The sequence below is a fragment of the Bos mutus genome, chromosome 4 (genome assembly GCF_027580195.1).
Source record: "Bos mutus isolate GX-2022 chromosome 4, NWIPB_WYAK_1.1, whole genome shotgun sequence".
Lineage (NCBI taxonomy): Eukaryota > Metazoa > Chordata > Mammalia > Artiodactyla > Bovidae > Bos > Bos mutus.
In genome coordinates, this window is record NC_091620.1 from 49279500 (window position 1) to 49351001 (window position 71502).

At 42.8% G+C, this 71502-nt stretch overlaps 3 protein-coding genes across 11 annotated transcripts in view; 2 read left to right on the top strand and 1 right to left on the bottom strand.

Moving 5' to 3' along the window:
• The first annotated feature begins 19091 nt into the window (after positions 1-19091).
• Positions 19092-51250, top strand: NFE2L3 (NFE2 like bZIP transcription factor 3). The gene is made up of 3 exons (XM_070368850.1): positions 19092-19973; positions 41201-41368; positions 51119-51250. The coding sequence occupies exons 1-3, from the start codon at positions 19383-19385 to the stop codon at positions 51248-51250; spliced, it is 891 nt and encodes a 296-aa protein (XP_070224951.1). The 5' UTR covers positions 19092-19382.
• Positions 51251-57000: 5750 nt separating this feature from the next.
• On the bottom strand, positions 57001-66803 carry HNRNPA2B1 (heterogeneous nuclear ribonucleoprotein A2/B1). 7 transcript variants are annotated; one of them, XR_011463977.1, is made up of 14 exons: positions 66571-66802; positions 63802-63837; positions 63594-63704; positions 63286-63432; positions 62858-63068; positions 62618-62719; positions 62462-62542; positions 61913-61975; positions 60655-60774; positions 60289-60411; positions 59610-59692; positions 58538-59452; positions 58160-58232; positions 57001-57551 (listed from the first exon to the last, which is right to left on the bottom strand). XR_011463977.1 is itself a non-coding variant. In XM_070369448.1 (12 exons), exons 1-11 carry the CDS (start codon positions 66574-66576, stop codon positions 59631-59633), a joined length of 1062 nt encoding a protein of 353 aa, XP_070225549.1. In that variant the 5' UTR covers positions 66577-66803; the 3' UTR covers positions 57001-57551; positions 59610-59630. The 7 variants fall into 7 exon arrangements, 1 of the variants encoding a protein (XP_070225549.1); XR_011463976.1 differs by having other exon boundaries at positions 58097-58232; XR_011463979.1 differs by lacking the exon at positions 58538-59452 and having other exon boundaries at positions 66571-66803.
• Positions 66804-67566: 763 nt separating this feature from the next.
• Positions 67567-71502, top strand: part of CBX3 (chromobox 3) — an 11268-nt gene continuing 7332 nt past the window's right edge. The window contains exons 1-2 of one of the 3 annotated variants that reach the window (XM_014480792.2): positions 67567-68517; positions 69004-69055. In XM_014480792.2, the coding sequence (XP_014336278.1) occupies positions 69032-69055 (24 nt within the window). In that variant the 5' untranslated portion in view covers positions 67567-68517; positions 69004-69031. Of the gene's footprint in view, positions 69056-71502 lie in introns of all 3 variants that reach the window. The other 2 variants (XM_005903690.3, XM_070369449.1) reach the window with 2 other exon arrangements.

Consider the following 71502-nt stretch of genomic DNA (forward strand, 5'->3'; position numbering starts at 1 on the left):
TAAAACTGCTGCCAGGTCTTAGGTTTTACTATCTATTAAGCAGGCCATGCACTCCACTAAGAAAAAGCCACTTAAAGCAGATGCATACACTTTTTTATATGTTTCAGAAAAGTCATAATTTGCTAGCTCTTCTATAAACGAGTCTACCATCTTTTCAAGATTTTTCTCCCACTTGCATTTTAAAACACTTCCATATTCTGCCAACAAAGGTTCTGGAAGCTCACAAGATACTGAACTTAAAGATTTAGTAAATGGCCCCAGACAGGTCTCTTTTGATACTGTCCAAGGCACAGCCATGAAGAAGGGGCCACAAATAAGCCAACTAATTACATGTCACTTTAAAACCACTGGGTGGAAACTACAGGCCACTGAAAGGTTTTGATCAATACTGACTCTGACTCGAACACCAGGAAGAATGTGAGGCATGATGCCGATGTCTTTTCCATCTGGCAATTTCTTTTCTAAGCAGTAATTAAATCAGTGAAAACTGAATATAGTCATGCGAGTTGCTCACATTTATTTTAGCAGCAACCATGAAACCCAAACCCCATTGACACTCTAAAAATCTACAACTGATAAAATTTTAAATGTCAGGTCCTGCTAATTTATTTTGTAAGCTACTCCAGGGAAGCCAAGCAGCAGCCCAAGTCCTCCCTGTGGGCGGGAGGAAGGCTTCTCCACACAGCTGAAGGCAGACTCCATGGGCTCTGTGTCCCTTCCCTGGCACCGGGTGGGTGGTATCACTGTGAAATGTTCCGCATCCACTGCCAGCACTGGCAACCTGTCAAAATCCTAGTTCAGCACTTCCACTTGGTGCTAAGTCAGAACAGGTGTAGGAATTAAGCAACTACCTGTGCCTTCATTTGCATATTGCAGCTCGAGAGCAAGCTGGCTCAGGTGTGCTTCCTTCTTTCTTTGGTCATTGGTTTCCACAGCCCGCGACAGGTTGGCTGCTGGCATGACCTGGAGGGTTGCTTCATGGCTGACGTTTGATGCGTTTCTGCCAGCATGTTTGAAGTTGTCCTTTCATTCTTGTGAGGCAACTTCTTTCTGTTGTGGAATCAGTTCTCCCCTCAGAACACACCAGCAGTTTGGGGCACTGCCTAGACATGCCCGGAGCCCAGGGCTGGAGACCCTCAGGAAAGGGGAGCAGTCATGACTTTCGTCTTAGGAGCATCTCACTACCTTTCTCCTCACCCCAGAGTGTGAATCTGGGAAAAGAACCACAGGCCACCTTTAGAGACAGGGTAGGGACGGCTTCCCTGGTGTCTCAGCTGGTAAAGAATCCACCTGCAGTGCGGGAGACCTGGGTTTGATCCCTGGGGTGGGAAGATCCTCTAGAGAAGGGAACAGCTACCCACTCCAGTATTCTGGCCTGGAGAATCCCTTGGACTGTATAGTCCATGCAGTCGCAAAGAGTCAGACATGACTGAGCAACTTTCTCAGGGACAGTGAAAAGACCCTGATGCTGGGAAAGACTGAAGGCAAAAGGAGGAGAGGGTGGCAGAGAATGAGATGTTTGGATAGCATCACTGACTCAATGGACGTGAACCTGAGCAAACTCTGAGAGATAGTGAAGGACAGGGAGGTCTGGCGTGCTGCAGTCTATGGGGTTGCAAAGAGTCAGATACAACAGGTGAAGGAAAGTTACATGGCTCAAAATAGCCTGGAGTTAAAACTACCCTCCGGGTCCTCCCCACCATTCTATGCAAAACAAAGAACTCTCTCACCCAAAGAAAAAAAAGTGGACATTAAAGTTGATTACGCCCAGCTCCCAGCTGGTCCAGCTTCTCCAGAATTCCTTGCCCCAGCCATTTAAGAGATGACAACTCCAAACAATCTTGGAGAAGAACAGGCCTCCTTAAGACAGTAGATTTCCACATATATGCCTATATATACTTACTCTTTTCTTGGGTTAGTGCAGCAGCTCACTAATCTGACTGCTGCCCCTTCTCTACTCATTAAAGGTGTTACAGATGTTCCTGTAAAGTGCCAGTCCTATTCTTTTTCCGAACCTCGCCTTCTCTGACTCCCTTACCCTACAACAGGGACAATAAGGAGCTGACTCAGATTCACAAAGAGCTTAGCCTTGAATAGTTTAGACTTAGCATCTCCTGCTTTCTGAATGAGCAATGTCAATTACGGACCTAACGTTTTTGGGGTTTTTTTAACATTTATTTGGCTGCTCTGGGTCATGGTTGTGGAGTGCAGGATCTTCAGTTGCAGCAGGTGGGATCTAGTTCCCTGAACTAGGGATCCAACCCGGGCCCCCTGCATTGACAGCAGCGGGTCTCAGTCACTGGACCACCAGGAAAGTCCCTCGACTTACTTTTTAAGGTTAATGGTGATTATGAATTGGGGGTTGGCTCTCAGTCTGACCCAGGGACTGAGGCTGCTGCTGGTGTGGGAACAGGAAAGTAGTGGATGGGAAACCATCAAAGCTTCCTATATGCCAGTGAAGTTTGTCCTAAATATACCAAGCTGCTGTATGATCCCACAACAGAGAAGTATGAACCCAGGGCTGGGATCCGCCAAATTGGTCCAGAGGTGGTGCTGATAGAGGGCAGAGGGACACAGAACAGGCAAGAGGCGGGAAGACATAGATGCCCAATATCCAGGATGCTTTCCTACCCAAGCACAGGGCTGAGGACACAGCCTAGAGAGGACATGGCAAATATGAGAAAAAGAGGCAGGAAGGTGCCGGCAGAGTGGAGAGGAAGGCAGTTAGTTGCATTGACATCCTTAAACAATTTTTAAACATAAACCAAATATATATTTTTTCCAGCCCAAAGTGGAAAGGACTAGATTTTTCCAAAATAAAATGGGAGTAGGTAGGCTTAGGACACAAAAGGCCTGGTAAAAGCAGTGACTTGGTCTAGTTTTAGCTAATTATGTAATGAGATGAAACAGGTCCCATGTCACCACGGAGGGATGGAGCTGGAGTACCCCGCCGGGCTGGCTGGTGAGAGGCTGGTTGTGAAAACTGGGCCACTGAGCACGTGGAGCCCCCAAGCCGACAGGCCAGGCAGCAGGGGTAAGGGGACACAAAAGCCTCTGGACACTGTGATGGGCGGACACTGGATTCTACTCACCTGGCAGTTTCCAGGCAGTTCCCCCACCCCACCTTCACCACCAAGAGAAAGGAAAGCTGTGGTTAATGATCCCAGGGAAGGTTTTCTCTCTTCTCGTGTGTGCTTAGTCACTCAGTCATGTCCAACTCTTTGCGACCCCATGAGCTGTAGCCCACCAGACTCCTCTGTCCATGGGTTTTTCCAGGCAAAAATACTGAAGTGGGTTGCCATTTCCTTCTCCATTTCTCATGTAGAAAATAAAGAGGAAAACAAGCTGAGTCATCATGAAAAAATTGTAACCTGATACTAGAGAGAAGAGACGAGAGATATATGGGAACCACTGGAGAGAAGGCCAGGAGGACAGCCCCAGGCAACTTAGGGACATGGATGTGAGTGTGGCCATGACCCCCCTTTTTCAGGAAAAAGGAGCGAACTGTGGTCTGGGCCCACTGGAGTGGAGGGGGCACTGAAGCCTTCCCTGTTCCAACACCAGGGAAGTCTGCTGAGTCCAGGATCCAGCTCTCCCTTCACCAACTTGCCCATGTGCAGAGTCTCTTCCGTCCCTCCTTTGCTCACCTGCCCTGGAGCGACCCTGCCCTGCCTCCTTACCCAGCACCCCAGCAGCTCTCAGAGCCAGCAGCCTGAAAGCACTGATCTGTCCTCTAGGCCCACAATTTAATCATAACAGGTAACTCTCAGCACCTTCCTTTGGCCAGGCACAGTGCTTTCGCATATCTTAACTCCTTTAATCCTTGTAAAAGACCCTATGAGATAGGTGTTGCTTTTATCCCTTCCATGGAGAGATCAAGGCACAGAGACGTGGAGCAACTTGCCCAAGGTCACACAGCTATTGAGCAGCAGAGATAGGATTTGAGCCATAGAAATCTAGCACTGACATCTGTGCTCTCAACCACTCCATTATCCTGCCTCTCAATGCCACCTGTCTGAGGATGCTTGATGCTAGGTCACGTGAGTTTTTAGGCCCTACTGGTTTAGTGAAACAGGATTTTTGACTGCATAACTTCCTGGGGGCTTTAGCACATGAGCGGACAGTGCAGTCTGCAGCAAGGGCATCTATCATATCAGCTTTTCCCACACTTTTTGGTCACCAGCCCTTTTCTCCCCCTTTTCTTCCCCTTGGAGGTATGCATGAGCTTCATTGCCCAAAACAGTGCTGCTTTAATGTTAACTGAGGCTTCCATGTAAAGTAAAGTGGTTAGGCCACCTTGACCTCTATGCCTGCTTCTATGAGAATTGTGCTGTTGGATCCCTACTGGAATAGGCAGTGGTTATCAGTGGTGGCTGAAATCAATAGATGAAAGGCCCACAGGGAACGTTATCTTATATGGATCAAGCTGAAGCCAACTGAACCCACTCATGAGTCCTAGCACCACAAAAAGAGAGGCGTTTCTAGGGACTAAAACAGGCATGCCAGCAAAACGGTACACAAATGTTCACAGCATCATTATTCACAGAAGTCAGAAGGTGGAAACAACCTAAACGTCCATTAGTAGAGAAAGGCGTAAATAAAATATCCACAATAGAGTAGTATTCAGCCATAAAAAGAATGCAGTACTGCTACATGCTATAACTTGCATGAACCTTGAAAACATTATACTAGGTGAAAGAAGCAAGTCGCAGAAGGACATGTGTCCTATGATTCCATTCATATGAAAAATCGAGAGAGACCAAACGCACATTCATGGCTGCCAGGGGCTGGCGGGTGGGAGATAGGACATGACTACTTAATGGGTACAGGATTTCTTTTTGAGGTGACCTAAGAGTTCTGAAATTAGATAGTGGTGATGGTTGTACAACATTGTGAATGTACTAAATACTACTGAGTTGTATTCTTTAATGTGGCTAAAATGCTAATTTCATATTATGTGTATTACAAATGAAAGAGAAAGAGAGGCAGGGCATATCTCCTGATGGGGTGTAACAGGAAGTTCAGAAACTTCTCACGAGGTCTAGGCCAAAAAACCCAATTTGGTTACGCCCCTAGAACTAACTACCAGTTTAAAGGAGAAACAAGGGGAAAGAGGAACATGTTCACAGCTCTATGGGGAGGTAGTCAGCAAAATCCCAAATGAGGGACATCTAAGGAACAGGAGACCAAGTTTCTTCACAAATAAATGACAAGAAAAAACAACAACAGGGGGTGAATAGTCAGATCTTAAAACATTTACAAGACCTAACACCCAAATGCAAAGTGCATGTTTGGATCCCTATTTAAACAAATCAGCTGTTTTACGTTTTGTTCTATCCCATTCTATTCTATTCTAACCAGGGATGGAACCCTTGCCCCCTGCGTTGGTAGTGCTGAGTCTCAACCACTGGACCACCTGGGAGGTCCCCAAATCAACTATTTTTAAACAGCATTAAGGAGACAACCAGGAAAATTTGATGACTGACTGGATTTTTTTATGCTCTCAAGGAATTATCATTAAACTGGTAGGTGTGATAATGGTAATGTGGTAAAGCAAAAAAGAAAGATTTTATTTTCAGAGATATATACTGAGCCATTCACAGATGAAGATGTGTCTGAGATTTGTAAAGTAATTCAGTGTGAGGAGGGGAAAGAATATAGACACTAATATAGGAGAAACAAGATTAGCCATGAATTGATAATTGTTTGAAGCTGGGTGGTTCTAGCTTAATTTTAAGATTGAAAATACTCATAATAAGAAGTTTTTTAGAAAATAAATCGTCAAACAGCAAAGGTAAAGAACCCAGTCTTGAATATGGGATAATTTTCTAATCACCAATCCTCTTTGTAGATGGAGGATGTTAAAATTGGACCTAAAGTTGTACAATCAGGATTTTTTCAATATTAATGAAGTTTTTTTCTTCCAGTTTTATTGAGATATAATTGACATACAGCACTTACACAGGTAAGTTTACAACACATAGCATAATGATTTGACTTACATACATCATGAAGTGATTATCACTTCATGTATTTAAGTATTTAACAAACACGCATTATCTCATATGGGTACAGAACTGAAGAAATAGAAAAAATTTTTCTTCTTGTGGTTTTCTTCTTAGGATTTATTCTGTTAACAACTTTCATACATGACGAGCGTGCATACTCACTCAGTTGTGTCTGACTCTACAACCCTATGGAATGTAGCCCACCAGGTTCCTCTGTCCATGGGATTTTTCGGGCAAGAGTACTAGAGTGGGTTGCCATTTCCTCCTCTAGGAGATCTTCCTGAACCAGGGATCAAACCCATCTCTCCTGTGTCTTCTGCACCGGCAGGTGGATTCTTTACCACTGAGCCACCGGGGAAGCCCAGTGGTGTTAACTGTATTTATCATGCGGTACATTACATCCCTCGTGCTTACGTTGTCTTATAACTGGAAGTTTATGTCTTTTGACACCCCCCGCCCTCCAAACCCCACTCCCCTCACCCCTTGCCACTGGCAACCACAAATCTCATCTCTAAGATCAGGATTTCTATCCTTTCTGCCATATTTTAGAATAAAAATGATTTCTCATAAAGCAGAATGGAGGTTACCTTTAGAGTCAAGGAAAGTAAAAATCTAGAATTTTGCATACTTACTGTGCACGGTGTTTTAAGTGTCTTGTGTGCATGCTGAGTCCCTTCAGTTGTGTCCAACTCTGCAACCCCATGGACGGTGGTCCGCCAGGCTCCTCTGTCCATGGGATTCTCCAGGCCAGAACACTGGAGTGGGTTGCCATGACCTCCTCCAGGGGATCTTACTGACCTTGGGATTGAACCCACATCTCTAATGTCTCCTGCATTGGCAGGCAAGTTCTTTACCACTAATGCCTCCTGGCAAGCCTTAAGTGTCTTACACGTATTAATCTCTTGTTACAGTTTCTATTGGCTTTCCATCCCACTCAGAGCAAAATACAAAACCTTCACGATGGTGTGATGTCCAGCATGAGTTGGTACCTGACACTGCTCTCCCTTCATACCGCACAGCCTCCCCCTTATTCCTTGAACATAGCTGGTGCTCTCCTGCCTCAGAGCCTATGAACTTACTATTCTGCCTTCCTGAAGTTCTCCTTCCCCCAACTGAACTCCCTCACCTCCTGCAGGTCAGACTTTCCATATCTCCCTCCTTATGTAATGTTCACCTGAACACCCAATTTGCTCCCTGCAGCCTTTCCCCCCTGTTTTATTTATTTATCTTTAGCATATATCAACCCCTGACAAACTATTTGTTTATTGTCTGTCTGCTCCCAATGGATAAAAAGTGAAAGTGCTGGTCATTCAGTTGTGTCTGACTCTGAGCTGAATGGCGTGTTTGGGGATCACGAGAATGTTGTGGACTCGGGCTCTACAGATGGTTCAAGATTCCCAAATGAATGTATTCTCTTGGGGAGAGCTGGACAACACACAGATGGATTGACATTCTGAGTGGCAAACATCCCACTGAGCACTACTCTGGAGAAGGAGGAGGACCGGGCCCTGAAAGCCATCTAATGTATTTTGAAGGATTTCACTCAGACCCAAGATGATGTCTTGAATTACTCTTCAGGTTCCGGCTCATGGGAATCTGGGTTTTCTCCAAGGGAAATCAGGTAGCCAGGTTCCCTATGGAACCTAAGTCAGGCAACCAACGGTACTTCAGAAGCAGGGCTCTGTGTCTTATGCCTCCCCTCTAAAACTGCAACAGAACTGAGCTTCCATATGTCGTAGAAGAAAGTAGGAGGCTTATTTGCTTAGGAAACAGCATGGGTGAAATAATTGGACTGTAAGAAGGAAACTGTGTCTCATCTTACCAGATGCTCGTGTCCTGAAAAACTATACAAGAAAATGACATGTTCATGATCTGAATGTTTCAATCAGCTAGGTGATCCTGCTGATTCAAAGATTCCTATGGGAAATATTTTGGTAAACAACCCTTAGTTTAGAGTTTCAAACATGAACCGCATTTCTATACTTTCCGGTTTACCCATAGCAAAGCCTCTCTTTACATCAACCAGTTTCAGCTCTGAAAGCCACCTTGCGGAATTTCAGTGTCATTTATGCCAAGTAACCATCTCTTGGCTGTGAAATGGTTTTCTGGCAGGCTTTCAAAGACAAGGACAGATGGCATTCCATGGGGGTACTCCCAGCTCTTTGTTTTAGCAAATATTGACACTTTTGTAGGAAACAGATCCAGATACTGTTTCTTCCTAACTCATCTTGGCAATCCTGAAGGTTTGGAGAGATATAGGGCAGCAGAATTGGGAAAGTGCACTTGCCACTGAATTAAGAAAGACATACATCAGGGAGAGTCATGTTCACAGTTAATTGATGCTTGTAAAAGGCACCAAGTAAGCAACACACTGATCACAAAGCACTTTCAAACAGAAATAAGACAGAGAGGGAAAGAGGAGACAACTGAAGGAAAATGCTCTCCAAAAAAATTTCAATTACTGTATGAAACTTTTTTTTTTTTTTTAAGATTCTTTCTAATCTATGTCAGTAACAGCAAGGCTATGATAGTTTTACTCAGAAAATCAGGGGATATTTGCTGTAATTCAAAATTAGGATACACTGGTAAAAAGCACTGAAAATCCATCATACACTGTCCTTCCTAGAGGGCAATTGGCATAATATGTCTAATTCCTCCAAAAGTTTATATTCTTTCACTCAAAAATTTGGGAGAATTTATGCTATGCAAATAATCTGATGCATGCCCAAAATTATATATAAAAGAAGTCTATCGTGAAGTAGTTTATAATAGAATATAACAACAACTAAGCAACCTATTTATCAGTCGAAACTATTTAAATTAAGGTACATGTGTATTCTGAGATATTTTGCACCCTGTAAAGATGACAGTATAGAACTATATTTGTTTATATGGAAGATCAATAAGTGGTGTAAGCATTATAAGTGGTTTTTATAAAGCAGTTACCAAAAAAATTGTTACCAAAACAAATTATTTTTATAAAATTGTTATATAACTTACATATGGTAAGTTATATAAATTATAAAAATTATTTTATAAAAACAATATAAATACAGGTGTGGGTATTACATTAAAAAAGTAATTTTATCTTGGGTGGTGAAATTCTAGGTGATTTTAAGTTCCTATTACCTTTCTGTATTATCTACTGGTGTTGTTTAACAAGGAACATAGATCGCTTTTATCAGCAGGAGAAAAACTAAAAAGTATTTCAAGTTGTAGAAAGGAAGTCACTGATAAGTTTTATCCACTTCTCTTACAAAAGCCCAACACTGTTTGGCTGGGACCTCCCAGCGGGTGAGAGGTGGGGGACAGGACAAGAGTCAGTGCAGATGGAGCCTTGAAGGTAAGACATGAGGCACAGGGTTCAGGCGGCTTCCCAGACAAGCCCCCAACCTGTCTGCCCTTACCTGAGCAGGCCTCCAGAGTGCTGACATCATTGTTGTAACTCCTGTTCCACAACACTCCTTCCTTTACCTTGGCTCTGAGTTTGCCAGTAACTTGGCAGCATCCAGAGTATCGCAGTCTTTACTCAGGAAAAAATATCGTTCTTACATAATAACAAGAACAAAACAAAAACAGAAGGAAAATTGAAAAATATCTTTATTACTTTCCTAGAAATGCCCTAACAAGTTACCACACAACAACTTGGTGGCTTAAAACGACAGAAGGTGTTTCTCTCACAGTTCCAGGGACCAGAAAGTCTGACATCAAAGGGCGGGCCGGGCCGTGCTCTCTGCAGGCTCAAGGGGAGAACCCTTCTGAGCTTCCTCCAGCTTCCAGTGGCTCGTCACTCCAACCTCTGCCTCCATATTCACGTTGCCTTCTTCTCTGTAGGGCTGTGTGTGTCCCTGTCTGTCTTGTGGATTCAGCCCCACCCTGAATCCAGTGTGCTTTACCTCAGTCCTGACCTGCAAAGACATTATTTCCAAAAAAGGTCACATTTTGAGGTCTGGTATGGTGACATCAATTAGGAGGGTCTATTGGCAACCCACTCCAGTACTCTTGCCCAGAGAATCCCATGGACAGAAGAGCCTGGCGGACTACAATCCAAAGGGTCACAAAGAGTTGGACGCAACTGAAGCGACTCAGCATGCATGCACATTCAACCCACTACAAAATCATAAACCAGATTTGGTCAGCAAGCAGAAACTATGGCTAGTATTTATCTTTTAAAAAGGTGAGTAAAGGGACTTAGCTGGTGGTCCAGTGGTTAAGAATCTGCCTTGCAAAACCAATACAATATTGTAAAGTAAAAAAAAAAAAAATCTGCCTTGCAATTCAGAGAACTTGGGGAACTAAGATCCCACATGCCATGGAGGTACCGAGCCTGTGTGCCACAGGGAAAGATCCCAAGTGACACAGAAAAGATTCCGTATGTCCCAACTAAGACCTGATGCAGTCAAATAAATAAATATTAAAATTATTTTATTTTAAAAAAGGTAGATGAAGGCAGTCAAAGTTTGGCGGGGGCTCAGAAGCAGATCTAGATGGCCCAGGAAGGCCTGCTTTCTGTTCTTGTAGTTTGGCAATCAGAAAGCTGCTGCTGAGTTAAGATCAGATAGAGATTCCAGAATTTGGGAAGATAAAGCTACTAATTAGAAAAAACCAGCAAGGACAAAGAAACAGGCAGGACTTGGTTAATGATGTGAATTAGTAAAGAGAATAGTATAGCTGCGATCAAAAATACAAACATGCTTGAGAGATGATTAAGCAAATGAGAGAATTCAGGTGCTAAACTAAACCTCTGTTAGATAATTAAAAAAACCATCAACCTTATTAAATAACGATCAGGGTTGTTGGCCTCAAAATGAGCTTCTTATTAACAAAGGAGCGGTAAATCGGTCCTCAGCAAACTGCACTTATATGAATTCTCAGTGCTGGTTGCTTGGGTTTCCTACTTTGTGGATGACCAGTGACTTTCCCTACAATCCACCTTATCTGCTGCTTCCCTCATCAAACAGTGTAAAGTTGGAGAGTGAAAACCAATGTGAGTGTTAGACTTTCAAAATGTCATCAGGCAGAGGCGTGTGCAAAAAATAAGGAGGATGCATCACAAAGATGGAAAGCTGTCAGAGAGGATGCTGTTCAGATTCTTATTCCAGTTGGAGATTATTAAGAATTATTTTCTAAAGCTGTGTGATGGTGTCATCGGACTGAAAGCCTCATAATTAAGTAAGAACATGAATTTGGTTGTAATCTGACATAACTCCTCATTGCTCACCAAGACTTTGAGACACTCAAGGTGAGAAGGGAACTTAGAAACCTGTCCAGTTCAAGTTCTGACTGCGCTGGCAAGAGGCACAGGGTCCAGAGATGTAGGTACCCTTCCCAAGATGATTTGCTTGGGGCTGCTGCTGCTAAGTCGCTTCAGTCGTGTCCGACTCTTCCTGACCCCATGGACTGCAGCCTACCAGGCTCCTCTGCCCATGGGATTTTCCAGGCAAGAGTACTGGAGTGGGTTGCCATTGCCTTCTCCTTGCTTGGGGCAAGTTAGGATTAAACTGAAGAATCCCAAGCTCTCCCCACATATGTACCATAGGCTATGATCAATCTGATCAGGCAGCTCTTTTTTTCTTATTAGTTTTATTTTATTGATGTAAAGTCAATTTACAATGTTTTGTTAATTTCTGCTATACAACAAAGTGATTCAATTATATATGTACATTCTTTTTTATATTCTTTTCCATTATGGTTTATCCCAGCATATTGAATATAGTTTCCTATGCTGCACAGTAGGATCTTGTTGTTTATCCATTCTATATATAATAGTTTGCATCTGCTAACTCCAAAGTCCCAATCCAATGTCAAGTTCCCAATAGTTTACATCTACTAATCCCAAACTTCCAATGCCAAGTTCCCCTTGGCAACTACAAGCCTGTTCTCCATGTCTGTGAGTCTGTTTCTGTTTCATAGTCTACTTCTGTGTCACATTTTAGATTCCACATGTAAGTGATATCATATAATATTTGTCTTTCTCAGTCTGACTGACTTCACTCGGTATGATCATGTCTAGGTCCATCCATATTGTTTAGGCAGCATTTCCTAAATACTCAGACTGTCAGTGTGAAGTGCTGCTCTACTTTGAACAAACCATTCTGGTTTTACATTTGTATGTTAATTTACTATGAGTGGCTAAAATAATATTTTTAGTCAAAAAGAACTAGATGCCCAGTAGTACTGAATAAATGGTTTCTGAATGAGTAGAATACAAAAATCAGACCAAGGGGCAGCAGCTCACCTGATGTGCCAAAGACAGATATCCACCCTCTCCACCCTGGTCTTGGGAAGACCATCAGCCCCATCTTCCAGCTTCCTTTGCACTTAGGTGAGGCCACATGGCTGAGTTCTGGACAATGACATGTGAGCAAAAGTCATGGGGGCCACTTCCAGGCTTGGCCCCTAAAATCCTCCCAACCGGGCTTGATCTTCACTCTCTCCATCTGCCAGCTGAATGGAGAGAAGGCTGAGGACCTAAAGGAGGCTACCAATGAGAAGAGGGCCTGTGTCCTCAAATGACCCCAAAGAGCACAGACTTCCTCTATTGTAAACCCCTTTCTGGACTGTGAAATAAAAAAGCAAACTTTCACTGGGTTAGGTCACTGAGTCTGGGGGTTGTTTATGATAGTGATTAGCCACCCTGACTAGGTTTGTGTGACTGGTTAAACAGAACAGGCCCACAATAGTTTAGGGATCCACCATTCATAGACAGGACCAAGGCTGGTTACAGCTGTTTCCCTTTACTCTCACGTGTCTCTATTGCAAACTGTTGTAGATTTGTCATTCGCTGCTGACTGGCCTCACTCCATTGTTTCCTGGACCTCTTTTCTTAATTCCCTTTGTGTCCCTGCAATTCCCTTACACACACACACACCCACACACACAGACACATACACCCACCCACCCACCCACCCACCTACCCACCCAACTGCAAACTCTGAAACCTTAACCTGACTTTTAAGAATTCCAATTCACATACAGAGACAAGGTGTGGGGGTGGGGATGGGGGCAGCAAAGCTACTCAGCTTGTTGAGTTTCCCGGCATAAGCCTGGCCTTACACAAGCATACTTCTCACAGGAGAAGACTTAGATGCCCAGATCAGTGGCAGCATTTTGCCCCGTTCACATCCTGCTTCCCTAATAGGACTGTAAGCTCTTGTCCTCCCCTACTTTGTATCCCAGTGACTGTCACCAATGGGTGCCTACTGTGTTGCTGATAGTAATTGAGGCTGACATGGACGAATAGGAGTCAAAACAGTGTAGGGATCACCAAAGAGCCACACCACACAGGCTGCTGTAAAAACAGGGCTGGTTATTTTTGTGTAAGAGATCAAGAAGGACAGAGCAATGATGAACTAAGAGACAAAAACAGTACTTCATTTCCCTTTGCAGAGAAGATAAGATGTGAGCAGATATTACACCTTCAAAAGCCGTGGGAAGAACGCAGTGATTGAGAAAGGGCATCCTCTCCTGCAGGAAGAGGAGGATGAGTCAGGAGTAAACAAGGAACAGCACGGAGGCAGTGTGGACTGTGGTGGAAAGTGGAGAGATTGAATTCTGACTCTGGCATTGACCGAGGGCATGTCCATGGTCACGACCCTGAAACTCAGGTTCCTTGTCTAGACAATACAGAACGGAGGTAGTACCTACTTCATAGAGTTGCTGTGAGGAGTAAATGAGATCCTGCCTGGAAAGGTCCCAGAAGAGTGGGGTTCAGTACATTGCAGCTCTTCTAATGAAAGCCGTGTGTGACCATGGCTCACAGATGGTGATCATCACCATCCCAATGTCCAAAGCAACTTTCAGAAGATTACAGACTAACAAGAGAGCAAGAATAAAGTTCCTCTTCATGAAGTATCATTGATTCATCAAGACTGGTAGATATTAGACTACAAATCAGGTCATTCATGAACGTATTTTGCAGAAGCCTTTGGCAAAATGTCTCAACAATTGCAGATTCATTTAAATTCCTGTGACTATGCCTGTTACAAAACTAGCTATGCTTAATAGCTATCCTAATAGTTTAATAGAATAGCTATGTAATTCTTCGTAGATAATATGATTTATATCTTAATTTATATCCTAGATTTAAAATATGCTATTAATCCTGGAAATTGTTTTGCTTAACCCTGGAATTTTTACCACGAATTTATATTTCTTGTGGCTCATATTAGCAGAAATTTTCTAAAAGAAGGATACAAGGTTTTGACCAGTTCTCTTTCCTACTAATTTCAAATAGATAAATTGTCATGAGAAAAAATACTTGTGTTCACCTCACACCAGAAATGTTTCAGTGATCTCTTTCATGTCAAGTTGCAATCTTATATTTATTTATAATATATATAAATAATAAGCCAGATTATTGCATGAAGGACTCAGAATGTACTATTGTAATGTTATTAATTCAGTCATTAATTATTCATGAAATATTTCACTAACCATATTACACAGCTGCAGTTGCATTTTTAGATTTTCCTTCCACTTGTCTGATGTTCTCTTCTGACACCGATTGTGTTAGTTAATGAGACTGTGTAACAAATTACCCCACAACTTAGTGGCTTGAAACAATATTTATTATCTTAGAGTCATTTCTGAGTCAGAATCTATGTGCAGCTTACATACATCTTTAGACTTGGGGATCTTTTACAACGCTGTGACCAAGGAGTTGGCTAGGGCTATCATCATCTCAAACCTTAAGCATGGAAGGACCTGCTTTAAGCTTGTTCAAGTGGCTGTGGCAGGCCTCGGGTCCTCACTGGCTGTTGGCTGAAGATATCAGTGCCTTTCCATGTGAGCTGTTTCTTTTTTTTAAATTTCTCAATAGGAGGATAATTGTTTTACAATGTTGAGTTGGTTTCCACCTCACAATGACACAAATCAGCAATAATTATATATATAACCCCTCTGTCTTGAGCCTCCCTAATCCCTCCCATCCTACCCGTCTAGGTCATCAGAGAGCACCAGGCTGGGCTCCCCTGTGTTACATAGCAGCTTCCTACTAGCAATCAATTTTGCACAGCCACATGAGCTTCTATATAGGGCTACTCTCCAAGAGGGAGAGAGCAAGAGATGCATAGAGAAGGTAAGTGCTTTGGTCTGAAAGCTTGTGTTGCCCCCAAATCCATGTATTGACACCTAGCCCCTAAGGTGATGGTATTTGAAAGTGGGGCCTTTGAAAGGTGATTAGGTGATGAGCCCCCTTAAGAAAGCTGTTGAGGGGTTTCCTTGGTGGTTCAGTGGTAATGAGTTCTCCTGCCAATGCAGTTAGATCCCCGGTCTGGGAAAATCCCACATGCCACAGGGCAACTAAACCCGCACACCATAACTACTGAACCTGTGCTCGAGCCCCAGGGAACCGCAACTACTAAGCCCCCAAGCCACAACTACTGAAGCCCGAGAGCACTCGGGCCCATGCTCTGCAACAAAAGAAGTCACCGCAACGAGAAACGAAAAGGAACCCCCAATCGCCACAACTAGAGAAGAGCCCACGAAGAAAGGAAGACCCAGCACAGCCAAAAATAAATAAATTAATTAATTTTTAAAAACCCACTGAGAAAGTTCCCTTGTCCCTTCCACTCTGTGAGGATACAAGAAGCCAGCTGTCTGCAACCCAGACGAGGCCTCTCACCAGACTAACCATGCCGGCACCTTGACCTTGTACTTTCAGCTTCCAGAACTGTAAGCAATAAACTTCTGCTGTTTATAAGTTACCCAGTTCTATAGTATTTTGTTATAGCAGCCCAAACAGACTAGGATAGTAAGCAAGATATAAGACACAGTCTTTTTATAACCCAATCTTGGAAATGACATTGCATCACTTTGGCCATACTCTATTTGTTAGAAGCGAGTAACCAGGATCAGCCCACACCCGAGGAAAGGGGAAGACAGGAAGTCATTTCAGAACATGTCTGCCTTACAAGAATGCATTTAAAGCAGTGCTTCTCAAACTAATCCTGGCGATAGATCAGCTTTCTTTCCCCTGTTATAGGTCAGTACTTTTGTATAATAAAAAAAAATTCATTTTTAGAAAAATTAACTACAGTATATAAAAGCAAACCCATTGATCATGGCTTCATTGTTACAACAATGTCAAAAGACTGTAAACATTTCTAAACATTCAATTCTATTACTTACCTCATCTGGACCAGAAACAAATAGTTCATGGACTAATCTCAGTAATGGACCATCCTTTCAGTGGCTTAAGGATCTGAATAAACACAGATGGCTTTTCAAGGCTTTTACAAGTCAGCGATTCATACTTTTCACTTGGCTATTCCTGGGAAGAGGGATTCTAGAAAAAATTTTTTAAAAACCTCAAACAAACAAACAAACCCGTTCCCCACTCTCTCTGACTTCCTAAAAATGGGATCTTTTGTTATGTTGAAGGTCAAAGGCATGTAGGATTGATTATGAGTCCCCTGTTTAACATTTGGCTTCAAGGTCCTTTCTGTGCCTGCATTCTCACCAGTCTGTAAGCCACAGATTTGAATTGCATGGTCTGACTCAACGTTAAAAAAACTAAGATCATGGCATCTGGTCCCATCACTTTATAGCAAATACAAGGGGAAAAAGTGGAAGCAGTGACAGATTTTATTTTCTTGGGCTCAAAAATCACTGTAGTGACTGCAGCCATGAAATTAAAAAACGCTTGATCCTTGGAAGGAAAGCTATGACAAATCTAGACAGTGTATTAAAAAGTAGAGATATCACTTTGCCAACAAAGGTCCATATAGTCAAAGCTATGGTTTTTCCGATAATCATGTATGGATGTGAGAACTGGACCATAAAGAAGGATGAGTGCTGAAGAATTAATGCTTTTGAATTGTGGTGCTAGAGAAGACTCTTGAGTGTCCCTTGGACCGTGAGGAGATCAAACCTGTCAATCCTAAAGGAATTAACCCTGAATATTCATTGGAAGGACTGATGCTGAAGCTGAAACTCCAATATTTTGGCTACCTGATTCAAAGAGTCAACTCACTGGAAAAGACCCAAAGGCTGGGAAAGATGAAGGCAAAAGGAGAAGGGGCAGCAAAGGATGAGATGGTTAATAGCATCACCAACTCAATGGACACGAATCTGAGCAAACTCTGGAAGAGAGTGAAGAACAGAGGAGCCTGATGTGCTGTACTCTGTGGGGTCTCAAAGATTCAGATACAACTTAGTGACTGAACAACAAGTCTGACAGATACTATGATTATCAGCTCACATTTTAAAGGTGAGGAGTTAGCCCCTTCTCCAACTATATCAGGAAGTTTGCAAGTCCTTCCTGTTGTTCATCTATTGGGATCCTTCAAAACACATCTCAAGTGTAAAAGATTCAATTCAACTGAAAAAAAAAATGTTTTGAGTACCAACTGAGTGAAAGTTTCTGGGACATACTACCTTGAAGAAGGTACCAACTCTGTTATCACCTGGTTTACGGCACTTACTTTATGGTCATTTACATCTCCAAAATATTTAGGCATTTGAGAACATTCTTTCGCTCCCCAATGAGACCATTAACTTACAGAGCAAAAGTACTTCATTTCCCATCCTTCACGCCATCAGGCAGTTCAGTGGGTCCTCAGAAAACACTGAGCTAGATGTCTGAATTCAGCAATGTTAACCAAGCCCAGAACCTGAATCCCTGTCCAGGGACTAAGTGTCCCCAATCTCACTAATCTGGCAGAGAATCTCTCTTCCAGCCTCTTCACACCTGATAACACACTCTCCAGGGCTTAAAGTAGAAGCCGACTTTTCAGAAGTCTGCTTCTGCTCCCCTGGTTCTCATACAGCAAACTGGCATCTGGTGTGGAGTTCTCATTACATTAGCCCCAAGACAGAGGAGAAAACCAGGTAGAGGAAGGGGCCTTTAAAAACAAGTGTTGCTCAATTTCTTACACAACTGCCAACCCTCAGCTGGGTATGCCCACCCTCTCCCTCCCTGCCCCCTCCCCAGGAAGGGAGTGAGTTAGCAAAACTTACAATGGCAAGGCCCAGTGCTGAGCACAAAGGTAAGCCAAACAGGGTTTTTTTGCCCTCAAGAATGTATAATGGACAAATCAGGTCAATTTCAACTATAATGCAAAGTGAAATGTGCCAAGTGTTGCAATGTTGGCATATGGAGAAATCACTGTGGGAGAACAGATTGGGGAAGAGAATTACAAATGGTGAAAATTCAAAGGATGTATCTTTGGGTTAAGCCTTGGAGGATGGGTAATACAAATGATGGGTAACACTCAGAGGCCACTTCCTATCTACCCAGTGCTGTGGTTGGTGGTATACACACCTCATTTAGGGGGTCACAACAGGTGTCCCGAAGGGGTGCTCTCATTAGTCCCACTTCACAGTGAGGAAACAGGTACTGAGAGTGACCGATTTGTCCAAGATCCACGCTAGTAAGCAGTAGAGGGGGGATTTGGACGCATACAGGGTAACGATGGAGCACTAGCGCTCTTATCTCATTAAAGGAGCAAAGGAGATGGTGAGGGAAGGCCTAGCCTTTGGCAGGGCAAGCCGGGGGAAGCGAGAGGGAACAGATAACAGTTCTGTTTGATCCTTATGGCAGCTTTGTAATCTATATGTCAAACTCTCGGCTTTACAATACATTGCCTCTGATCTCCCCACATCCTATTTAACAGGTAGTTTTATCCCCATTTTACAGATAAGAAAACTGAGCCACAGAGAAGTAACTTTTCAAGGTCACACGACTGGTAGTGGCGCTGGGATCTGAACCTACTGTGCCAGCTCAGTGTTCTCACGTGGGTGGAAGCCCTCTGCATGCCGCCCAATGCCTCGACTTCCCGCCCCCCACCCCCACCTCAGTCTATACATCCTGTCCCTTCCTCCCCACCTTTACCCCGGACCCCCTACTCCCATCCCGCGGTTTCAGCCACAATCGCCCAGCCGACCACCACAGGGTTGAAAGCCACTTCGCGCCCAGAACTACTTCTGCTCCCAGGAAGCTTTGCGTTCCCCCGGAATAAAGAGCCTTTGAGCGCGGGGGCCCCCGCCCCGCCCCGCGCGGGCCCCTCCCACCGGCGCCGGCCCGGGGCGGCCGTGGGCGTGTCCCGGGCGGCGGCGCCCGCGGCCCGGGGCGGAGTCTGGCTGCCGCTCGGGGCTGCAACGCAGCCCGAGAGGGCGAGCTCTGGCCGTAGGTGGCTCCTCCTCCGCCACTCCGCAGCCGCAGGTACCCGGCCGGCTGCGGTGGAACCGCCTTTGTACCCTCCTCCGGGGCCCGGGACGGCCGCTGCGCGCCCAGGTCCATTGTTTCGCCGCTCTGTCTCTTCCGGACAGGTGCTGGCGGCGCGCGGGGCCAGCACGTGCCAGAGCCGCGGCCTGAGCGCCCCTAGGGATCCGCGGGCGCCCGCTGGAGCGTCCTCGGGCGCGCGGCGGGGGATGAAGTACTTGAAGCCGTGGTGGTCGGACGGCGGCAGCCTTTTTCACCTCACCATCCTGCTGAGCTTGGCGGAGCTCCGCCTGGACCTGGACCTAGACCTAGACCTCGACCTCTACCTGCTGTTCCCGCCGCGCACTCTGCTTGGAGATGAGCTGCTGCTCCGGAACGGCCAGACGAGCCACATCTCCGCGCTCAGTCCTTTCCCGGCCTCGGGAGGGTGGGGGCGCGCCGAACTGCTGCACCCCAAGTGCTGGGAGCGGGACCCCGCGGCGCCGCCAGAGGGCCGACTGCTCCGGGAGGTGCGCGCGCTGGGGGTCCCCTTTATCCCCAGTATCCGAGTGGACGCATGGCTGGTGCACAGCGTGGCTGCAGGCGACGCCGACGGGGCGCACGCGTTGCTCGGCGCCGCAGCCGCCTCGTCTGCCGGGGGAGTGGGTGCCGGCGTGGAAGGCGTTAGCCAGGCTGCGCCGGGTGGCGGCGGGGGTCCGCGAGCGGTTCAGAGTAGCCCGTTGGCCGCCGGGGAGGAGGAGGAGAAGGCACCCGCGGAACCGACGGCTCAAGTGTCGGACGCCGACGGACACGCGAGCGAGGTAACAGGAGAGCGGGACGCGAGCGGGTGCTGGGGGACCTGGCCGGGAGCCCTGGTTGTGGCGGGCGGGTGGGGCGGCACGCCTGCGCACCTCCACCCGTCGCCCCCGGGCAGGTGGGGTTTGCAGGTTTGAGGATAACTGTGAGCCTCTCCTTTTTGTGAATTCGACCGAAGAAGGCTTAGTGCTGTCGCTATGGCTCTTAGGCTTTTGGGAACCAAGTGGGTGAAGTCATCAGCTAGCTTATGAGGGAGGACGGTATGCTGGAAATTTTCTGGCCCACTATCTTCGTTTAGTACCTCGTGTAAAATGACATATCTTTTTCCGGAACCGAAGGCGGCCTTGGGCTCCCGGAGGATACACGTTTCTCTTAACTGCGCTCTCAGCCCAACGCGCTCACCTCCTTCGGATATGAACCCATTGCAGTTCGTTTTTAGATGCTTCTCTGGAATGAGGGGCTATGGTCAGTGTCCACTCCGAGGCCCGAAGACAGACCGGTCTGCTCTTACCTAACGATTCTCCACACCTAACAATCCACCTCCCCCCAGAACTTGTGTAACCCCTTAGCATAAAGAACACGGGTACCCTGACAGTCATCTAGTGACTAACAAGTTTCCTTTGGTTCGTAGGTTCAAACCTTTCAGTTCACCAGAATCTATTGACTGAAGTGTCTGGTGCTCCCAACGGCGAGTTGGTGTCTACAGACACAGGATAGCAATTTCCAAAAAATCGCCTTATCCAAAGTTCCTCCAAAGGGATCTCTGTAATTGGTCCAAACCTCAGTGTTAGCAATTGGTATTGATCCGCAAGAGTTCCCTGGACGTTGTTTTTGTGGAGTGCAATCTTATGCAAAATGGGGCCAGACTGGTTTGTTTGCTGCTCTTCAGAATTGCCCTGTTTGTGTAGGCAGTTGCCAGACGAGCTTCTCCGCCCTCTCCTAGAGGGGTCATTGTGTCCAAGTGCCGGGTGATTCAGTGTTAAACGTATCCGATCCCTGCCTCTTCCTGGGGCCGGAACTAATGGGATGGGGGTGGGGGAGTCTCGGTGGGCTCCGAACAAACGGAGGGTAGGGGTGGGTAGGTCTTTTCTGCTCGCTGCTCCAGCCTCCACCCTGGGGGGTGGTCTCACCTGAATCTCTCCCAGTTCAGGGGTGGAGCGTTCTGTGCCGCTCCCCTTCCCGATTCCGTGCCACCCAGGGATGAAACCCAGTGTTGGATGCTGTCCCAGATGGCACCCTGCCCCCATCACCGCTCAGTGCCAACCGGCCTCCGAAGTGTGCGAGGACCTGGAGGCACAGGAGGCTACTCTTCAAGGACTTCGCTCCCCCGCCCAGGCTCTCCTGGTAGATATCTCTTTAGACCAGCAAGGCTGCCATGGGGGAAAGCTCTGGGGACCTAGGCAGAGCCAGACCTTGGATGCCCTGAGCCCAGATTTCCTAAGGAAGAGGGTGAGGTTCACCCCAGGCCATTCTCCTGGTATCACCTCCTCCAGCTGACATGTGCGGACCTGCAGGACTGTGGTCGCTGCTGGGATGACCTGGTTTTGTTCATTCTTGTGATAATTAGCTGTCGAGCACCTTACAGTTTTCACAGCCAGTTCACCTGTATTGATAACACTTTTTACATGCCCCTTGTGAGGTCCACGGGCCAGGCATCCTCATATCCAATTCATACTTGGAAAATAGAGATCCAGTGAGGTTGAGGGGCTTGGCTAAACCAGCACAGTTAATTAGTACTAGAAGTGGATCTAGACTCTGAGCCCCCCTGACTCCCAGGCTGGCACATTAAGCATCTCCACTGCACTTTTGTGTGCAAGCGTGCAGCGGAATGGGCATTACCCCCATTCCTGACCGCAGCACCACTGCTCTCCACTGCTGGATTGACTTTAAGAAGCAAATTGTACCATCAGTAATGCCGAGGTTAGACTTGGAAACCATGACTCTGGAGAAAATGGGCAGAAAACACAAAACAGCTCTGGTTTTTGCGATCAGCAAACCTGGGTGTGGGGGCATCACATAATAATGTGCCCTCATATGGACTACCTTACTCCCTCCAGGCCTCAGTGTCTCATCTGTTGAGTGGGAGAGTAATGCTTCCCTCGGGTGCCGTGCCCATTAAGTGGGAAAAGCATGTGTGAAGTGCCAGCCTAGTGCCTGGGATATGATTGTTTTTTTCTTTTGCCCCCATCCTCAACACACCCTCCTTAACCGGTCCCCACTCAACATTTTGTCTTGTTTGTCTCTGTGTCTAGCTTGATTGGTTGTCTGTTAAGGAGGTGGGGTGGGTTGGAGCCAGACTGCCTGGTTTGGGATCCCAGTTACACCATGCATTGCTCTGTAACCTTGGGCCATTTCTGAATCTATCTGTGCTTTATTCTCACCTGCACAATAGGAATAATATAGGTGCCTACTGCAGGGGGTTGTTGTGAGAATTAAACGATTCATACCATGGAATAGGCTTAGAACTGTGCCTGTCCCGTCTTAAATGCTCAAGGTTAACTTCAAAGAGAGGGAGTGCTGTGACATGAGAACATCTTAAGTTTGTTACAGATAATTCTGATGGCTTACATTTGAGTTGTAGGAGATTCTGGTTTTATAGTATAACTTTCCATAATTTTTGTACATGTGCAAAGATATTTTGGAGTAGGGGATTTTCCAAGTATCAAAAGAAGTACAGTTTTGGTTTCATTTCTTAGTGAGGCTAATCATTAGTTGCAAACAGAATGTGGAATTCCCCAGGGCAGACAAGCTTCCCTTCCTGACCACAACCATTCTCTCACAACTTATAAGGCACATGTTCTTCAAAGTCATGTACTGGTTAAACAAAGAAATCAATGGTAGTTGTGGAATTGAATGTGTGAGCATATTTGAAGATGGGGTGCCTACTTAACAGCCAGCAGCCGTGTTTCAGAGAGCTGTTGCCACTTTACAATTGAGAGGGCTTGTGGTCATCTTGATGTGGTTTCATGCCGTGGGACAGATGGGGACCTTCTGCCCGGTGAGGGGTCCAGCAGGACCTCTGACCTTTGGAGTTGGTTTCTTGAGGTCACAGGAAGAATCTGATACAGTCAATATTTGCTTCTAAGAGTATATAAAGGGAAGAGAAAGCAGGTTGTTAAAGTGATTGTTAAAGTGAAAGTTGGTTTTTGTTTCAAAATCAAAGATAGTCCCTGATGCCTGGGCAGTTGGAGATAGATGAAATTTCAAACACTTGCCTGTTTTCAACTTACAACCATGATACAGAAATAGTCTTTTGTGTAATGATATGCATTGCAGTACAGCGTTTCACAGTAGACTTTTTACTTACTAAAATATGCAGTGAAGATGCACCTATGATCTTCTCATGGGAAAGAAGAGCATGGGTCACTGTATTCGTGTTGTTGCTGTTTAGTTGCTCAGTCGTGTCTGACTCTTTGCTGCCCTATGGACTGTAGCCCGCCAGGCTCCTATGTCCATGGGATTTCCTAGAATACTGGAGTAGGTTGCCATTTCCTCCTTCAGGGGATCTTCCTGACCCAGGGATTGAGCCTGTGTCTCCTGCATTGGCAGAGGGATTCTTTGCCACTGAGCCACCTGGGAAGCCTATTAGTGTCCTAGGGCTGCTGCAACACAGTAACGTGAACCAGGCGACTTAACAGAAATGTACTGTCTCACAGTTCTGGAGGGAAAAAGGTGGAGAGAGGGTCTCAGCAGTTCTGAGGTTCCAGGCTGTGATGGTGAGGCTGAAAGTTGTGAGGGAGAGGTTCTGGGAGTTTCCAGGCCTTGCTCCTGGTTTCTGGTCATTTGCTGGCAGTCTTCGACGGCCCTTGCTTTTTACTGCATCAGCCCAGTCTCTGCCTTCTTCACATGGCACTGTCCCTGTACGCATGCCTGTAGCCAGATTTCCCTCTTTATAGGACACCAGTCATATAGGATTAGGGGCCCACCTTCTCATCCTAACCAATTACATCAGCAATGGCTCAGTTTCCAAATAAGGCCACATTCTGGGGTACTGAGGGTTATGACTTTGAACACATCAATTTTGAGGGACTCAGTTCAATCCGTTATGCTGTCACCATCTCCCCTTTCTGGGAACTCTTGGGGGTGTTCCACTTGCTTACCAACTAGGTACCAGTTGTTGAAAGTCCACGGTGTCTAGAAGCAGCTGGACTACATGTGGGACCATTTGCAGCAGGACTTGGTATAAGTTCTTGAGCAAAGCTGGTTTTTGGCTGGCTTGTTGTGCCACAACCCCAAGGAACCCCAGACTTCTTCCAGTCAGCCTTTGACCTAAAGTGGTAGGTTACAGAGACATCATCCCTCCAGTGTCTGAGTCTCCCCTCGCTTGCCCTACTTCTCGGCTTCACTCAGAATTGGAGCGCAGGGCCCAGGCCTGCCCTATGGGCAGACTCAGGCAGGCTGCTCTCGTGGTCAGTGTGCTGGCCCTGGAGCTTCACTGCTGACTGGTTATATGATCCGAAGCACACTTGTTAACCTCCCTGTGCCTTGGTTCCCTTATCTGTGAAATGGGTTGGTAAGAGTCCCTTCAGGAGGATTAAAGAGATCACATGCGTTCTTTGGGATTGGCACTTGGTAAGCCCTCCATGTTAGCAGCTGCTGTTAACTCAGCGGGGGCAGGAGGCGCTCCAGTGCCCCTTCCTAACTTATCCCTCTGTGCTTTGTTGCCACATACAGGTCTCCAGAGCATGCCTTGTTCTTTCCCGTTTTCATCTGGGAAGCCCCCCGGGGGTCCTCATTGCCTACCAGTTTGCTATTTTGTTGTTCAAGGCTCCCCATCTGATGCAGCTCCCTGTTCTGAGTTCATCTCTCCAGCTGGCCCACACCTGTAGCCTACTTGGCTACTTTGACTTTCTCCCTTCCTCTTCCCCAAATAGCCGGTTCTTTCCTGCCTTTGACTCGGTTACCTTTGCCCAGAATGTGTCCTTTCATTTCTTTCAAGTCTTTTACTGTTAAGTTCTCACTCCTCTCCACTATTACCTCAAGCATTTCCTGTTCTTTCCTTTGTGCCCTACTGCATTTTGTGACATTTCTTCTATGGGACTTGTGTTCTCTACTTTGAACTGCAGCGCCTTAAGTGTGGAAACTGGGTCTTCACTCTAATGTGCAAGTGGCACCCAGGGACAGGATTAGGAGCAGAAGCCCGTTCAATCAGCCTGTGTTGAGCTCCTCATTCATCCTCCACGTTGACTCTGCAGAGCTTCTCGGGTGCTGAGAGCTCACGTGTCTTGAGACCTTCCAGGCCAGAGTTCCAACTGCAAATATACGAAATATATGAAATCCTGATGGGCTATCTGATCGCTTAATGCCGATTTGAGTGGATGGGGCAGTGGAAAGCAGACTTTCAGGTTGGCATATAATTAATCAGGAGGTGAAACTCAGGATTGCTTAAAGTATGATCTTGCCCAGAATAGACAGGTTACTGTTCTTAAGTGCTGAGGTAGACTATGCCGCCCCCCACCCACTAAAAAATTGAAACAAAAACAAGCTTCTCACATTTGTGGTAGCCTTTCGATATGAATAGTTTGTTCTCAAAATCTAATTAAAGATGTACAGTGATATTCAAATACACTTCTGGGCAGCTGAAGCAGGCTGAGGCTCCAGTACATACCTGGGTGGTTTTTGGTTGAGTTGCAGGTGGTGGTTGGCAGATCATGGTCAGTGTTGTAGAGGCAAGGAAGGCATGGCCTTCTGTGATTGGGTGCAACTGGATTCCCTGGCATTAGCCAGGGTTCTCCAGAGAACAGAGTCAGAGTGTGTATGTGCGTGTGTGTGTGTGTGTGTGTGCATGCGTACATGCATGTGTGCTAAGTAGCTCCAGTCATGACCAACTCTTTGTGACCCCATGGACTGTAGCCCACCAGGCTCCTCTGTCCATGGGATCTTCAGGCAAGAATACTGGAGTGGGTTACTATGTCCTCCTCCAGGCGATCTTCCCAACCAAGGGATCAAACCCATGTTTCCTGATGCAGGTTTGAGGCAAAATTTCTTCCCCAGGGAGACCTTAGTTTTGTTCCATTTTGCCCTGAAAGACTTTCAGTTGATTGGATGAGGCCCACTTGGATTATCAAAGACACTCTCTTTTACTCAGTCACCTGGTTGGGGGCCACTGTTACCCACATCTGCACAGTACCTCAGTACCTTCACAGCAACACTAGGTTAGCATCTGATGGAATTCTGAGTCCTGTAGCCTGGCCACACTGACATGTAAAACCAGTCATCACCCCATCCCAGCTCCATCTCTTCCTGGGCAACCTCCATGAGGCTTGGTGTCCAAATTGTAAAAGGTGAATATTAACTTCTTTCTGGGAAAGTTCCTTCAGCATTAAATCATACTCTATGTTAAAGGGCTAGTGCAGGTTTTGGCATAGTAATAGATATTCAGCGAGTGATTTGCTGTCATTGCTCCAGAGCTGGGGAATGTCGAACTCCCAGGAAACCCCTGACATATGGAGGAAATGGCAGATGACCACGAGGTCTTGCAGGAGGCCTTGGGCTTGTTGAGGAGGCAGAACCCTTAAGGCTCATCTGGAAAAAGAGCTGCTTAGCCTTACTTTAGAGCTGGGTTTCTCATCCCAGTGACTGTGTCAAATTACCCGGTTGTTAGATACAATGTAAATTTCAGGGCCCACCTGAGACTGGCTGAATCAGAGCCTCTCAGATGGGGCTTGGGATGGGTCTGCAGTTTCTCAGACTTCCACATGATTCTTCTGCCACCCCATGTTGATCTTAGCCATGGTGTTACTGCCTCAGGACTTTTTGATGCCCAGCAATGTAGAAATGGAGGGCAGAGGCGGGTGGGCGGGGGACGGTGCCTGGTTGAAAACTATCCTTCTGAATTTAAAGCCCAAAAGAGCTCGTAGACTGAGCCAAAGTTACCTGCTTGAGCAGCAGGACCTGGGCTAGAGCCCTGGTTTGCCAGATGTTGTTTTAAAGTTAAAGCCTGACCTGTCTAGTTCCTTGCTGGGGATGAGGAACTAACTTGCAAAAAATAACTAATAATGAATGCAGAACTAACTTGCAAATACATACAGTTCAAAATTAACTCATGCTTAAGTTCTAGAATAGGTGAAGCTAGGGTACAAATATGAGAACTTTCTGGGAGTGTCTGAGAACTTTAAATATTCTCTTTCACAGTTGAGGTACAAGTTAAATGAGTGCCTGCATTTGTCAGAATTGTGCAGTTAAGGTTTATACAGTTCTGGCCAGGTATACCCTACCTAAAAACTATGAGAGAGTGATTGAGTAGTGTGGAGGGGAAGGGTGGTGGGATTAGTGATGTAAGAACAACAGGTAAGGGACTTGCCTGGTGGCCCAGTGGTTAAGACCGCGCTTCCAATGCAGGGGGCTTGGGTTCGATCCCCAGTCTCTTCGTGGTCTCAATCCCTGGTTGGGAATTAAGATCCCATACCTCAGGGTGTAGCCAAAAAACAAAACCAAAAAGGAATAGCAGAAGATTGTTGATAATTTTTGAAACTGGATGATGGGTTCATGGAGGGCTTGCTATATTGTATTCTGTTTATTTTGTGTGTTTGAAATTTTCCAGTGTGAAGAAAATACAAAAACATCATGCATGTTGAAGGCCACTTGGCCTGTCCTGCCTGCTGGAGTAATGTAGCATTACATGAATCTGTCCTGCTCCCCCTCCCCCCCTCCCCTCTGCTCTGCCCTGCCCTCTCCTGGTCCCTCTGCTCCCCCTCTCCCACTCCCCTCTGCCCTCCCTCTCCCAGGCTCTCAGCCTACACCTGGGGATTACTTGTGGGAGAAGCAGCTCCTTTTAAAATCAAAGCCTGCAGGTTGGAGTTCAGCCTGCCCTTGTGTCCCAGGTGTTGAGTCTCCTGTTTGGAAACACTGGCTGTCTTCATACCCAGCTTCTCCTGGTGGGCTGTCACACTGAATGACTTAGTTTCAGCCTCGTGGAGGATGCTTGCCAATTTTTTTAGCTGCTTCCTCTAGGAGCCTTCAGAAGTGAGTTTAGTCTATAGCACATTTTAGGGTGAGCAGTTTCCAGCACATAATAGCAAATGGAGAGAATGGAGATTGGATAATGGAGTCCTGTCCCCCATCCCTGTCACCAGCATAACAATCACCAGCGCAGGGCCAGTCTTGGCTCATCTGTCACTCCCCATGTCCCTCCCCCCATTAGTTTGAAACAAATTCCAGACATCATTTCTTGTGATTCTTGTGCCAGCTCTTTGCAGAGACTTAGTCAAGAGGAGAAAAAAGCCTGGATTTGTTCCTTTCCTGTTCTTCCCACTACGTTCATCAACTCAGAAAATCTTCTATAAATATTTTAGGGTATATATCCCTAAAGGACCCTTCTAAACATCAACACAATGCCAAGACCACACCTAAAAAAAAATCAGCAAAAATTTGTTACCACTGAAGGTCTAGTTCGTATTCAACCCCAGTTATGTCATGATAAATTTTTTCACAGTTGGTTTGTTGGACTTGCAATCCAAATAAGATCAGTACCATGCGCTGTAGCCAGCTGTTCTGCTTGATATTCAGAGACGGACTTGCTTCATTCGTACGGAGCGAACTTTTCCCATGTCTGCAGTTCTTATCTGTGTGAAACAAGTGGGAGCCATCGTGGGTGGTGGTGCAGTTGGCTTTCCGGTAGGAAGAAGGCACCCTTCGTCCTACAGAAGAGGAAATGAAGAGCCTTCAGCGAATGACTTCTCACAGCAGCAGACAGGGGTGTTGGGACACCCAATGACTACCAGTGAAAGGCGGAGCCCCGGGTAGGGGGAGAAATGTCCAGGCCTCTCCTGTTTCCCCCATCACCCTCTCCAGCCTCCTCCTGTACCCTCCCACCAGTGAATCCTGCTGGGAGCCCCAGAGTGTGCAGGGCTCAGTTTCTGGGGGAACACATGGGGACCTGGGGGGGGCAAATAAGAACCAGGACAGTGTCCATGAGCAGGCTGTCAAGTAAAAACGCCTGCAGCCACACCCTGTTAAGTCACTTACCAGGTCAGTGACTCAACAGCAAGTTGCTTAACCTCCCTGTGCCTCAGTTTCCCCCTTTGTAAGAGGAGAAAAGAGCAGTACCTGGGATGCCAGGCAACTTCAGTGAGATCATGATTGTGGTGCCTGGCCCAGAGTGAGTGCTCAATCAGTGTGAGCTATAATTATTATAAACTGCTGCAGCAAACCACCCAGGCTAGACAGGACACAGTCTCTCTTTATCTGGCTCCTCGTTTCTCTCTAGACCTGATGACTCCAGCTTGCCTCCAGCCTAGAGCCAGGGCCTCAGAATTCTCTGGCCTTCATCCCTCTCCCTCTGATATCATCCTTATCGTAGGCCCCACACTGTTCTTTGTCTCTGAAGGTTCTTCCAACCCTGAAGGTCACACCAGGTCTTAGTCTCTCCTCCCCCAGATCACTAAATGAAAGGCCTAGCCAGTGAAGCCAGCCGGAACTGTTCACAAAGAGTGTTTTCAGCGTCGAACTCTCCATCGTCCTCTTCCGGTCTCAGCACAGGATAGTAAGTACCGAGTCAGAAATCATGCTGCCAGATACCAGAACTTCTAAGACTCAGCAAAGAGAAGAGTCCAGCTTTGCTTCTTTCTCCCCTCTCCACTATCCTTCGTTGTCTCTGAAAACCTTCCTTTGAGGCTCAGCTCTGCTCCCTAACTCATCTGTGGTGGCAAAGATGAGTTAACAGCTGGAGGACAGGTGTCAGAAGGATACAGCCCTCGGTACCAGCAGGGAAGGATGTGGGAGAGGGGTGGTTAGGAATGGGGATTGATACGTTCACACTGCTGTAGTTGAAACAGATAACCAACAAGGACCTACCGTATATAGCACAAGGACGTTGTTTAGTTGCTCAATATTCTGTAATAACCTAAATGGGAAAAGAATCTGAGAATGAATAGATACATGTATAGAAAAAGGGAAAGTGTTAGTTGCTCAGTCATGTCTAACCCTCTGCAACCCTCCAGACTGTGTAGCCCTCCAGGCTTTCTGTCCATCGGATTCTCGAGGCAAGAATACTGGAGTGGGTTGTCATGCCCTTCTCCAGGGCATCTTCCCGACCCAGGGAGATACATGTGTATGTCTTACTGCCACCTGAAACTAAGACAACATTGTTAATCAACTAAACTCGAGTATAAAATAAACATTTAAAAAAATTATTTACAGCCCAGTAGGAAAGAAAAGACCCATATAATTGTAATTTTACATAGAATAGAAGGCATGTCATAGGAGAAACCTACAGGCCATGGGAGTTTTGAGACAGAAGAACCCAGTTTTAACTAAGGGGCCCAAACTGAGAAGGTCTGGATCCATGCAGAGGATGGGGTGGCTAGGCTCCCAGCAGTCAGGGCTGTGGCGGGAGGGCCTGCCTTTCACCACTGCCAGTTCAGTGCAAGTCCCTGGGTGGTGGTGAGCACCCCAGCTCACAAGTTTACGATGGCTTCCTGTGGTGAGCATGGAAACTTTCTTCTTTTTTTTTTTTTAAATTGAGTCCCAGCCTGAGAGTAAAAATCACCTACCTACACACAAATAAAAAGTAACTTAATGATGGGTTTTGCTTACCCATTCTTTTAAGAGCATGGACCATGAATCACCAGTATATACAACAGTGCTTGTAAAACACTTGTACTGTCTCTTTCAGCTCCTTGTCATTGAGTTGAGGAAAACAGGAAAAGAAGAAAGCAAAGAGATAGTAATTACTGGCTACTAGGGGCTGGGGTCGCTTTCTCTTGGGGTTCTAATTGAGTTGTCAGAAGTTAGTCATTAATTACAACTCTTCAGAATCAAAAAGCAGTAGAAAGTACTGATTAATGTTTGCATAGGATCTTAAAATGTATAAAGTGCTTTTCCTCAACCACTTCCTTAAAATATGAATTAGAACTGTTACCCTTCATGTCACAGACAAGGAGACTGAGAGTCAGAGTGGCCCAAGGTCACAGCTGGTAGGATTAGGAGTGGCCTCTCTTACTCAGCTGTTTTTGGACATGAGTCTTCCTAGCCAGGAGGCTTTTATGGGACCTTGTAGACTGTGCAGAGTATACAAGTGCAATAGCCCTTTTTCACTTTCTAAATAGAAATAATATTGGACCTCCCTCTCCTCGTCTTGTGTTCCTGGTGTCTCCACCCCACCCCACCCCAAGATAGAATTGCTTAACTGTCACAAATCGGTCCCTGGGAAGAGGACTCTCTCTGAGCCCAAGTTGAGTGGGCAGGATGTTTCTAAGGGAGTACATTTCCAATTACAGCTGTGGAAGGGAATACAAGAAAGCAAATTTGGACAAAAGTAGGAGTCAAACTGGAGCAGGGCAGTGCCAGGAGCTCTGGGGCTTAAGTGACCCTTCACAGTTGTCCCACGATGGGTGAGGTGGCCAGGCCTTTGTGCTCTCTCTGTTCAGTCCTGAGATGTAGGTGCCCCAGGAACAGTGTCACCTTAGGTGAGGGGGCCCTAGGTAGGCGAGGCATTCTGTAAAGGCCCAGCTGGAGGCTCTTTGCTCCCAGGTCAAGGAGAATTCTTTCAAACTTTCCAGTGAGGAGTTCTGATGTTCCATAAAGCTTCCCAATTCTTTTTTCTTCAAAACTAGCATGACAATGATACAAAAAAAAAAAAGAGAAAGAATCCAGGAATTACTTTTATGCATATTCCTGCAAAACATTAAATAAAATGTTAGCAAGTCATACAGAAATATAGGTGCATAAAGCATTTTTTAAAATGGATGTATTAGTTATCTATTGCTGCAGAGGAGATTATTCCAAAACTTAATGACTTAATACCACATTTATTATCCTATTTATTATGTGAGCTAGAAATTCTGGAGTGGCTTAGCTGGGTGGTTCTCCTTCCTGGTTTCAAGAGGTTGTAGTGAAGATGGTGATTGGAGTGCATTTATCTGAAGGCTGAACTGGAGCTGAGAGATCCAGTTCCAAGGTGGACCACTGACAGCTGTGGTCAGGAGGCCGCAACTCTACTCCACGTAGAGTTGGAAAGGCCAAGGCCTCTCTGTAGAAAGCTTGAATGTCCTTGCAACGTGAGTGCTCGCTTTCACCAGTACGAGTGATCCGAGGGAGAGCAAAGAGGAAGCCATGGGGCTGAACCTTTACGCCCACATAATAATACTCCTTTTGTTAAAAACAACTCATTAAGTTTGGCCCCAACTCAGTAGGGGGGTTATATATAATTTGTGGATATTTTTGAAACACCTAAGTATTCAATATCCATTTCTACTTTTAAAAATGCCCTTCAAAAATAAGGATAGAGCTTCATACTACCAAATCCTCAGATACAGTCTTGTATCCACTTTCTACTCCTTATCCTGAAATGAAGGCTTTATTTTTCTTTCTTTCAAACTCAGTCCTGCCATTTGTCCTTTGGAGTCTTTATCTATAGCTTTCTGAATGTTATCCTTTCTCCTCAGTCATTGCCTTACAAACATATTCCAGCATCTCATCTTTAAAATATTGCTCTGACCCACTTCCCCAGTCACTTCATAGCCAAAATTCTTGAAAGAATGGTCTGTATACTGTTCCCAATTTGTTATCTCCCATTTACTCTTCAACACCGTATCACTGGGCTTCTACCCTAAGTTTTTCGAAGGCCACCCACACACTGCTTTCTTATTGCCAAATCCATTGGATACTTTTCTGTCCTTACTGTGCGCAACCTCCAAGCAGCATTCAACACAATCAACCACTCCATTCTTATTGAAACAGTTTTGGATTCTGAGACACTGCTATTCTGTCTTCCCCTGCAACTCATTTCTTGTCTTCAGTCTTTTCTCACCAGCTTTTCTGCTTGACCTCTGAATGTTTCAGTTCTGCAGGACCCTGTCCTGAGCCCCTTCTAGCTTTGTGCTCGCTTGTTGGAATCTCGTTAGTTCCTGTGTGTGTGTTTATGTTGATGTGTTCCCAGTTTTTACTTTCAGTTCAGACCTTTGCTCTAAATTCCAGATTCTCATCTCAGTAATGTAATAGATATTTCTGCTTGACTTTTTACGTCTCAAACTTGACATTTCCAAAATGGAAGACCCCTCAGTTTCCCTTTTTAATGGTTCTGTTTGTAACTATCCACCATCTTTATTCAAGCCAGAAATCTAGGAGTCATTCTAAATTTTCTTCCCTTTCCTTGATCTCCCATTTCCAGTCCATCAACAAGCCCTGTCTCATTTTACACAGCGTATCATGGATTCTTCCGCTTCTCTGTCACCACCACCTTTTTCCAGACTCTTATTTCTGTGTGCATGTGTGTGTGCACGCGTGTGCACTAAAGTCACTTCAGTCATGTCCGACTCTGTGCAACCCCATGGACTATAGCCCGCCAGGCTCCTCTGACCATGGGATTGTCCAGGAAAGAATACCGGAGTGGGTTGCCATGCCTTCCTCCAGGGAATCTTCCCAACCCAGGGATCGAACCCTGGTCACTTATGTCTCCTGCACTGGCCAGCAGATTCTTTACCACTAGGCCATCTGGGAAGACTGTTACCTACTGTCAATTAATTACTGTAGTAACCTCCTAACTGGTCTCCCCACTTCCATGCTTGGATTTTCTCTGTAGTTGCAGAGGAAGAAGAAATAACTGTAGCTCAGATTCCTACTCTAACTGTAACTTTTCCTGTCTTGGCCCTTTTGCTGCGCATGCTTCCATCCTTAGGAGAACTCAGGCTTTCTGTCATGTCTCTAGTCTCTCCCCTACTCCTGGCTAGGTCTCTTCCCTTACTGTCTTCATAGTCGCCACTTGTTTCATACATACATTGATCGGAGACTGAATGGGAGAAGGTGAGTAAAAATGCTACTACTGTAGTAGACCCCAGTAGAAAACCCAGTAGAAAAGACCCCAGAGAAAAATGGACAGAGACCACACAGAGTTCACAGAAAAGGAAATACAAATGCTTTTAAACTTGTGAAAGATGTTCAACTTCACTCATAATAAGAGAAGTAGAAATTAAAACTACAGCGAGATGCCAGTTTTCATCTATCACATTGGCACGTTTACTGGTAGGAAATGCATGTATGTGTTGACCTAGGGAAATAGGTGGGGAAACAGTGGAAACAGCGTCAGACTTTATTTTTTGGGGCTCCAAAATCACTGCAGATGGTGATTGCAGCCAAGAAATTAAAAGACACTTACTCCTTTGAAGGAAAGTTATGACCAACCTAGATACCATATTCAAAAGCAGAGACATTACTTTGCCAACAAAGGTCTGTCTAGTCAGGGCTATAGTTTTTCCAGTAGTCATGTATGGATGTGAGAGTTGGACTGTGAAGAAAGCTGAGTGCCGAAGAATTGATGCTTTTGAACTGTGGTGTTGGAGAAGACTCTTGAGAGTCCCTTGGACTGCAAGGAGATCCAACCAGTCCATTCTAAAGGAGATCAGTCCTGGGTGTTCTTTGGAAGGACTGATGCTAAAGCTGAAACTCCAGTACTTTGGCCACCTCATGCGAAGAGTTGACTCATTGGAAAAGACTCTGATGCTGGGAGGGATTGGGGGCAGGAGGAAAAGGGGACGACAGAGGATGAGATGGCTGGATGGCATCAGTGACTCGATGGACGTGAGTCTGGGTGAACTCCGGGAGTTGGTGATAGACAGGGAGGCCTGGCGTGCTGCGATTCATGGGGTCGCAAAGAGTCAGACACGACTGAGTGACTGAACTGAACTGAGCATACATTCTAGGAATTTATTTTACTTAACACATGTGTGCAAAGAAGTATGCATAAGGACATTTTAATTCTTTTTTAAGAAATGATTGGAGACAAATATCCATCATTAAGAAACTAATCAAATCCATTGTGGTGACAGGAATGTATTGGTTGCTCTCCTCTGTACACAGCTCTTTCTGTTTTTAGATCTTTGCTAAAATATCACTCCCTTGAGAGGTCTTCCCTAACCAGTCTTTCTAAAGGTGGGTCCCCCCTTCTTCTCTTTCACTTGCCATAACTTGCAGTAATTTTCTTAGTTCACTTGTATTTTGGGCTTCCTCTCCCTTCAAATCTAAGCTGTGAAGAGGCAGTCTAGACTTTTTTTCACTATTGTATCCCCAGCATCCAGTATACTATTTGGGATTTAATATGTATTGATTGAATGAGTGAATGAATAAGGAAAGCTGCATGATATCCTTATTGATGGAACATTATGAGTAAAAAATAAGAATGGCAGGTGTGATAATGTGATGTAATACGTGTGTAGTCCTCATCTGCCCCCACCCCCACCCCTATGTGGCAGAGCTCCCAAAGACCTTGGAATTTCCTAAGCATGAGAGCGATGGGAGCATCTTTTGTTATAATATTTGGTCTCTCAGTCCTCAGTTCCTGAAATAGTTCCAAAGCCCTGAAGGTGAAAGGAAGTTTTTCTTATTTATAACATGCCCCTTCTAACCACACCTGACTTACGGGGTTGTTTTTTGTTTTTTAATATTTATTTGGCTGTGTCATGTCTTAATTGCAGCATGTGGGGTCTAGTTCCCTGACCACAGATTGAACCTGAGCCCCTTGCATTGGGATTGTGGAGTATTAGCCACTGGACCACCAGGGAAGTCCCTTCATTCTGTTGATGAGGTAGCTTTGGGAGAGCCCCCTAAAGATGGGAGCTGGTTGCCAGGGGAACCAACCACATGATGAGAGGATTAGAACTTTAAACCCTTCCACCCACCCACCCACACCTCTGGGGAAGGGAGGGTGCTGTAGATTGAGTTTAGTCACTAACAGCCAATGATCGCTCAACCATGCTTGTGTAGTGATACCTCCATAAAAAGCCAGAAGGAGGACTTTGGAGATCTTCCAGGTTGGTGATCACATGGAGGTGCTGGGAGAGTGGTGCAGAGCATGGCAGCTTGTGACCTTTCCACAGTCCTTGCTTTTAGGCATCTGTTTGTTTCTGAGTTGTGTCCTTTTGTAATAAAATAGTAATCTAGTGAGTAAAATGTTTTCCTGAGATCTTTGAGCCACTCTATCAAACTAATCACACCAGAGGAGGAGGAGGGTTATGGGGACCTTTAATTTATAGGCACTTGGCGGGAAGCAAGGTAACCACCTGGATTTGGAACTGACCTCTGGAGGGAGAGAGAGCAGTTTTGAGACTGAGCCTTTACCCTGTGGGATCTGATGCTGCCTCTAGGTAGATAGTGTCAAAACTGAATTAAGTTATAGAACATGCAGGTGGTGTCCCAGAACTGCTAGGTGTATGAACAGCCCACACATCTGTTGCCAGAAGTGAAGTAGCAGACCATTGAGAATGGAGGGACGACACAGTGTTTTCTTTTACATCAGATGTCATTATTATTATTGAGCAGTATTCTGAAAGCATGAGCAAAGCAATTAGACAAGAAAATGAAATAAATTTAAATCGTGAGAAGGAAGAGGTGAAAAATAATTAGTAAAGCAATGGACATGACTGTATACACTTTGGGGGAAAAAATAGAAATTAACAGGAATTATAATCGAAGAATAGTTTTTTGAGACTACCTTCTGTAGTTGCCTTGGACAAAATGAGTTTGCCATATAGGAATTTTAGGGGATAACTTTAGTTAGATATAATTTCAAACTTTAAAAAAAGTTGTGAGAATAGTATATATCCTTTACTCAGATTTGCCTGTTGTTTACATTTGGCCCCATTTGAGTTACCTGTTTATAATTATATCTATATACACATACAGTTCTTTCATTCTGAAACACCTAAGAATGAATTGCAGCCATTACGTATAGTACTTCCTAGTATGATCTATAACCAGTTAAACAGAATCAGGAAAATTTAACCTGAATCTAAGACTATAATCTATTGTCCATACTCAAATTTTATCTATTGCCCCAGTAATATCCTATGTAACTACTTTTTCTCCTGGGTCTGCATCTAACCCAGGAGCACATGTTGCATTTACTTGTCAAATCTCTTAAATCACCTTTAATATGGAAAAGTTCTTTCAGTTCCTGACCTTTAGATTTTGGAAGAATATCTTTATTTTGTAAAGTGGCTCCCAATTTTGATTTGTCTGATGTTTCCTCATTACACTGAGATTATGAACACCACAGAAATGGTATTGTATCCTTCATATTGTGTGAGGAGGCATCTTGCTTTATTGCCATATTGTGATGATAGATTTGATTGCTAGTTTATTTTTCTTTTGAACTTATTTTGTGTTGGGGTGCAGCCAGTTAACAATGTTGTGATAGTTTCAGATGAACAGCAAAGGCACTCAGCCATACACGTACACATTCTTCCCCCAACCCCCGTGACCCCATCCGGGCTGCTGGGTAACTCTTGACCACTTGGTTTAGATGGTGTTTGCCAGGTTTCTCCTGAAGGGCTATTAGTTTTCTCTTTGTAATTAAAAAGTAATCTGGGGTGATACTTTGAGGCTACTTAAATATTTTTATTTTTCATCAAGTTTTTATTCCCTAGTTTCAGTATTCATTCATGATTTTCTAACTCCATCATTCTTCTATATTTATTAGTTCCATTCTACTGTAAGGGAGATATTTCCCTTTTTCCTCATTTACTTGTTTATACTGAAATGAACTCGTTGGTCCTTTTATTTAACACATTTATTGAGTTATGATCCATTATTATATGATATAATAGGATTTTTAACCTATTTTCTGCTTCTTGCCATGTGATTTGTGGTCATACAGAATTTCTCTATCTTCCATTCTTCTCCCGAGTTTTAAGGCAGGCCATCTTACAGACTTTTGTTACCAAACTCTTAAACACTTTGAAAGTTTCCTTATGGGCTTGATCTAGTTAGGTGTTAGCCACTGGTTTCCTCTGTTATTGTTTATTTATGTATTGTTATAGATAACATTCTCATGTTTGCAAGTTTATGTGTCTCTCTACATGTGTTGTATTAATTCTGATATTACAGACTAAGGAGACCTTGCTTCATGGTTCTAAAATAGATCTTGTGATTTAGAGGTTAGAAGCTTCTATGCCCACCAGCAGCAAATTTATTTGTAAACAAAGTTAACTGCCTCAGGAATTTAGAATTTTGAATTAGATTCTCTTAAAGTTATGACCAACCTAGAGAGTATATTAAAAAGCAGAGACATTACTTTGCCAACAAAGGTCCGTCTAGCCAACGCTATGGTTTTTCCAGTAGTCATGTATGGATGTGAGAGTTGGACTGTGAAGAAAGCTGAGCACCGAAGAATTGATGCTTTTGAACTGTGGTGTTGGAGAAGACTCTTGAGAGTCCCTTGGACTGCAAGGAGATCCAACCAGTCCATTCTAAAGGAGATCAGTCCTGGGTGTTCTTTGGAAGGACTGATGCTAAAGCTGAAACTCCAGTACTTTGGCCACCTCATGTGAAGAGTTGACTCATTAGAAAAGACTCTGATGCTGGGAGGGATTGGGAGCAGGAGGAGAAGAGGATGACAGAGGATGAGATGGCTGGATGGCATCACCGACTCAATGGACGTGGGTTTGGGTAAACTCCGGGAGTTGGTGATGGACAGGGAGGCCTGGCATGCTGCGATTCATGGGGTCACAGAGTCGGACATGACTGAGCAACTGAACTGAACTGAAGGCTTAACAAAAGAAACCTTCTCTTGGCAAAAGATTGAGGTTAAAAGAGTGATGACGAGTCTTATCTTTTCCCTTCTTCCCTGAATTTAGATGGGAATCAGAGTTTCAGTTGCAGAAAAGAGCAAGAATATGGAATCTCACTCATCAGAAATTGCATACAAACTCTTAGGATGTTGTATCTAGGAGTTCATCTGTTCAGCAACTATTATTAAGGGTCTGCTGTGTGCCAGGCTGTGGTGTAGGCAGAGGGTATACAGCAGGAATCAAGCAGAGTCCCTGCCCTCAGGAAACTTGCATTCTAGTGGGACAGATTAGACAATAAACAAATAAAATAACATGTTCAATTCAGTCGCTCAGTCGTGTCCAACTCTTTGCAAGCCCATGGACTGCAGCACGCCAGGCCTCCCAGCCCATCGCCAACTCCCAGCGTTTACTCAAACTCATGTCCATTGAGTCAGTGATGCCATCCAACCATCTTATCCTCTGTTGTCCCCTTCTCCTCCTGCCTTCAGTCTTTCCCAGCATCAGGGTCTTTTCAAATGAGTCAGTTCTTCACATCAGGTGACCAAAGTATTGGAGTTTCAGCTTCAGCATCAGTCCCTCCAATGAATATTCAGGACTGATTTCCTTTAGGATGGACTGGTTGGATCTCCTTGGAGTCCAAGGGACTCTCAAGTGTTGTCCAACACCACAGTTCAAAAGCATCAATTCTTTGGCGCTCAGCCTTCCTCATAGTCCAACTCTCACATCCATACATGACTACTAGAAAAACCATAGCTTTGACTAGATGGACCTTTGTTGGCAAAGTAATGTCTCTGCTGTTTAATATGCTGTCTAAGTTGGTCATAACTTTTCTTCCAAGGAGCAAGAGCCTTAATTTCATGGCTATAGTCACCATATGCCGTGATTTTGGAGCCCCAAAAAGTAAAGCCAGCCACTGTTACCACTGTTTCCCTATCTATTTGCCATGAAGTGATGGGACCAGATGCCATGATCTTAGTTTTCTGAATGTTGAGTGTTAAACCAGCTTTTTCACTCTCCTCTTTCATCAAGAGGCTCTTTAGTTCTTTTTCACTTTCTGCCATAAGGGTGGTGTCATCTGTGTATCTGAGGTTATTGATATTTCTCCCGGCAATCTTGATTCCAGCTTGTGCTTTTTCCAGCCCAGCATTTCTCATGATGTACTCTGCATATAAGTTAAATAAACAGGGTAACAATATATAGCCTTGATGTACTCCTTTCCCTATTTGGAACCAGTCTGCTGTTCCATGTCCCATTCTAACTGTTGCTTCCTGACCTGCATACAGATTTCTCAAGAGGCAGGTCAGGTGGTCTGGTATTCCCATCTCTTTCAGAATTTTCCAAAGTTTGTTGTGATCCACGCAGTGAAAGGCTTTGGCACAGTCAATAAAGCAGAAGTAGATTTTTTTTCTGGAACTCTCTTTTTCAATGATTCAACGGATATAGGTGTTAGTTACTGTGTATTGGAAGGCTGATGGGAATTATCCAATAGACAAGGAAGTACTGTTGACACAGAAAAGAGGATAGGGTAGCAGAAGCAATGTCTTCAAGCACATGAGCTACTTGTGATGGAGGATGTGAACAAGAGATCATTGAGGTAAGAAGACCAACATCTACAGTGTCAAGAATTTGGTACAGAGAACAGAGAAGCAAGTAAAACCAAGTGGGCCATCAGCACATTAGCCTCCTTTTCCTTTTGCTCTTGCTTTGATTTCTCTCCTTGTTTTAGCATCTGTGTATTTACATTTCTTTGACTTTTATTTTCTTTTTAAAGATTAACATTCCTGTGGTTTAGAGTAGGGGGCAGTAATGCTGTCCTTGAGTTAGTCCAGTATGTTTTGTTGCTGGAAGAGAGAAATTAAAAACAGATCCTTGGAAAGAATTTAAGAGGCCTTGATGTTATGTTGGGCTTCCCTGTGGCTCAGATGGTAAAGTGTCTGCTTGCAATGCGGGAGACCCAGGTTCGATCCCTGGGTCTGGAAGATGCCCTGGAGAAGGAAATGGCAACCCACTCCAGTATTCTTGCCGGAGCCTGGTAGGCGACATTCCCTCAGGTGACAGTTCATGGAGTGGAACACAACTCAGAGTTGGACACGATTGAGCTTAGTGGGGAAACGGTATACAGAGAATTTTTAATATAATTGGAAGTATCAGAATATATATTATATGCTAAATGGCAACTGTTTGAATGTTCAGAAGAATTCTCTAGCCTTTTAATTGTCTGTCTCCTTTTAATTATCTGTCTCCTAAGTTAAAGGTGAAGGACTCATCTGTATAAATAAGCATAGTTGAAAATATCAATGGAGATGTTAGTTTAAGCTTTTACATTAAATTTTTTTCAAAATAAAAATTTATTTACATTTTTTCTGATTGTAAAAAAATACATGTTTATGGTAAAACATTCAAACAGTACAGAAATGTATAAAATGAAGTCAACTCTCTTTACCCTCCCTGAAGTCAGGGGGTTTATAAATGCAAATAATTTACATTATCCAGATCAGAACAGCCTGTCTCACAGTGAGTTTTTGAAAAGGACAGGACACAAAAGTGACCTTTGTTTCAGAATTAAAATGTTTCTTTGATACCAAAATAATGAAATGTCAGTCTTAGCTTTCGACTTGTGGGTTTTCCTGATCACTGAGCAGTAAGTACAAAACAGTTTTAAAGATTTTACTTATTTGATGAAATGTGGATTTGTACTTAGCACATTTTGGGGTCGGTCCTTTTTATAGGAGAATGAGGTATTAAGAGGTGTGAGTCACAGTCCCCAGCATGAAGAAAATGAGCAAAGATCATCAACCCAGAAGGAAAAATCACTACAGCAGAAGAATGAAGATGAAAATAAAGTAGCAGATAAGCCTGCCTGGGAGGCAGAAAAAACCACTGAATCTAGAAGTGAGGTAAGCATGTCAGAATATTCCAACCATACTATTTTGGCTTTAAGGTAGATTTTATGTCTTTTGACAATTTGTGTTGAGAATGGATTTTATATATGTGTGCCTTACTAGAAGTAAATTTGATATATGAAAATACATATTTTTTAAAATTGTGGATGTGGTTATTTTATTTACAAAGGAATTAGCCATAGACCATTATATCTGGTTAAACCCACACACCCGTCCAGAAACCTGCTAGCAGGTTTTGTTGTGGTTTTGATTGAGGATTCCTGGGTTCAGGATGCCAGCCATGCCAGAGATGGCTGGCATCCTGAACCCAGGAATCCTCAATCAAAACCAGCCACTTTCAGAAGTAGTAGACAGGTTGGCTAGGTCTGGGAAAGGAGAGGACCCTACAGGGATATCACTCTCAATCCGGTTGGAACTTGGGCTCACACCCTCGCTCAGTCTCCTGGTGCACCATGCTCACTGGGCATCCATGAGCCCACTTTGCATCTTTGGCCTAGGTGGAGTCAGATAGCCTCATTGACTCCTTGCAACTAATAACCACACTCATGAGTAGTGGAGAGAGTGGAGAAAGGTGAACTCCAGGAGCCAGGCTGAACTCCTTCCTTCTTTAACATGGGACCTAATCTGGGTTCTACTCAGCAGTGGTCCAGACAGGTGAGCATTCCACAGACATTTAATCACTTAGTACTTCCCCTGGCAGGTGGCACCCTTGCAGGTCTTGCCTGACAGGGCTCCCAGCCCTGCACTGCCCCAGGTGGAATTTGGGGCTGTGCCTTGAATACCCATGGAGGGTAGAGTACTATGCCTTGGCCCTTCTCAGGCAGCCCATCATCACTGTAGCCTTGACTTTCTAACATCACCCTGAACATAACATGATTGACAGAATGAAGCCTGAAAGCAGTTCTGCTCCCTCTGCTCACTCACCACTCCCCCGCCCCTCCAGCCTGTTCTAACCTGTTTTAGGGAACTAGTTCTTCCCTGCATGCTGGGTGAAATCTAGGACAGGCCCTATGCTAAATAATCAGACCCAAAACCTCTCTGCTCATCCCAGTGCAACAGTTGGTAGACAGAACCAGTGTAAATTCTCAGCAAGTCTGTAGTTTTCCCACTCCTCTCCCTGCTGCAACCTCAAAGCCTGGCGGGGAGGAAAAGGGTGTGTGGCCAGCTTCTTGGCTTTTCCCAGTTCTTCCTCCCTTGTTTGTTCAGCCATCTTCTCTGAAGCTGAGGGTGTGATGGGTGGTAAGAGCTCAGAAAAGGTGTTCCTTTACTGTTGCCAGTCTGAAACTGGTTTCCCTGGACTGCAGAATGTATTTAAAACCACTTCTGTTGGTTAGGCACTTTCATTTTGCAGGTTCTTTGGAGACCCCTCCGAGTCCCCTCCAGCTAGGAGTCTCTCACTGTCCTTCTCAAGGACACATGCACCTCCACCTCCAAGTGGCCTCTCAAGCACCTGCTGGTCCTGGAAACCTGCACCTCACCTCCTTTGTCAATCATTTCTCTAGCTGCAACCCATGCTTGCATCTAGAAATATGCCTCTTGGATTATTTTTCAGGCAAGCTCTGGATGCTCATCTGTTCTGTTCCCTAAACACACCATGTTTCTAAGTGGTCTCTTTGAATCCTTTTTTGCTAGTCTTTAGAAGATGTGGAGTTCACCCCAAGGAACCCCTTTCCATTTTCACTTTACCTCAGGCTATTCAACCCTTTTATGAGCTAGTTAAATGAGACCCCACTGCAGCCTGGCATTTCACTGTAACCTGCAGAGGTATGCCCAGCTGCCTCTGCTTTTACCCACTGGTATTTTCCCCAGGCCTTGTGTTCCTTTGTAATTCATGTACCTTGCTATGTGGCTTTACCAGCTCCTTATGTGAACACACACGCACACACACACAAATGCCAGAGAATTGCCACATCGGTGCCAGTGAGTACTGAAATAACCATGTCTGTTTTGGAGGAGACATTTCAGGCCACTTTACTGAGTGCCTCACAGACCATCTTTTCTGAGGTGAAAGATGTCCTTAAACTGGTCTTACTGCCACTTCCTTGTGTATAGATTTATGCTGTTGATTCATTTTTTTCCTGGGTATGTCTTTGCAATTATACCCCTTCACAAGGCTTCCCAGAAAAGTAGGACCTTATTTTCTCCTTTTTTGAACTGCCTATAGTAACTCACTCACTGCTAGGTAATAGGCACTCATTAAATAACAATGAAGTGATAGATAAAGTAGAGAGCTTCCTTGGAGAATTTGAAATATTTCACTGCAGACAGACATCAGTTTGGACAAAACTGTCTAGAAACACAATCACTTAAGAGTGTGGCATTTGTGCCTTGGTTCTTAATTATCAGACTCAGCTCCTTTTTTGTAGGTCCATGTTTCTATTTTGTGTCAGTGTTTAAATTACACTTCTTGTAGGAACTTCTAATGATGAAGCAGAAAGGAGTTACTCTGACCACAGGGAATCACTGGCATTTGAGAATATTTAGGATGACTGACATAATTTACTCATTAACAGTGACTTCCTTCTAGCTGCAGTGCAAGCCTAGACTGCTATTAATGAAAAACACACAAATATATACAGGTTAATTGGTCTGAAGACACATTTTTCTCACTAAAGACAAGTTGAATTTAAAAAGTAAAAAAAAAAAAAAATGCAACAATACATATTTTTTAACTTTACAATATTGTATTGGTTTTGTCATACATCAACATGCATCCGCCACGGGTATACACGTGTTCCCCATCCTGAACCCCCCTCCCTCCTCCCTCCCCATACCATCCCTCTGGGTCATCCCAGTGCACCAGCCCCAAGCATCCAGTATCGTGCATCAAACCTGGACTGGCGACTCGTTTCATATACGATATTATACATGTTTCAGTGCCATTCTCCCAAATCATCCCACCCTCTCCCTCTCCCACAGAGTCCAAAAGACTGTTCTATACATCAGTGTCTCTTTTGCTGTCTCATATACAGGCTTATTGTTACCATCTTTCTAAATTCCAAATATATGCATTAGTATACTGTATTGGTGTTTTTCTTTCTGGCTTACTTCACTCTGTATAATAGGCTCCAGTTTCATCCACCTCATTAGAACTTATTCAAGTGTATTCTTTTTAATGGCTGAGTAATACTCCATTGTGTATATGTAAAGGTAGAAAATGTGTCCATATTTTTTTTTTACATTCCTAGTGATCTCTGTTCAAAATGCAGTGAATTCTTGGCCAAAAACAGAACTGATTAGGAAGGAGGACTTTTATGTGAAGATGTAGGACCGCAGTCATGTAGTCCACAGTTTAGGCCCTCAAGTAAAAGGTACAGGCTCATGGGATTCTGAAGAGAAGTGAGGGGATTTTCTTTGTAATGGAAGTTAAGGGCAGGCTTAAGGGCAATACCAAGAAATAGGGAGACCCCCATAGACTAGCAACTACCTGAACCCAAAACCGCCCTCAGAGCAGAAAGGAACCTGGGGAAAAATACAGCTCAGTGAGAGTGGACATAAGAGGTGGTAATGTGGTAATAGTGAGATAATGGGTGTTTAAGGGACCCCGTCACTTCTTCCTTCCATCTTCCCATCTCCTGCGGAATCAACCAGAATGCTGGTTTTAAGGGGTTAGCTTCTCAAGCCTCCATCGATGGGCACTGAAGAGGAACAAACAGGTAAAAAAGATCTAATGAGACAGATATATCTTTGAATAGCCTGAAGGGTCAGTCCATAATTCACTTTAAACAGAATGATCTTCATACCCATATTTCCATGTTCTAAATATTAAGGCTTTCTTTTCTGCAAACAATGTTATTTACCCATAATTAAGGGGTTTTTTGGGGGAATGAATATAGATTTGTGCTGATGTTACCCGTTCTCACACTTGTGACCATCAGGCAAATTTTGGTCAATGGTTGGCCAGGACGAATGAATCAAGTTTCTGAAATTTCTTAATATCTTTCTTAGTATCATTTAAAATATCATTTAAAATCTTCACCAATTGGTGAAGAAGTTTGCTGCCCACTAAGGATGCATAATTTCCAATTAAAGAACAAGAAACACTATCCACCAGCTTATCTTAAATATGTCTTACAACATCCAAAGAAAGACACACAGAAACCTTGAAAACATGGCAAACCCATTTGTACCACATACACAAAATCATGAAATTAAAAGACACTTGCTCCTTGGAAGAAAAGCTACAACAAACCTAGACAACGTATTAAAGCAGAGACATTACTTTGCTAGCAAAGGTCTAGTCAAAGCTATGGTTTTTTGCAGTAGTCATGTATGGATGTGCGAGTTGGACCATAAAGAAGGCTGAGTGCTGAAAAGTTGATGCTTTTGAACTGTGGTGTTGGAGAAGAGTCTTGAGAGTCCCTTGGACTGCAAGGAGATCCAACCAGTCCATCCTAAAGGAAATCAATCCTGAATATTCATTGGAAGGACTGATGCTGAAGCTCCAATACTTTGGCCACCTGATGCGAAGAACTGACTCATTGGAAAAAGACCCTGATGCTGGGAAAGAGTGAAGGCGGGGGGAGGAGACAACAGAGGATGAATTGGTTGGATGACATCATTGATTCAATGGATATGAGTTTGAGTAAACTCTGGGAGTTGGCGACGGGCTGGGAGGCGGTTGCAACGGGTCGGACACGACTGAGTGACTGAACACCACCACCACAAAATCAGTCCAGCTGATCTGAATCTTCAAAAAAGAAAACCCTTGAGTAAAAAGTTATGGGTGGGAGTTATACACAGCACAAGTCATGAATGTGAATTTACTAACATGTAAAGACACACCAGATACAGAATTCCTGGATGAGGCATAATGGATACTATCTTCAAATCAGGCACAAAAGCTGAAGATATCAGATGCCATGACGGAGGCTGGGGTTGAGTAGATCACAAGTCCATGCCTGTGGGTACCTGAGTTCCCCGCTTTAAAGCTCAATGTTTAAAGGCTCTTCTAGTTTAGGAAATGACAGCTAGGACACTTCTGGCCATGCGCTAGGAGGCAGAGCAAGGAAGCGGTCCATCCAACTTTTAGAAATCAGACCACCAAGTGTTGTGGATTCAGACTACCATCACAGTCAGGAATCCTGAGTCAAGAAAAGGTGTAGAAAGTGATAGAAAAACTGGTCCTTGAAGAGAAAAACATAAAACTGAGTTGGTAAACACTTTGTATGTGGCATTCCTATAGAAAACAGCTCTCAAATATGAACTTTTGCATTAAAAAGAAAAGACAATGATAGAATAAGAAAATTACTTTTTTTAAAAATTTTATTTTTAAACTTTACATAATTGTATTAGTTTTGCCAAATATCAAAATGAATCCACCACAGGTATACATGTGTTCCCCATCCTGAACCCTCCACCTTCCTCCCTCCCCATACCATCCCTCTGGGTCGTCCCAGTGCACTAGCCCCAAGCATCCAGTATCGTGCATTGAACCTGGACTGGCATCTCGTTTCATACATATTTTTCATGTTTCAATGCCATTCTCCCAAATCTTCCCACCCTCTCCCTCTCCCACAGAGTCCATAAGACTGTTCTATACATCAGTGTCTCTTTTGCTGTCTCGTACACAGGGTTATTGTTACCATCTTTCTAAATTCCATATATATGCGTTAGTATACTGTATTGGTGTTTTTCCTTCTGGCTTATTTCACTCTGTATAATAGGCTCCAGTTTCATCCACCTCATTAGAACTGATTCAAATGTATTCTTTTTAATGGCTGAGTAATACTCCATTGTGTATATGTACCACAGCTTTCTTATCCATTCATCTGCTGATGGACATCTAGGTTGCTTCCATGTCCTGGCTATCATAAACAGTGCTGCGATGAACATTGGGGTACATGTGTCTCTTTCCCTTCTGGTTTCCTCAGTGTGTATGCCCAGCAGTGGGGTTGCTGGATCATAAGGCAGTTCTATTTCCAGTTTTTTAAGGAATCTCCACACTGTTCTCCATAGCGGCTGTACTAGTTTGCATTCCCACCAACAGTGTAAGAGGGTTCCCTTTTCTCCACACCCTCTCCAGCATTTATTATTTGTAGACTTTTGGATCGCAGCCATTCTGACTGGTGTGAAATGGTACCTCATAGTGGTTTTGAATTGCATTTCTCTGATAATGAGTGATGTTGAGCATCTTTTCATGTGTTGGTTAGCCATCTGTATGTCTTCTTTGGAGAAATGTCTATTTAGTTCTTTGGCCCATTTTTAAGTCCTAGGACAGACTGGGAAGTATGAAGCAGCAGTATTCAAAGTTTATGCCAAAATATTTCCAAAATTAAAATGATCTTATGACTCAGATTAAAGGGATACACAGAATCCCAAGCAGACTAAATAAAAAAATTAAGTCCCAGATCTATCACAGTGAAATGACAGGGCAACAAAAACTAAGGAAATAAAACTACCCAAGGGGGGAAATGGGTGAATTTAACTCAGATGACCATTATATCTACTACTGTGGGCAAGAATACCTTCGAAGAAATGAGGTAGCCATCATAGTCAACAAGAGTATGAAATGCAGTACATGGATGCAAGCTCCAAAATGACAGAATGATCTCTGTTCATTTCCAACGCAAACCATTCAATATAACAGTGATCCAAGTCTATGCCCCAACCAGTAACGCTGAAGAAGCTGAAGTTGAATGGTTCTGTGAAGACCTACAAGACCTTCTAGAACTAACACCAAAAAAAGATGTCCTTTTCATTACCGGGGACTGGAATGCAAAAGTAGGAAGTCAGGAAACACCTGGAGTAGCAGGCAAATTTGGCCTTGGAATACGGAATGAAGCAGGGCAAACACTAATAGAGTTTTGCCAAGAGAATGCACTGGTCATAGCAAACACCCTCTTCCAACAACACAAGAGAAGACTCTACACGTGGACATCACCAGATGGCCAACACCGAAATCAAACTGATTATATTCTTTGCAAAGATGGAGAAGCTCTATACAGTAAGCAAAAACAAGACCGGGAGCTGACTGCGGCTCAGATCAAGGCTCCTTATTGCCAACTTCAGACTTAAATTGAAGAAAGTAAGGAAAACCATTAGACCATTCAGGTATGACCTAAACCAAATCCAATTATACAGTGGAAGTGACAAATAGATTCAAGGGATTAGATCTGATAAGAGTACCTGAAGAACTATGGATGGAGGTTCATGACATTGTGTAGGAGGCAGTGATCAAGACTATCCCCAAGAAAAGCAAAAAGGCAAAATGGTTGTCTGAGGAGGCCTTACAAATAGCTGAGAAAAGAGACGAGAAAGGCAAAGGATAAAAGGAAGGATATACCCATTTGAATGCAGAGTTGCAAAGAATAGCAAGGAGAGATTAAAAAGCCTTCTGATCAATGCAAAGAAATAGAGGGAAACAATAGAATGGGAAAGACTAGATATCTCTTCAAGAAAATCAGATACCAAGGGAACATTTCATGCAAAGATGGGCTCGATAAAGGACAGAAATGGTATGGACCTAACAGAAGCAGAAGATATTAAGATGGCAATAATACACAGAAGAACCATACAAAAAAGACTGTCATGACCTAGATAACCATGATGGTGTTATCACTCATCTAAGGCCAGACATCCTGGAGTATAAAGTCAAGCAGACCTTAGGAAGCATCACTATGAACAAAGTTAGTGGAGGTGATGTAATTCCAGCTGAGCTATTTCAAACCCTAAAAGATGATGCTGTGAAAGTGCTGCCCTCAATATGCCAGCAAATTTGGAAAACTCATGAGTGGCCACAGGACTGGAAAAGGTCAGTTTTCACGCCAATCCCAAAGAAAGGCAATGCCAAAGAATGCTCAAACTACCGCACAGTTGCACTCATCTCACACACTAGCAAAGTCATGCTCAAAATTCTCCAAGCCAGGCTTCAGCAATATGTGAACCATGAACTTCCAGATGTTCAAGCTGGTTTTAGAAAAAGCAGAGGAACCAGAGATCAAATTGCCTACATTCCTTAGATCATCAAAAAAGCAAGAGAATTTCAGAAAAACATCTACTACTGCTTTATTGATTGCATCAAAGCCTTTAACTGTGTGGATCACAAGAAACTGTGGAAGATTCTGAAAGCAATGGGAATACCAGACCACCTGACCTGCCTCTTGAGAAATCTGTATGCAGGTCAGGAAGCAAGTTATTATTTTTTAATTTTATTTTTAAACTTTACAATATTGTATTCATTTTGCCAAATATTGAAATGAATCCACCACAGGTATACCCGCGTTCCCCAGCCTGAACCAGGAAGCAAGTTAGACTGGGACATGGAACAGCAGACTGGTTCCAAATAGGGAAAGGAGTACACCAAGGCTGTATATTGTCACCCTGTTTATTTAATTTATATGCAGAGTACATCATGAGAAACGCTGGGCTGGAAGAAACACAAGCTGGAATCAAGATTGCCGGGAGAAATATCAATAACCTCAGATACACAGATGACACCACCCTTATGGCAGAAAGGGAAGAGGAACTCAAAAGCCTCTTGATGAAAGTGGAGAGTGAAAAAGTTGGCTTAAAGCTCTACATTCAGAAAACGAAGATCATGGCATCTGGTCCCATCACTTCATGGCAAATAGATGGGGAAACAGTGGAAACAGTGTCAGACTTTATTTTCTTGGGCTCCAAAATCACTGCAGATGGTGACTGCAGCCATGAAATTAAAAGATGCCTGCTGCTTGGAAAAAAGTTATGACCAACCTAGACAACATATTAAAAAGCAGAGACATTACTTTGCCAACAAGGTGTCCGTCTAGTCAAAGCTATGATTTCTCCATGTCATGTATGGATCTGAGTTGGACTATGAGGAAGGCTGAGCGCCAAAGAATTGATGCTTTTGAACTGTGGTGTTGGAGAACACTTGAGAGTCCCTTGGACTGCAAGGAGATCCAATCAGTCCATCCTAAAGGAAATCAATCACGAATATTCATTGGAGGGACTGATGTTTAAGCTGAAGCTCCAATACTTTAGCTACCTGATGCGAAAAACTGACTCACTGGAAAAGACCCTGATGCTGGGAAAGATTGAAGGCAGAAGAGGATGACAAGAGGATGAGATGGCTGGATGGCCTCCCCGGCTCAATGGACATGATTTTGAGTAAACTCCAGGAGTTGGCGATGGGCTGGGAGGCCTGGTGTGCTGCAGTCCATGGGGTCACAAAGAGTTGGACACGACTCAACAATTGAACTGAAGGGGGTGGGGGAAGACTAGTTTACTATAGGTCTGTCATTTTATAACTAAATGCCACAAGACTGTGCTGAGGGAAAATATTAAGCCTGACCTAAGCATGAAGGCAAAATAGTTCCAAATTACAAAGACTAAAGAGTTCATTAAGCCACTCTAGAAAACCATGAAATCATTTCAACAAGAAACTTAAACCCTTTAGGAAGGCAGGAGATGAAGCAATAGCGAATAAAGAGGTTGATAAATCTTGGTAACTCTAAATACATGTTTGACTGAAAATTACAATATCCTCTCAATCAATCTGGAAGGTTGGCTGGGGAGGGACAAAATAATGTGGAACTAACAAGCCAAAAAAATTGATGGAAGATTATTAGGGCAGGAATAGAGGAAAAGTTGAGTTAAATGTTGAAAGCAGGATATTAAAATACTGAGTACTAAAAAAGGGAATATAAAAATTCTAAAATAAAGATAAAAAATTCAGCTTAGATATGACTTGGTTATCCTTTCTAGATTAAGTCTAAAAGTCCCAGGCAACCACTTTAACCTTTTAAATGACTTTTTCTACAGAGATATCAAAATGGAACAGATGCATTTTTCTCTCTGGAAGACTTATTTCAATTGCTTTCATCGCAGCCTGAAAATCTACTGGAGGTAATTAGAAACTTGGCTTTTATCCTAGCAGGAAAATATCTGCACTGACCTCTTTGTGAGTAAACATTAACATTTTTACCTGGGATATACAGCTTTAATACGTAATGGTTCCTAGTGCATTACAACCCCGTGGGTTGTAACCAGGCTCCACTGTACATTGTTCCCCCCTTCCAAATAATCACAAAGGTATAATCGGATTCATAAAATCCATGTTGGATCAATAGACAGTACATACTTGACAAATTAAGGCACACCTTAGTCTTTCTGGTAGCACTGTACTTACATGACAGTCCACAGGGTGGATTTAGCTTAGCTTATAAACAGCTAGGATAAGTAATAAAAATAACAGGAAGATAATATTAGATGTAAGACCAGCTTTTATATTGACAATCTATTTAAAAATCAAATGTGATGTTCAAAGACAGTCTTTCCCCCACTATACCATAGTCTCATTTGAGCTCACATTGTGTAGTTGGTTGCCTGCATTTAAGGGAAATTGTTCACAGCCAACAGCATATCCTTATTTGTATAGAGGCGTTAACAAAGAGAACTGTAAGTACTGCTTTATGTATTAGAACTGGTGTTGAAATAGTTTTATGTATTTACAGCATTTTTCCTTTCCTTTTTCAGGGAGTCTCACTGGGAGATATTGCTCCTCTCCCCAGAAGTATCAATGATGGCATGAATTCCCCCACACATTATAATGTAAATTTTAGTGAAGCTGTAAGTCATGATGTAAGTCTCCACGAGGCCATGTTACGGTGTTCTGACAATACATTTAGAAGGGATCCAGTAGCAAGGACTTCACAGCCACAAGAACAAATTCTACAGTTAAGTTCTATTACCAATACTGAACAGACCCTTCCTGGAACTAATTTGACAGGATTTCTTCCATTTGTTGACAATCAGATGAGGAATCTAAGCCAAGACCATCTGTATGATCTTGATATAAACATACTTGATGAGACAAACTTAATGTCTTTGGCCACAGGTTTTGATCCCATGGAAGTTTCTTGGCTGCTTGAAGAACCAGGTTATGATTCTGGGCTTTCCTTAGACTCAAGTAACAATAGCACCTCTGTTACCAAGTCTAATTCTTCTCACTCTATATGTGAAGGTGCTACAGGTTCTAGCAGTGACCTTTCCCACCATGACCTAGAAGGGGCTGTAGGAGGATACTGTCCAGAGCCCAGTAAGCTTTGTTACATGAATGACAAAAGTGATTCTCATTTTCACGGAGACCTTGTATTTCAACATGTATCACATAACCACACTTACCACTTAGAGCCAAGTGCACTAGAATCCACTTCAGAATCTTTCTCAATGCCTGGGAAGTCACAGAAAATAAGTAGATACCTGAATGACACAGACAGAAACTTAAGCCGTGATGAACGACGTGCTAAAGCTTTGCATATCCCTTTTTCTGTGGATGAAATAATCTGCATGCCTGTAGATTCTTTCAACAGCATGTTAAGCAGGCATTATCTAACAGATTTACAAGTGTCGCTCATCCGTGACATTAGACGAAGAGGGAAAAATAAAGTTGCTGCTCAGAACTGCCGAAAGCGTAAACTGGATGTAATTTTGAATCTGGAAGATGATGTATGTAGCTTGCAAGCAAAGAAGGAAACCCTTAAAAGAGAGCAATCCCAGTGTCACAAAGCTATAAACATAATGAAACAGAAACTGCACCACCTCTATCGTGATGTTTTTAGTAGGTTAAGAGATGATCAAGGTAGACCAGTCAGTCCAAACCAGTATGCTCTTCAGTGCACCCACGATGGAAGTGTTGTGATCGTACCCAAGGAATTAATGATTCCAGGCCAGAAAAAGGAAAACCAAAAGGGAAAACGAAAAAATGAGAGAAAAAATTGAAGATGGATTACACCAATACACATAAAAGCAGTCAGAAACTGATAAAGGCTCACACATCTGCTTCCAAGTTTAGCTCATGTTAGCTTTTAAGTACTACAACTTCAAGCTTATGTGGACAAGTTTAGGTATCAGTATCAGACCTGGGGCAGAAGCCACAACTTCATTAAGTCGTAACAGTACGTACAATGTGACATGAAAACAGCATTACTTTGGTAGCCATTTCTTAAGATGGTCTTTTAAAAAGCAAACACTGGATGAAATTATTTCAAAATGTTTTTTGACTTAAAATGCAATTTAACCTTAAGGTTTTTTCACTTAGCACTGAAGTTTGGTGTTTTTTCAAGAGCCTTTTTAATTTTTATGAATCCTTAACTTATATAGCTTTTTCTGTGGAAATAAACTTTATATTTGACTTTATAAACTGCTCACTTTTGCCTTTTATAGATGCTAAGCAAATTTACCTTATAGTTCTCCTCCAAAACACCCACAAAAATACAGGTGAATATCCAGCAAATAGGACAGCAATAGTATTAAATTACAAATTGATCAGACTCTAGCCAAACTGAAGTCAGTATACTGAACTGACAATATTGGCCTCCCCCACCCCTCCAAAATTAACACATGACATGAAACAGACCAGGTTCTACTCTAGGATGCACCCCCCGCCAAATTATCCAGGAGCTTTCAAAATACTGTACTACATTAATGTCTGAGGACAAAGAGCCTCCCCCACGTAACTACATGCATACAGGGAACTGGAACTCCCTGGCAGTAAAGCCAGCCTGTAGGGATTAGCTCCCTTATCTAGGAAATTGTCAAGTTCACACCAAAAAACAAAAAAAACACCCCACCAAATTGCTTAAATGTGAAAACATTATGGATCATACAAGAACTCAAGACTTACACTAAGGGATAAATCAGTAAATGAGTAGACTGAACAAATAAAAGCAAAATGAAATGATTTTATAAAAACAAAGGAGACTTGAAAACTTGGTCATCTTAGAAATGACAGCACTCGAAAAGAGTTAACATGGGGACAGCTGTCCGAACTATCATGGTTTGAGAACAGTAGCACAAATGCTGTCCACTCTGACAGGGCTCCCTGAATGGTGCTAGTGGTAAAGAATTTCACCTGCCAATGCAAGAGATGCCAACTTTGATCCCTGGAACAAGTAGCTGCCCACTTCACTCAGGTCAGGCACAACTGAACTCCTACACACACAGTATCTGATTAGAAAAACCTAAGGTTAGACATTAGAATCTTCACTACCCAGTATCACAAGTCAGTTATTTTAGATTACTGAACTGCGGAGTAAGTTACAGAAAACTTCCATTTTAAACTGAACCTAAGAATCTGTTTCAAAGCAAAATGATTCCTGATCAAAGTTCAGCTCTTCTGACCAGTTCTGAACAATGCCCACTTCAGTGCTGACCCGCCTGCTTTTTGGAAGGCAACACAACTCATGTGTTCTGGCTTAAGAGGCACAAGTTATTTCAAGTTTGTAACAATGTCCACAAAACCAATTTACTTGTGAAAGTTTATGCAACTATCCTGCTCAATTGAATGTCCTTTTCAGGCTCAGCATCTTCCCCAATCCCTGAAAATGTCAAAATCACAAAGAACTATAGAACATCAAACGAGGAAGAAAGGGGTACAATTTAAGAGCTGGAATTCAAAACATTCACAGTAAAATTTAAACATTGCAAGATATAAGGTATTTGGTGCATTGTCCCCAAAGATATATGAATGAAGCAATCACCAGCCAGTTCAATCTCACTTGCCATGGGCTTGTCTGGACAGTCACTTTGTACAAGACACACACTGGACTCTGGTACAGTACTGAAGCTGCTTACTCCCCAGGGGTTAGCAGTCAAAGCGTCATCCCAGCATTTTAGTTGAAGTTCCCTACTTATCAATTCATACCCCGAGACTAATCAGACTGTTCTAGTTCCGAGATCATCTTGAGTTCACACATTGACCCAAACATTTCATTTTGAATTGCTTCCAACGTTAAAGTAGTCCCTTTTCCTTTCCTATAGGACATTGTTGGTCCTGAAATCATCCCTTTGTGATAAAATTACATTAGTTGAAAATCAGGTGAAATCTGGTTCAATCTCTTTTTCTTCCTATGAAAAGCTTACATCCCTTTTGGCACCTAACAGGCCATGATGAAATCCCCAGGTGAAATTAAAACTACTGTACGTAATTCAAGCAATGCAGATGTTAAGTCAGTCTTCTCTTTTTGACCCCCTGGATTTGCTGGGATCCTATGGAATTCTCTGGGCAAGAATAGTGGGTAGCCATCCCCTTCTCTACCCAGGGATCAAACCCAAATTTCTTTGGAGGATTCTTTCCTGTCTGAGCCACCAGGCAGTTCAAACAATGGGTGCTCAACAAGACCTGGATATTTGGGGTCCATTTCAAGGCTGGCTCCAGCTCAGCACTGACCCTTAGGATACAGAACCCATTGAAAGCCTAAATGCCAAAATTCCTACTCCAGAAAAAGTCATCCTATGGAATATGTATCAGTGTTTGACAATTTAAACATTTCACTTAAATGTTAAAATACCTTAGTCTCCCTTCACCCATCATCTTCAAAGATCTGAATGTTTTACTACTTGCAGTAACAGCAGAGCAGCATTAAAATCATCGGGTACATACTACCTGAGAACATGTTTCAAATTTTGAAGACACATAAGTGAAACCAAGACCAAACTGTATACATGCACTTCAGGTATACTGAAATCAGTGATATTTTCTACCTCCTGCAAAGGCACCATATACCCCACACTTGAACAGTAACTGAATATAATTAAAAGAATTTGAGACCAACTTTAACTTGTACTCACACACTTACTTGGGATAGTGAAAACCAAAGAATATCCAGTTTCGAAACATTTCACCAGACACACACTCACCAGGGGTGGGAGCAACCCCCAAGATGGCTCCCAGTAATGCGTGCTTTTTGTTTACCATGTGAGCAACTCCTCCCACCCCCCGACATGATCACAAGACAACTTTCAAACGTGTTGCATTTGTTAAGTCTGTTGCTTCACTACAGGTGAAGTAAAGAGCCAGCAGCTATCTTCAACTCATATCAATAGGCCATTTTGGATTCAAATTTTCAAGCCCCAATTATGTTTTCAAGCTCAGGTTATACAACCCTGAGCTTCAGCTAGAACCACAGCTAAGCTGTTTCCAAACGCTTTATGTATAAATACAGTGAGGTGAATATATTTAACAGAACTCAGAACTAACTCCGCTCTTTCAGGAAACTTCCTTAAACCTCATTTCTAAAAGAAAATTAGCAGCTCAACACTTAGGACACACCAACATTCCACATCACCTATTTCAAAATGTTAGTTCATTTCAGCCTGTTCATTCATATTAAAATATCTTCCCCTATTTGTGCTGGTGTGAAGTGCTAGGTGTTCCAAGATCATCTTATACCAACTTGATTTATCTTCAAAGTTTAACTTCTTCGCAGAGCTGGACATTTTTAACATCTTATTTTTCCTAATAAATCCACAGCCAGATGTTAACAAGTTCATAGTTAATAATGGATGGATTTTAAACAAAGCTCATCTTCTGTTAGCCATCATTTTGACTTACCTGTGAGATACCTCATTAAGAACCAAAATAGTAAAAACGTCAACTTTACTTCGTCCCCTTTGGTTTTTCATTGTTTCAAGTTAACATCCAGGTATACCATCATGTTTAACCCTCAAGACAACCACGATACTAGTGTAATACAACAAAACAAACCTAATTCAGAGATTTTATGTCTCCATGCATTTGCATAGCCACCTCTTTTGGACCACTTTAGCTGGTTAAAATCTGTAATTATTTTAAAACCACCACCAGCAATGTTAAACATACAAGGCAAAGCCAGAAATCTATAGCATTATTCAAACGCTGAATATACAGTGTATAAAGAATGGCATTTTATTAGGGACAGCCAGTAATGTCCACAATGCTTTTCTCATTTGTCTATCAATATTGAAAGGAAAATGGCAATATGCATTTGCTTTGTGAAACTGCTTTAAAAATCTAGGGGATGGCAATCCTTTAGACAACTTAATGTTCATAGAACAAGATTCACATTTTATGTGTAAACATTACACCAAGTATTTGAATACAAAAGTATTTATTTTATAACTTTATATTTAAAATAGAATTTTAATCTGTCTACTCACAAAACCTAATTCAAAACATGATAACATTTATCTCTCTAGCTGACTTGATGTTTACTCTTTTACAAACAATACTCAATTTGTAATTGTTTTATATTAAGACCCTGTAACTAAATGAAGTCTGTTTTATCAGAAAACATTTCCCTTTAATCTTAAAAGAGTGCTTTTTTAAAATGAAGGCACCAACAAGAACTACTTTCAGATGGTACAGAATTTCTTATTTCTTGAAGACTCTGTGGTTGACCACTTCTTCATTAGTTACCTGCAGCAAGACACCTTCCTGCCAAAGGAAAAAAAAAGTATCTGAAGAAGTTTATCATGTTTGTCCAAAGAACCTAAATAACTTCAGTGGTGGTCTTAGGATCAAAGAAGACTCAGGTGCATACAGTAGAATATGCCCTGATTATCACATTCCTGAAAAGGCAATAAAGCCAGGCAATCAATCTCTGATGACATCTAAGAAATGAAATTTCAGCAGCCAAGCTATCTCTCTCCTATAGGGTAGGGATTGGGAAAGAATTACTGCATTTAAACCCAAGTATTTAGAATTGGATATGTACAGATTTATAATGCAGACACTTTATTCATAAATACATATTATCTGAAAGTAGATCCAACCATCTTGCCCTACCTTTTCCTTAGCCTGATCCTGATATGCATGTAAAGCTAGAACAGTATCAAAATAAAAAAAAAAGTCTTTATTTTAAAAACAAACAAAAAAAAGCCCTAGTTCACTCAAAATGCTTGATCCAAGAAATGTGAATACAGAAGGGTGTTAACGATGGGAAATTTCATGATTTAACTTGCAGCCTAACTTTTACCTACCATTTTACTACCAACACCACTGAAGGAACCAAGAAAAGCTTTATTAATGATCACTTGGCTTGCCTCAGCTGTTGAAATGAAGCACTTTACAGTCTTTGTGGCAGCAGAATATACTTGTCCATGGTTCATATCAATGCTAAAATTCCAGCAGGGAAAAAAATGATATGTTAAGCACCTGAATCTTCATAGAGGGGGAGGGGGTGGGAAAGAAGGAAAAAAAGGGGGAAAAAAAAAACAAAAACAACCAAAATAATATAAGTAAAATGACAGATTGGAAAACAGGGTTTATAAAATTATTCTCTTGAGTTTATAAAATTGTTAAACTCAATTTATAGCTATGTTATACTACATAAGAACCAACTATACTGAAAGACCATTGAAGAGTATTAGTTTATCTTTGGGGGAGGAAAATTAAGAAAGGAAAAGTAAATGAGATCTTACCTAAAGAAGTTTAACTGAAGCTTAGAACTATTTTGCTCTACACCCTCAGCTTTCGTTGGCATCCTTAAAAACTACTGTAGTTAAAGCTTTGTAGAAACAGCACAGTTTTTTAAGACTGGCTGACCTTAGTAGCCGTCAAAGAGTTCTCTTGTACTAGACCTGTATCCCTGAAGAGTACCTCGCTGGGGTTATTTTCCTTTCCTTGCATTGAAGCAGCAGCATCTAAAAGATCTAAAAAGGTGTTTCTCCTTGCAGAGATATCCCTTAAGTTATCTAGATAATTTAATCCTCATGAATTGCAGACAACACACTTACATCTGACCAGCATTTATCTTACACAAATATAACAGCTTTGCAATAGACCTTAATTATACTACCCACTCCTTAACTTATTTAAAATAAAAAGTCTATAATTACACAATTTCCTTTAGAATTATTTTATTAAATCATAAATGTACAACAGCTTCTTAACTCTACACACGCACTTAAATTTTTTTAAAGGAAAAACGTTATGTCTTATTACACCATGATCCTGGCTAATAGCTTTTCAAAACTTTGAGAAAAATCTTAAAAAAGGTTTCACATGTCACCTGAAACTTACAAATTTAACATTATCAAAGAAGGAATGCTTCTACACTCTTACAAAGACCACTAGAAAGAAACAACAATTAAAAAGCTAAGAAACTGTCTCAAAGGCATTTTTTTTACAATCCTTCCTCCACAGTAAGGTAATGTTATTAAATAATCCAATCCATTCACAAAATGGCTCTCTGCATCTGCTCTGGTGTCTTCTGCCATATCACTGCATATTTATGCATGACTGAGATAAGATTTTCCTTAACATTGTTATTTCGATAACCTGAAGCTGTTCTGTTACCTCTGGGCTCTCATCCTCTCCTATTTATACAGTGAAGCCTGTTTCAACAGAAGTAAAGAGTAAAAAAAAAATAGGTTATGAAATTATCCATCTAACCAGATTTTAAGGAAAGATAACATGATCCTAAAAAGCTTTTAACTCCTGGCAGCTAGGTCTCCCAAGACATTAACAATGTAAAACTTAAAAGCTACTTACCCATGGCAAATAGGAAGAAGCTCAGTATCTGCTTCTCCCTCCATAACCCCCACTTCCTCCACTGCCTCCTGGACCATAGTTTCCTAAAGTTAATGGAATAAGAGAAAACACACTTAATTTCCCAAATTATTTTATAACGAGTCTTTAAAACAAGCAGATCACAGACCATTAACTTGTTTTTAGTTAACCTCTTTACTCAAGAGACAAATTATCCAGATTCATAGATTATCACTGCTATTCTTTTAGAGGGCTCTTTCCCATAATCATACAAGTTAAGAGATTTTAAAGTATAACCAGCTTAAGAAAATGTAAGAAATCTATCTCAAGAATAACAATTTGAACTAAAAATTCAGATTTACTAAGCTAGCTTTCAAAGATCCAAGTCATACAAAATTTATACCACTTGCAAAGTGCTCTCAGCAAATTTGGCTTTTTCTTAGTCAGCCAAAAGGAAAAATCCCACTGAAAACATGTAGTTCATTTATTTTACACTACTAGATACCCCAACCTCTACAATTTCCCAAGGTGATGTTGCATTCTTATTTTCCCACAACTTTAATCTCCGCAACACTTTGTATTTGGTGGGACGTGTTACCCAAACATAAATAATGAACAATTGTCATCTTCAAGTCATGAAAACTTAGTAACATTTCATCACTAATCTGAAAAATCTAATTACCTCCACCATATGGTCCCCCCATGTTCCTGCTACCACCAAAATTTCCACTCTTCATTGGACCATAGTTAGAAGGTTGTTGGTTATAATTTCCAAAATCATTGTAATTTCCACTCCCGTAATTTCCTGTAAAAAAAATTTGGAAATTTTTGCACAATGAACCTCATACAATCAAGTATTAAACCGATGATACATGCTAGGTATTTTAGACAAATTTCCCACAAAAACAAAGCAGAATGCAAAACACCTATCTACAGTTCTACATTTTTAAAGACAACTATTGACAACAATGAAATGAAAAATCTTACGTGTTAAATCCATTAATTCCAATCCAAATTCCCACATAAAGGTTGCAGGTGAATTTATTACCTCCTCCATAGTTGTCATAACCACCTCCGTAGCCCCCACCCTGGTTGCCATATCCAGGTCCTCCACCACCATATCCTCCTCTTCCTCCTCCATAACCAGGGCTACCTCCAAAATTGCCACCTATTATAAAATAAGCCTTTAAGTAATTAGTATTTTCAACGCCATTTGAACTGTCTTATTATATCCATTTCCAGCTTTCCAAAACTTAATTTTGCAAGATTCTTTCCATAACATCTTCTCTAATAGCCTCAAGGGCAGATTCTGAATATCCACCTTGGTGAACAGTTGCCAGTGAAGATGGCCTACCCACAACCAACTGGGTAAAACCTTTATAAATATCTGTAATGCCACTGGTCTCCCCCAAAAACTAAATAAATATATTATGGATTCCCTTGACGGTATCTTGAAATAATTATATTTGTGTAAGTTTGTGGGGTAAGTTGGGGCAGACAAGACGTGTGGGCTAATGCGAATTACCTACCATTTCTCTTAAATAAAATGCCCACTATACCTTTTTCTTCAGTAGAAATGGGGGGAGGGGGGAAGAACCAGAAATTAGCAAACTCACACTGACTTAAAACTTCAATCGGTAGTTTCAGATTGCTTGCAGTTAACTGTAAAAACTCATCTTTCTCATAAAACCAAATCAATATTTGGATTTCAAAGCAAAGCTGGAAATAGTGACATGTAGGAGCGTAACTTAAATCATGCCTAATCAGTGCAAAACCAGAATGAGGTCTATCCTGAGCTCAGTTTCAAACCTCTTCTTTCGACATTTGTCATTAAGTACCTATCTTTTCTGTACTTCAATAAAAGACATGAACTAAAACTTAACAGTGGCTTAAAACCTTAGCTAGACACAGAAGCAGCACACTAGGTATGTTCTGGAAAAATTCTCTTGGGGACTTTTGGGACATTGTCCTTGGTAGATTCATCTTGGTAAGAGATGAGACAACACAGTGCTCCTACAAACACTCCCCTGTCATAATGTTCATCTTGCCAATAACCACTTTTTAATACTTTTAAGGAAAACACTATACAAAATATCACTATCTCCAATTCTTTTGCTTGAGAAACAATTGGGCATCTTTTAAATTCTTATTTAAAATCTATCCAATTAATGTTGCAAAAGTATAACACCACCTCCAAGTAATTTTTTTGGTAATTTTCAACAGCTAAGATGAAAATTTAGAAGAAACATTTCATGTTTATGCTTAAGATTTTAGACAGGTATTATCAAAAAGTAGAAAAAACTGACCTCCAGGTCCTCCTCCATACCCATTATAGCCATCCCCAAATCCACGGCCACTTCCATATCCATCTGTTAAGGGCGGAAGAAAAGGAGGATTATTTCATTCTGGTTTATGTCACTCAATTTTTTAGCTTCTACTTCCTCCAGGTTGTCCACTTTTAAAAAGCAGTTAACAATGGACAGTGGCAGTTTTTCTACTTACTACATAGTTAACTGAGATTAACCCATACATAAAGCCTAAAACAAAGAAACTTTTAGATCTCTTCAAACCTCACTATTCATAAAATGTCTCCTAAATTTAAAATGGCTACAATGTCCTTTTAACTCTTCCAGAAAGTGAAGACCATGAAACAATCTCTGCCATTATCTGTCCATGATTAGAGGTATACAAATCTGATTTTAAACGTTACCTCTTGCCAACCAAATTAGAATATCCCATTAGGACAGATCTCACTTTAAGTCTTACAGATAACAAAGTAGGTTGGACTTCCTAGATTCCAATCAAAACTGTTTTTCAAGCACATTCACCCTCCTAAGCTTAGAAGGTGGACTTACCAGATCCTCCTCTAAAGTTACTTCCTGGTCCTGGTCCAAAATTTCCACCGCCACCACGAGAATCTCCAAAACCAAAGTTGCCTGCAATAAACACCCTGGTTAGTAATGAACATTTATACAAATAAATCCTAAGAAAAATATGGAATTAAAAGTTACCTCCTCTTCCACTTCTAGAACTTTGGACCTCCTGCATTTCTTGTCTAGACAAAGCCTTTCTTACTTCTGCATTATGACCATTGATAGTATGGTATTTTTGCACTGGAATGAAAAGTTCAGAGTCCATTAAGTCAGCATCCTGTAATAGCTAAGTTTCAAGCTCACTTTTTAACAAAGTTGTAGGTGTCAATATACCCAAAATGTTCAAGAACTACAATCCTAGCACTTATAAACACTTACACACAATCTTATCCACAGGATCATGGTCATCAAAAGTAACAAATCCAAAGCCTCTTTTCTTTCCAGACTGCCTGTCAGTAATAATCTCAATGGTATCAATTTTTCCATATTCCTCAAAGTAATCTCTAAGATGATGTTCCTCAGTATCTTCCTTAATTCCACCAACAAACAGCTTCTTCACAGTTACATGAGCCCCCGGCTTTCCAGATTCCTGAAATAAGAGGAAAAAAAGTCATCCTGACAGAAGAAACCACAAACAGGAGTAAGAGCACACTATCTGGGTAATAAGCATGGCTTCTATCTTATGGCCAAATACTAAGTAAGGCACCTTTATGATAAAGAACCTTGTTCTTCGAAAAGCCACTAACTGTGAAACAGAATTTAGGCCCAAATTGTTTACTGAACAAACAAGTTGCCTATTTGCTCACCTCTCTTGCAACAGCACGTTTTGGCTCAACCACTCTCCCATCAATTGAATGAGGTCTTGCAGCCATGGCAGCATCAACTTCAGCCATGGAAGAAAAAGTCACAAAACCAAATCCTCTTGATCTTTTGCTTGCAGGATCCCTCATTACCTTGAAATACAAAGCAGTGATGTTACCATTTGTTATTACTTACAGCATTTAAAAATAATCAACATAAATTTAAGTGAGTTTCTCTAAGTCACTTAACATCTTTCAGAGAAATCTAACAGTTGAAAGATTAGTACCCCTAAGCACTTCCACAATTAACGTACCACACAATCTGTAAGTTTTCCCCATTGCTCGTAGTAGTTCCTCAAACTTTCTTCTGTAGTTTCAAAGCTCAAGCCACCAATAAAGAGTTTACGGAATTGTTCCTTTTCTCTCTGCAAAGGAAAACAGCATTTCAATTTTTATTTACATTTTCTTTTTGTATGCTGGAAATAAAATTCTTAAATATGAGGTGACCTGCTGGCAGAGTACCTTTTTCCTCTCCAAAGGAACAGTTTCTAAAGTTTTCTGGGGGGAAAAAAAAAACTTACATCAAATTTAAACCATATGTTAAACTGCATATTAGTTGTGTTACACCAAAAAAAAAAAAAAAAAAAAATTGCCTCAACCAAACTACACGTTTCAAAACCATTATGCTTGATATAAATTTACTTGACATTAAATGAGTTTAAACAAATATAGCATTACTTAGTTTTAAAAAAAATCTTTCTGAAGAAAGAAGAGCAAATCTATTCCCTGGTGACTGTAAAGTTAAGAGTCTTATCAACATCTGCATTCGATCCTATAACTCAGAACAGAGAAGTTCACTTTTACATATTCAAATACAAATTCTTAAAATATAACAACTTTTGCTTTATAACCCACAGTTCCCATTTATTTCTGGATTTAGCATTTAAAAAATGAGTTTCCCGTCATTGCTCCCTCTGGTGGTGACTATAATGTAACTCAATTTTCAAAACCCTGGAAAACTTAGTATTGACTTTCTTTCTCATATACCAACTCTCCAGAGAAAATCTTAAATGTTCAATATATGTGGCAAAATAGCCTCAAAATTTATGTTTTCTGACCAAGGTAAAATGACTTTTATGATTAACGGTGTCTAAAGCACATACTTTAATATAGCTGGTTTTGTTGACGGCACAATCAACTATTACTGAACCAAAAGACAAATACAGTAAAAGACACTGTAATCACTTTTTTCAAAAACCATAAAAATATTTAAATGACCACTGTGACTATCCCCTCTAGTTACAAAATATCACTACTACGATTTACACTTCACCATGTAGAACTCAGTGGTCTTCTGGCAAATTACACAGCATAAAACAACTTTCACGTGAAAAGAGAGCCTGAGGTGAAATCTCAATCCTTACAAACCAGCACGCAATATAAGCTACATTAATAGCTCTGTATTTTGCGCTATCAGTTAAGGAAGCCTGGACCACTGTATTTGGTTTTCAGTTGACTAGGTTAAATAACATAGAAACACAGAAAATTAGCCACCAAGTGCATGTAGTTAAATTTATTAAATAGAACTACAACACTCAACCCATAGTTCCATGAAGTTTCTCTCCATGCATGATATTATCCCAACAGTTCAGAAAACAGTGATAATTCAGAGATTTCTTTGCCTGTATAGCTACTTTTAAGATTCTGACATTTTTGAAAAGACAAATAAATTCTCAAAGTAGCTTATGAAACACTTAAAAGATCTATTAAAACAGTAACTTGGCATACTGGTATTTGTACACTCAAGCATATTTTATTTATTCCAAATACTTGTCAGTTAACTGGCCTTTTAAAACCCAAATAGAGAGACTAAAATACATCTACAACATTACAAATCACTAACAAAAGGCAAAAACTCATTACTTACCTCATTTTCCAAACTTACCCGCTGTCCACTATCGATTACAAACAAAGTTATTTTATAAGCGTGCTTAGGGTCAATGAAAATACCCAGGCAGACCCCCTTCGCTTGAGACCTTATGCTTATCAATGTAATCATCAACCATGATTGCAAACATAAACGAGAAAAGCAAGTGACAAAGTTCAAAAACATAGTGGCTCAGCCTAATAAAAGTTTTGTATACAGCAGAACACGCATTGAGGGACCGAGCCATGTTTTAGAGTACAACTAAACTCATAATTTCAAGTTTATCACTAAAAAAACACCCGTAGTTTTACCCAGTAAAGACTAAATTCCCCGATAAAAATACTACTTAAAATACAAACAAATTATACGATTAAAAAAGAATCCGTCAGGAAAATAAAGGATTCTGTACCGAACACCGCCCACCCCCAAAGACCACCTTCCCCACGGCCTCCCGCAAAAACGATAATCTTCTCTAAAATTTTCATCTTATTTTCCTACGATTCAACTGCCTTTTCAATCACCGGAAACGCAGGTAAAACTGTTACTCAAACAAGGACTGAAAAACAAAATGTGAGGTCTTTATACCATGGCTCGCGTGAAACCGGGCCCAACACCCTAGAGGGTTTCACCTCCTAGGCCGAGCGAAACCGCCCAGGAGAACGCCGCCCCTCCCCCCGCCCTTCGGTGCGGCTCCTGAACGCAATGGCGCCATTTCATCGAGGGGAAGGGAGCGAGCCTCTAATGAGGTGCGCAGGACTTTAAAGCGCCAAGCTCCGTAAACACTCGGAATCCACCTCGAAATAGCATGAAAACAGTCCGAAAAGAGAAATAAATAGTTACCCACTTCTAGTCCTTACTGAAAAAGTCAAGCTAGTCAAATTTAGAGAGTTAAAAAGAAATCGCTGCGAGGAAGGAGAGAAATGAAAATGGCGGCCGCCAAATCCGGTTCCCGGGAGGGGGGAGGGGAAGCTCCGCAGCCCGGTTCGCTAGGACCCAAAACCCGCCAAAACGCTCCAACGCGGGGACGCCGGGACCCCCATACCACCCTTCCTTAAAAACGATGTAGGAATTCCTGCCTCCGCGCCCCACTTTCAGTAAAGAGGGGCTGCGTCCGCCATGTGGAAGCTCCCCATCCCCCACCCACAGCAAAGGGAAATGGCGCCGTGAGGCTGAGGGTGGGGAAGGTGCTGTACAATTAGGCCTCTGCTAACGACCCCTCTCCAAAAATACCCTGAGACCAACCGCTTATGAAGTGGCCCAATTTCGCTGCCGCTCTCCCACGGAGGCGGATGGCCGACTTCCAATAAGGCGCCAACGGCCTCGCCATGCCCTTTCCAACAACTCATTGATTTCAAACCCGTTACCTCCATCGCGGACTCAGTCGCTTCAGCCCGATTTCCCGCAGCCGAGCGAGATGAGAGAGATCTCCGCGGACGAACACGAACCGGACTCGTCCTGGCGCTGTAGTGAGAACTGCCGCTGCTCGAGAAACAACACCGCTGGAGCACCTCCACTCCAGACCCGGCGCTGCTGCTACTGCCGCTAGAGCCGCTGCCGCCGCTTTTCTAGAACCTTCCCCCCGACTAACGCGTCTTCCCCTACGTCAGGCCGTTGCGTAAACGTCCTAACCGCCGCCAATGGCGGGAACGCTCTACGACCTCCTAGCGCCAAGTACGTGCCCCTCCCCTTTTAAGGCCAGCACTGGTGCTGGACGTCAGTTGCGTAAAAGGGCTCTGTAAATTGCGGAAGGCTCGAGTCCTGCGTATTTCTGTCTCTCGGAATTGGGGCCTGCCCCCGCAGGGCAGGTGAGAAACGGTCGCGCAGTTTGAAATTAACGCTGTTGGGAGGAGCTTAATCCTCAACCCAAAGGTCCAGCCCCCTCAACCCAGGAGGTGGTCCTTACAGCAACGCTTCGATAGCTTTTCCCCGGCCCCCAGTTTTAAAAAAATCTTTGTAGCCTCTTCCACTGTGTTTTCCCTCCCCCACCTTCTCCTATCCTACCCCGTCTGCGCGGAGAACCGACTGGCCTCTTCCGGAAATACCCGAAGCGACTTCTAGTCAACGAATTACACTTAACGATCCACCACCCTAACCCTGGCCAATGTTTTTGGGGTCCACATTTCAGGTAGTCGAAAGTGGTGCTCGTTCTTAGTTCCCGATTCCTCCCACCCACCCCCAGCTTTTGGAGGCACCCAACCCCAGGGGCGAGGAAGTGGGCGGAGTCCTGTTTTGGCGCCAGTCGCTAAGGCGGCAGCAAAGCAGGAAACACCCCCGCCGAGTACACTTAGGTCGAAGCCCTCAGCCCCCTGCTCGCCCTCCCCTCGGGGGACCACCAGACGCCACGCCGCGAACTCTTTAAGAGCCGCCGTCACCACCCCCCTCCTTTCCCCCCTCCCTCGGGCCCGGGCTCGGGCTCCCGGCGGGCACTGCGCGGCGCGCTGCCCCACCCTCCCCGGGGCGCGCGCCCACCCCGCCCCTCGCGGCTGCCTGGCGTGGGCGGTGCCACCTTCCCCTCCCCCCAGTGGCGGCCCCGCGCGCAGCGCTGCTCCCCAGCCCCCCTCCCCCTCGGATGTGACTGGAGCTTGAGGCGCGCAGGGCCGGAGACGTCGCAGACCCGGGACCCGGAGCAGCTCAGAGGCGGTGAAGTCGGTGTCTTTTTTTTTCTCTAGCTTTCACTCGGTGGTGTTGCTTAAGATGCCACATAAGCCCCAGAGACCCCCATTTCCCCGCTTCCTATCCTTCCTCGCCGGACCCCGAGTCAGGACCTGGCGGGAAGGAAAGGAGAAGAGAACAGAGACCCCGTGGCGGGCCTGGCTCCGGGCCGGCGTCTGTAGTTGGTTTAGGGGATGAGACTCTTCACAAGGTTGAAAGCTGTGGCGGCAACCGCCTTATTTCTAGACAAAGCGCATTTTCCCCTCCCCTCCCCCATCCCGGACGAGGTTGAGGGGGCCTTCCTTCCCGTCCAGTGCTTGGTCGGCGACTTGGGCCTCCAGGGAGGGCGGTGCATTCTCCCGCATCCGCGCAGCCGAGTGTCCGCAGACTGCGGCGGGCGCTCCGTTACGTGGCCGCCGCGGGTGGGGAGAGGCTCGGGCCCCGTGGCGCAGTGCCCTTGAGCCCCCGCGCCGCGGCCTTTTGTTTCTCCCCTCGGATGCGCTGACCACGAGGCCCGCGCTCTCCTTTGGCGGGGTTAGGGGCCGGGCGCTAAGGCCTCTTTAAGCCGGGTGGGGTAGGGGTTTAAGGGGAGCGGATGAAAGTGCAGAAATAGCTGATTTGTTTTCAGAAGTGGCACGAAATGTAACTGGAGCATCTCGGTATGTTTTAGTTTGTCAACTAGTGATTGGAAAGGTCTCTAAGAAGAAACCCAAGTTAGAATTAAATTACATAGACGACTCTTCAGATTGTTAATGTCTAGAGGAAAAATTCACACTAATTATTGTAATCGATTGGGCACTTGTCTGATTTTGAACCAAGTTATTTTGCCGGTTTTTAAAAATGCTGACTATGGTTTAAATGGGATTTGGATTGGGGGAAAAAAAAATTGGTCAAATTTTTACCCTGTAAAGCTTTCGCGGATACTAGGTTCTCAGTAAGGTTGTATAGATAAGTTACAGCACTTATAATACTCTCAGGCACGTATCACTAGTTTACGCAGAATCTTAAAACTGCTTCTCTATGGACTTGTGTATATGTTTGATGACATGAGCTTACCTAGGTGGGGGTTGGAATCCAAACAAAAACTTGTATGTAGGTATCTTTTTATGTCTTACAAACTTCTTAACTGTCATGCATTTTTCTAGTAATAGCTCTTCAAGTCTGCAATAAAAGATGGCCTCCAATAAAACTACATTGGTAAGTTAATGAAAACCTAAAATATTTAAGGATCTAATTCAAACTTTTTTCCTCCCAAAATTATAACTGCATCTCTGTGGTTGGGAAATTACACCCATATATATTTCCAAGTCCCCTCTCCCCCACAACTGTTATGGGAAGTTAGGAGCAAAAAAGGAAATTATTATATTCACTTGACTTCATGGTGTTTTGATTCATTTAACGAAACCTAATTTGGGGAGGGTACCACAATGTGAATTTTACCAAGTATTTTTGTCTTGGAAGAAAGATACACACATTTATGTGACATGGAGTACGGTTACAAGCATAGACAGACAAAGCAATAAAGCCTTGTTGATTGGTATACTGTTCTCTAAGTTACTCTATACTGAATTCTAGAGAAAGCAGGTATTTTCAGTATTGCCCTGTTTAAAGAATAGATATCTTGTACACTTAGATTGAGACAAAAAGTCGTTGTGTCTTTCGAATTGTTTTGGTCACTGTCATATTTCAAACGTGCTTATTCTGAACTACAGAGGGACTTTAAATCATTGCGGTGCAGTTTTTTAAAATACTCAGCATGAAAAACATCACACATGTCCAGAAAAGAGAGAAGACTAGATCTTCTGAGCAATTTTTTTTCTCTCCAGCAGTTTCTTAAACCCACAGTTTGCATTCTTAGGTTTCATTAAAAGTTCTATAGATATGTTGACATATGTGTATTCAGCCATGTTAAGTTACAAATTTTAACATAAGCACTGAAATATTCACATAAAAACCACAAAATTCAAAGTTATGGTTCCCACAATATGTAATTCTAATACATTGTGTTAATAATTGCAAGTATATGAAGGTTAGTGTTTTAACATCTAAATGAGCAAAACATTTCATTTTGGTTTGTGAATTCTCCCCTTGGGTTTCACAACAAAAGGACAAGTTGGTGGGTTTTTTTGTTTGTTTCATCATTAGATTGCACTTTGAAGTCAAACATCCTGAGAAATGTTTAAATATGAAATATAAAGCATGTCTGGTGGCATTATTTATTCCCGGTCATCCATGGGGAAAGCCCAAAGCATCTTCGAACACTTCTCAGGAATGAACTCTCTTTTAAATTTCATAATCAGTAAACTAAAATGTAGGTAATTAAATTGGCTTTACAATCACCAGTATCTAAAGTATTGGATGGGAAAGGAGCTACCTGTCCCTGAGACTGTGGGGCTGGATATATAGATACAGAAGTAGATGGCTTCTGTTAAAGTTAAATTGCTCCTGCTTACAGTTTGATAGTCTTCAGTATCTACCTTTCATTTTAAAATAATTTTGTTAGTGTTGTGAGGTAATGTGTGCTTTAAGTGGGAAAGTGAGTGGATTTTCTGTTGAAAAAGATGAACGTTTGAAACCAGCTTATGAGTGCTATAGTAGTAAATATTTTGTTTCCTCTGCTAAATTTTTTTATCTTTTAATTTTCTGTGTTTATTTTTGTCTCTTTACTCCGTTAGCCTCTTAGCTTTCGTGGACATAGTTTTTTCATTTAAGATCAGTATCTAGTAAGCTTTATGTCTATGTTAATTTTTCTTCTTTCTTCCCACTACCACTACCTTTTTTGTACTGTACAGAGGCAGAAAGTTATTGGACTAAGTACAATATCCAAGTATCTTGACAAATGAAAGTTGTATGCCCTAACATGGAGAATGATATCCAACAAAATCAGATGCTTGCTGCATTATTTAAATTTCACAGGATTTTTATTTCTTTCATAGGATATTTATTTCGAAGTGTGTGTATACACTTCTAAATGATAACGTATTTTTTAATGTCCTTTGTAATCTTGAGGCATTGGTGTTAATTTTCCCTGCTTTCATGCAATGTGCGGGATGACTTTAGTAATTGGACAATTACGATTTTTCTTAAATAACACCTGTTTTAAGGTGAAATGATTACAAGAGGAGCATAATGTGGGGTTTCCCCCCTTAGTCTCCATTTTGAGTTACTGGAAAGTAGATTGGGATATTGGTGTCCTGCTGCTCTCAAATAGTGTTACACACACACTTAAAACCTTGTTTTAAGTGAATTTCATTGACCAGTTTAGAGTCTTTCTCTTGAGAAACCAAGAAGAAAAGGATTTTTTTTCTCATTAGAGAATTAAAGTGATCTAGCATTTTGGCCTCTTGAAGTAACAGTGTTATAGATTTGTTCCAAGTGGTCAGTAATATTTACCGAAATTGTGGGGAAACGATTTTGTCCTTCTTAAACCTACTTATGGTCTCCTTGGTTGACCCTGCAATTGATATCAGGGTTCTGAACCACATTTTCGTTCTGCAGCTATCTTTTCTCTTTTTTGTACAGATTTTAACGTTGGTGTTTGAATTGAAAAGGGGGGTTCTTAGAGTTTGGTAGCTGTATTTTTAATGGGTGTATGGTTCACCTAATAAGACCTGTCACTGTTATTCTCCTTTGTATTAGTCTCT

What these genes read in the sequence shown, in the direction of transcription:
- NFE2L3 (XM_070368850.1), top strand. Translation starts at nt 19,383, where the DNA reads ATGAAGTACTTGAAGCCGTGGTGGTCGGACGGCGGCAGCCTTTTTCAC. An exon ending in CCGACGGACACGCGAGCGAG is followed by an intron (nt 19,974 to 41,200) that starts GTAACAGGAGAG and finishes TCCTTTTTATAG; the next exon opens with GAGAATGAGGTATTAAGAGG. An exon ending in CCACTGAATCTAGAAGTGAG is followed by an intron (nt 41,369 to 51,118) that starts GTAAGCATGTCA and finishes CTTTTTCTACAG; the next exon opens with AGATATCAAAATGGAACAGA.
- HNRNPA2B1 (XM_070369448.1), bottom strand. An exon ending in TTCCTTTGGAGAGGAAAAAG is followed by an intron (nt 63,705 to 63,801) that starts GTACTCTGCCAG and finishes TTTCCTTTGCAG; the next exon opens with AGAGAAAAGGAACAATTCCG. An exon ending in AACGTGCTGTTGCAAGAGAG is followed by an intron (nt 63,069 to 63,285) that starts GTGAGCAAATAG and finishes CTCTTATTTCAG; the next exon opens with GAATCTGGAAAGCCGGGGGC.